The sequence below is a fragment of the Rousettus aegyptiacus genome, unplaced genomic scaffold (assembly GCF_014176215.1).
Source record: "Rousettus aegyptiacus isolate mRouAeg1 unplaced genomic scaffold, mRouAeg1.p scaffold_m13_p_12, whole genome shotgun sequence".
NCBI classification, from domain to species: Eukaryota; Metazoa; Chordata; class Mammalia; order Chiroptera; family Pteropodidae; genus Rousettus; species Rousettus aegyptiacus.
In genome coordinates, this window is record NW_023416287.1 from 63,729,161 (window position 1) to 63,801,249 (window position 72,089).

The 72,089-nt window shown below is 36.4% G+C and overlaps 1 protein-coding gene across 1 annotated transcript; it reads right to left on the reverse strand.

Annotated features, from left to right (window-relative positions):
* Positions 1-830: 830 nt before the first annotated feature.
* Positions 831-56,132, reverse strand: B4GALT6 (beta-1,4-galactosyltransferase 6). Its single transcript, XM_016166747.2, has 9 exons — positions 55,697-56,132; positions 37,029-37,145; positions 30,793-30,906; positions 19,985-20,109; positions 14,478-14,594; positions 8,327-8,514; positions 4,862-4,984; positions 4,482-4,583; positions 831-3,978 (listed from the first exon to the last, which is right to left on the reverse strand). The coding sequence occupies exons 1-9, from the start codon at positions 55,857-55,859 to the stop codon at positions 3,831-3,833; spliced, it is 1,197 nt and encodes a 398-aa protein (XP_016022233.1). The 5' UTR covers positions 55,860-56,132; the 3' UTR covers positions 831-3,830.
* Positions 56,133-72,089: the final 15,957 nt, after the last annotated feature.

The window sequence follows — 72,089 nt, forward strand, 5'->3', positions numbered from 1 at the left end:
CCAATATAAATCTAGTCCCTAAGTATTTTTGAGATTTGACTGTTTTACATCTTCAATACTACTTGATACCTAAAAAACAAGAAGGGACTTGACCATAACATACCAGTTTAGTTTACTGAAGTTATGCTGGAGAAAAAAAATTATGCCAAAAATGACTTATTAAATATTCATCCTGATATAAGAAATTCCTAACTGTATTAAGGACAAATATTTAAATATTACTGTGTCTCTTTTGAGGAAAAAGGTGATCTTTACATTTATTTACCTAAAACTTGCAAAGGAAGATGCTGTGATAGTCTTGTTTGTGTTACAAACCTAGTGCAACCAAGCTATTCATTAAAAAAAAATTCATTTGAAATTTAGAAAAACACACACAACAATGAAAAACCCAGATAATCCAAAAAAAGTTTCCGAGAGAAAATAACTACGTCATCACACAAAGTCTTTAGAACATTATATTTCATAAAAGACAATGATAAAAAAGTACAAACATTTTCATGAGAAGCAAAAAAAAAAAAAGAAAAGAAAATACAAGTAATTACTAGCATTTATTTCAGTGCATTTATGTAAAAGCCTTTCAGATCTTAATAAACTAATCTTAAGTACACGTCCTCTTTCTTTCTTATAAACAACACTATGGCCATTTGGGTTCCCTCAATTGGCATACTTGCAAATACAAGGCAATAAATCTAGAGTGCTAATATTTGTCTGTAAAATACAAAAAGAAATATAACAGAGATGAGCAAAGGCCAAATAAAATTATGCAAAATCTGTTTTCACTCATAGGGAGCCTCCAAAAGAGGGAGAATATTGTATTGCATATTTTTCCATTTTTTTTTTTTTAAATAGGTATTGACCTCTTGGCTGGGAAAGGAGTATAAGCAAGTTTTTAAGATATAATTTTGTACTTACAGAATATTACAAACAAGTTTTCTTATTGAACACCTTTTCACAAAATAGAAACAGAAATTTAAATTTAGATTTTAAAAAATAGTCATTAGTTTTGGCAAAGATTTAAATGACTATCACCACTATGATTTAGACATAATGTTATAGCAAATGTGAACACTTTTCCTTTTTCTACAAACAGGCCCATTAATCACTACTTTCTTAGTTGAAAAGCACTATATATCTTTCCTAGTAGTGCCATAGGGACCTCATATTAACTCTATATCCACATATATCTGTTTCTTGACTTTGAGATTAAAAAATACAATGAATAAATTATCAGAAGATATCTTCATAATTTTAGAACTATTTCAACTTGTTCGACTTGATTTGTTTAGAAATTAAATAATACTTTTTCCATACACATACCTTGGATTGCACCTGATAAAGTAGTCAAGAATACAAGTTCACTAATAAATCCATCAAGCATAACTCTAAAGAAGATAGTTTACATCTGCAATGTATTTGTTAATTTTTATGAAACAGATGTATTTTCATAAAATAAAGATAATAGGGCAAAACTGTTATTTTTATTGAAACATAAGAGTCACTATTTATAGGCAAAAATCAATTTTAGGTCTGCACTTAAAAAGCAGCACAAAAACAAACACAAATCAAAAGACAAAAAGCAAATTAATGAGATGGCTTTCACAGGATGACATATCATATTCAAAACTGAAAAAAGCAAGATTCATGGCCCATTCCTAAAACAAAAATTACTATTAGACTTAATCTGAGAAAGTAAGGCAGATATCAGGAGAACTAAATTTTCTTGAAATTATAAAATGCATATCAAAATGAAAAGACTCTAAACTATGAGCAGCTTCACATTAAAATGTTTCCCTAATAAGACTCAGAAATAGGTTTAATTTTCCCCATAACTAAAATATTTAATTGGTTTATTATTTTGTGAATTATGCTTCTGTGCCTCTACTATCTTGTTAGCGATCAACGAATGTTAACTTTCCCAATTTATTTTCTTTCATTTCATCGAATTAAAAAACTACATTGTTTATGAGAAAGAAAATGAACAGATACACAAATTAAAAACAAACATCTTACTTTTCAGAAATTTTGATTTTTCACTATTTTCAGTACAAGTAAAAAAAAAAATTTGAGACACAAATATTTTGGAATTATTTCTAAGAAATAAATGTGAAAGAATTTTGTTTGGTATCCTAACAGAGAGCTATCAGTTTTCTGAAAGTACAAGAATTTCCATTATTTTGTGATTAGATTTGTGGCCATTTGTGTTATCAAAATTACCATAGAAAATGACACTTCAAAATTAAACTTACAACCTGAGATAAATAGCCATATTTCAGTTTTAGGTGAACAATCTATGAGGCAAATGTTATTCAAACATCTCTCAAAAATAGATCTTTATTGTTCTCCACTGTTGTTGAAGATTCACTTTATACATATATAATTTTTTGTTTTAAATTTGTGAAAATATCTTAAGCTATTTTAAAGAATCTTTGGTTTAAAATAATTAACAATTTTCAAAGTAAAAATAATATTTGGTTTTGCCATGAAAACTTCACCCAAATTTAAGTTAAAGTAATATACTTGATTGCAGGTAGTAAGACCTGTTTTCTGAGAAGTGTCTTATAACATTAATGTATTTAAATAACTGATTATGTATTATAATGTAATATTATTAAATTATGCTTTTAGTGAGAAAATTTTAATAACTAACACTAGAGATGTAATTTCTTTTAGTGAAAAAAGTTTAAATGATATTGGCCAACGTTCACATGAATCCTTCCCAAACTTGAAATTCTATGAGTTTGAGAATTAAACTTAAAAATTTTTATCTACTTAGCTTTTATCTGCATAAAAATAGAACATTTAATTTCTTATCTAATAGTATAATTCATTGGTATAAGTACTACTGGGTTTTCTATAATTTGTTCTTTAAAAAAAAATTTTTTTTTTAATGAAAAAAAATTTTGGCTCTTCTGAACTGGAAATAATAAAACGAACAACAGCAACAACAAAAAAGTGTACAAAAACACACAACCTTGGGAACATTTTTTTGAGGCACAAAATCCCTGACACACCAGAGGTAAATAAAAGACATTTAACATAAAGAAGTCCTTTATATCATGTCACATCACAACTTTTAAGATTTTCTTGGTAATACTCATGCAATATGCATAAACGATATGGTTGTGATCTAGCAAAATCTGATGAGATTGCAAGCAAGGAAAAATACAGGTAATCCTGGTAAGAAGAAAAGCTGTTTAAGCCTTTTCTTCTTACCCTTTAAGATCCTAATAAAGCTGTGACTTCTTCCACATAGAAGGCTGAAGGTCTAAAGCTCAAAACTAGTATAACAGTTAACTATATTAGTTGGCTGTCAATTATTGACAGTTCCTTCATTTCACACAAGGGTTAACCTTTGTTTAGTGACATAAATGTACATTTTTTTTCCATGCAAATAAAAAAAAGTCTATAAAAGTCCAATAAAGGCATAACCAATTACATGCAAAACTGCAACACATCTTATTTTTCAACATTTTGAACACATTAATTTACATCACATATGTACAAAATATGTTTAAACAGAAATAAAGCATTCTCTTGAGTTAAATTATAGATTTCAGTATAAAAATTTTTTCTTTATAGTGAACTCTCTTAACTTCCGATCTTAAGCAATTGCAGCTGGTCTTTGCAGTGCTCGCCATGGGGGTGAGTCTCAAAGCAGAGGAGGGGAGGAAGAAGAGTACCAACCCCTCACTGTAAACACTGAGGACTGCCGGCTCTTCTTCTCACAGAACAGGGCACTGTGACACATCCATTCACTGACCTCCATGAAGAGTGCACTCTAAGTTTATGATCCAGCATTATGGTCTATCTTGCCAGTAGAGTGGCTTGTTTTAATAGTCTTCGATTGGAGCTAACTCTGGCATGAGGTTTACAGATATATTTGTATACAACCTATCAACGAGTATTTTTGGCATATATATTAAATTGTTCAATCCATCGATATACTGACGTTCTTTTGAATACCTTAGCAATTTATACCTATAGTATTGAGAAAAAAAGTATCAGAAAACATGTATGAAAAGAAAATGATGAGGAATATGCTCAAGGTCATTTTTATACATTAAAGCAGTTAAAGTTCTTTATAATTTTTGATTCTCATACATAATTAAAAACCTTTCTAAACTACTGTTGTAAATTAGCATTTTTATGAGTCTTAAAATTCACCTGAAAAAAAGTTATTCTGCACCCTTACAACTTAAACTTCCTTAAGTAATAAAATGTATTATGTTGTATATTAAGAAAATACTTTTCATATAAATAATTAACTGGGCTCTTTAATGTAACATAAATGTATGTGTGTATGTAGATATATATATATAGCTCTTCAACACAAGCACAAAAATACTTTACTTCTATAAAAAATGATATTGACAGAAAATTCCCTTCAGAAAAATTTTTTGAGGGTGTAATGCATTTTTTAATATTTTTCACACATTAAATAATTTTGAAACCCTGGTCTCTGAAGATGGTATGAAACTTACCGTCCTAAAAACTGGACTTCACCTCGATGATGATGAGGAATAGATTTGTATTTTCCTAAATCTCCCTCTGGTCTTGTTACATTATATCCAGCATAGTGAACTCTGAAATACAACATGTGGAAATGAAAATATAAAGAAATAAAATCTGACATAAACATTGATTACATGTGTTCAATTTAAAATAAAAAAGAATGCTCTAATGTATATGTTGTCAGTAATTTCAGAAGGCACTCAAAAAAAGGAGAAACACAAAATAAGATTTAGGAGCCTCAAAAATTTTCCAGCCCAAAGAATCTTTTCTTGAATTAGTAAAGTACAATTTACCTAGTAGAAAGAAATTCACAGAAATTCTGTTATTAAGCAACTTGACCTCAACATACCTATTCCAAAGGTCATCATCTTCTCCTCCCCATCCCCAGAAGGCATTAGGAAAACCATTGATCTTTCTAAATTGTTCCACTGTCAGTCCACTTACACCACCAAAAAACTCTTTATATGGAAGACTAAAAAGAAAGCAGAATATAGCATCCTAAAAATAAAATCAAAACAGTTTTCCATATGAAATCGAGTTTTTAATCTTTTATGTGCTTTGCAAAATACACTTCTTTTTTCCAAATAAACAATTACGTTGATTAAATCATACTCTGGGAAATGTAAAGTACACCAAGAAACACAGCATTTTTATATTCTAGAGAAACAAATACATCTAAATGTGTCATGTAAACTGCAAAATAAAACACCTGTGGCAATTACAATTTAATATTTCGTACTGGAACTAAATAGTGTTCCAAATTTTATAATATTTTCACACCAAAGTAAACTTGACTAAGTACATCAATACTGTCAATGTAATGTTAGATGTTGCTTAGTTACTAAAATTTTCTAAATTAACTGAACTTAATTATAAATGCATTACTTAATATATATAGACCAGAATAAATATAAATTATAAAAACAAGTCTAGCATTTAATTTTGAAATGATAAGTGCCTATTCCTATAATGATCATATCTGTTTGGATTATACTCCCAAAATTCTCAATAGATATTTGCAAGTATATTTATTTTTAATATATTTAGAAAAATGATTACTTTTTAAATTGAGATATAATTGACATAACATTATATTAGTTTAGATGTACATATGATATATGTAAACACTGTGAAATGATTATCAAAATAAGTCTAGTTAATATTCATCATCATACACAGTTACAAATTCTTTTTCTTGTGATGAGAGCTTTTAAGATCTATTCTCTTAACAACTTTCAAATATGCAATACAGTATTGTTAACGACAGTCTATATATTACAACTTACATTATATCTAGCATGTAATGTACACGCATGCTGTACATTACATCTCTAGGACTTATTCACTTTATCACTGGAAGATTATATCTTTGACCACTTTTACCCACTTCTCACCTTCCTGACACACCACCTCTGGCAATCACTAACCTGTTCTCTGTATCTATGGGTTCAGTTTTTTTTTTTTTTTAAGGTTCCACATATAAGTGAGATCATATAGTATTTGTCTTTCTCAGAGAAATGACTATATTTTTTAGTTTGGATTTTATTTTCCTTACGTTTCTTAAACTCATCTTCCAAGGAATTTGTCAAACTAAGTTATTCATTTAGATATAGATTGATTTTCTGAGCTTGCAGACCTGAATAAATTCCTGTGGTCCCAAATGTGCTACCAAGGAGTAGTGTGCCAGAATCCCTAAAGGGGTCAGGCCAATGAGGAAGGCAGCAGAGAAAACATGACCATGCACAGCATCTGAAAATTGAGCTGAAGGAACTCGGCGTAGGCCATACAGCTCAACTTCCTCAGAGAGAGAGAGAGAAAGAAAAATGTTACCTTTTTGTTAAAGGGACTCTCATCTTGTTCTTTGAGGAAGAAGTGCTGTTTGTCAGCTGTGACATTGTGTGGCCACAGATGGGAGAGGGAGCTCCTACATGAAACTCTCGGCTTGCAGGAGAAAGCAATCTTGGCCTCACCCGGTACAGAAGGCACCCCAACACAGTATCAGCAACATGGACCCCACAGATAGCCAGGGTGTCCCAAGAGACCTCACAAGGCCAACACTTGGGAAGTTAGGATTCTAGTAATAACACGGGCTGGGGTTCACTACGGCTAATAAGCATTCACGACACTGTTGTTTCCCACACCATTTGGATTTTTCTCACCCAGGCTAGTGGTTTTGGAGAAACCTGAGATCAGTAGATAGGTAGATATGGATGAGAGAGAGAGAGAGAGAGAGAGAGAGAGAGAGAGAGAGAGAGAGAGAGAGAGACAGGGAGAGAGACAGGGAGAGAGGGAGGGAGGGAGGGAGGGAGGAAGGGAGGGAGGAAGGGAGGGAGGGAGCACGTGCGTGCATGCGTTTATTGACATGTATTAATTGGCAAGCACATTAATTCCATTTACTGTTCTGCTTAAATGGAAACAATCGAGTGCATAATACCCGGAATGAAAAAGATTAGATAAAATAAAGGTATGAATAAAGAAAAGAAAATGTAAGCTCGACAAGCAAAAATGTAGCAGTGTTTATCTTACAAAAGGAAGAGAGACACCGATCTGCGGACCTGAGCTACCTGGTCAGCAGCCATCAGAATGTGGGCATCACTGTGGGGCAGAAATTCTCCATCAGGCTCCCTCCCTCCCAGGGCTGAAGTCTGCACGCGGCGGCCCAGTCACTCCCTGACCTGCTGTCATTCCTCCTAAGCTAACATTTGCATTTCTATTCAAATCCAAGATACCCTCCTAACCTTAGGGTTCACCTACTTAGATAAGAATAGTTCATTCTCTACAAGTGAATATTTCCAAATAAAACAATTAATTCAGAATTCTTTGTTTATATAACCTTTATGATATTTTTTAGTGAAAATCAATTATCCTGAATCTAATTTGACCAAAATTGAGTTTCCAGAAGTGCTAAGAACCAGACCCTCAATCTAGATGACCTTCCCAAGGTAATGGCAGACTTGGAGTTCAGATACTGCGGTATTAAGGGAAAAGTTTTCTATTAACAACAATGACCAGCAAAAAATAAAAATAAAAAAGCCATTCTTTTCCTGTTTTAGTGCTGATTCGCCTAGTCAAGTCACTGTCCTCCCCTGCTCGTGGAGGTAGGAGAGCAGGTACCATCTCCTCTGCGCCAGGCTATTTTCTCTTCTGTCCACTTCCGTTAGCCAATGAAAACTATGATCTCTTTCCCAGATTAGACTTACATGCTTTAATGCCAATTTAAGTTATTGTCACAGATCCAATGACTGTTTACATTTCAAAGTATCTCTAATCAGAGAATGGGGAAAAAAAATTGTTTCTTATTATTAAAGGCAAGTCAAGAATTCATAGCTTAGAAAGAAGGTAGGTAGCACTGCAGAAGAGAGACCCTTTACCACACTGAGACGTCATTGGGGCAGGGGGAGCAGAAGGGAGACAACAGGTGCTATGTACCTACCTGGGGCAGGCCCAGCATAGCCGCCCTGTGGATGGGCTCTGTTACTCCAATGAACAAGGAAACCGATGTTCAGAGGTACATTAACTAATCAAATCTTATAACTGTTAAGTATGAAAACGAAAAGTTAAATTCACATGTGCTTGATGGCAGAAACTAGTCTCTGTTTTCCACCATCCCACACTCATACCTCAGTGTGAGGAAGCATCCAGATGGACGACAAGCAACTCTACATCCTGGCTCCCTATGAGGACGGGCAGGAGGTAAGGGTGCTCCTTAGGCTCTTGGACATTCTCAGACCCAGGCATATAATGCTGCCACTGTTTCAGTGACACAATTTTGTAAGTACTTTGTACACTATCTGGAAGATTGCAATTTACTTACATATACATGTATTTATCCAGCTTTGCTGCAAAATGACGTGGCATTTCTCCACATCCGTAATAGTTTCGATCATTTTCGGGTAGATGATCCACATCATGGAAGATAACACAGTCCCAGACGCTGTCTTTCATGGCCTCTTTGAAGCCCACATTGAAGAGCATTGCACGGTTAAAAGGTTGTGTGCCAGTCTCCACAGGGAGAAAAAACAAAATGTGCTCAGGCTTTGTCATCTGATTTTTTTCTATACTTCTTTAACTTGTTGAATCATGGTCAGATAACAAACGCATTTGAATCAAATAGATAAAAGAATACACCTCAGGATTTTCAAACATACTGTTTAAATTTACTTGCATTATTTTATACTTTGGTAACATACGAGAAAAAAATATTATTGTCTAGTCCATTGGTCAATTATCACATTTACATAATGACATCATTCATGTTTCTCTTTTATTTCGAATACATCAGGATATAGATTATTTATGACAAGAAAAAAATAAAGCCATTAAAAATAATACCTTGTATTTTTTTTAGTGAAGCTTCCCATATGCTGTCAAGACTAAGAAAAGTAGGAAACTGAAAGTGACTCAACAAACAGTGACCCTTTTCTTACACAACAAGGCCAAGGAGGGCTACTCTATATTATAATGCTTATAATAAAGACAAAGGCAATTTTAGAGAAAAAAACAATTGGAACTTATAAAAACCCAACTTCCTTTATTATAGTCATTTTCCTTTATTACTAGTAAAAATGTATTAAAATGCCTAGGCAACAAACAATTCCTATTTTATTATTCTTGCTTATGATACACACCAAGAGTATTTTAAGGAACAAAAAAAAAAAAAAAAAGGGAACTTATTACACAGAACCCAACCTCCTGTATTAACCACTTACCTTTCTTTATGCAGGAAATTATATTAAGGTACATTAGCAATAAAAAGTTTTATTCTGTATCTAAAGAATATTAAACAGCAATTACCTATGCCTTAGCAATATTTCTCAAAATCATTTCCAAAATATAAACGAAAAAGGATTAGGACAGGAGCAAATGAGATACACAAAGCAGTCATTAGCAGAGTACTACCTCAAGAGCGAAAAACTGCTAATTTTCACTCCTGGGTCCTGCACTAACTTGAGGGAACAGAAATCACTTTATTTTTTATAGCTTCTCTCTTGACCAGTGAAATGGATGGAAGAAAATGGAAAGAGAGTTAAGTTATAATGTTATTACTGGTTTATCAACATCAGCTTGAATGACTTTCCTTCAAGGTTTTAACAATTGTTCTTATTAAATGTGGACATAATACTTAATGACTTATAATATAAATAAGATTCTATGTCTAACCCATTTTCATCCTCTGAAAGCAATACATTTCGATTCCTCTAGCAGTGTATTCTGGCGCTTATCTCCATGTTTCAGGATAATAAGAGTTCTGATTTTTCCTTGCTTTATTAACTTCAGACATTGTCTGTTGACTTCTTACCATGCTTGTTGAGGGTTTACAGCACCACGCTCACTGTCCCTCCGTGCGCTCTCCCAATATCATAATTTTTGGTTAAATCGATAGTGCTTACATTATTAGGACTGTGGAAATATTTCCTGAGTGCTGAGTGAATTAGGATTAGCATTTTGTTTTCTTTCTCAAACTGGGAATAATAACTATCTTCTGCGTTCTTAGTTTCCCTTATTATTACTTCATACAAAAGTCCCCATAAATATGCCCTGTATCTATTAATAATTGATGTAATCATTCAAACACATCAGATCGTCTATCAGTTCTTTCTCCACCTCCCACTGCCCTCAGTTCTTGCTCCAGTCTGGACCAGTCTGACCATGCACAACTATCATGCTGGGATGTCTCTTTCATTCTCTAGATCCTCTGTATTTTTTATTTGGCTTTCTCAATTTGCTGAGGCACACCCCTCATCAATTTCCTAAACAAGGGTCCATGAGAAAAAAAAAAACATATTTTTTTTTAGTCAATGAATAATTGAAAATACCATCAGTCTATCCTCACATTTGATAGACATTTTGGCTGGGTAAGAGTTCTAGGTTGAAAATCAGTTTCCCCTAGAATTTTAAAGGCATGGTTCTACAATCTTCTAGCTATCAGAATTGCTGAGAAGGCTCATATGATTATGATACATAATCAATGGTAATTTGTCCTGCAGAACCTTTTTGATATCTTTCCTTTTTAATTTGTATTCTAAAATTTCAAAAATAACATGCTGAATAAGGGACCCATGTTTTATTCATGTGTACATCTGGGCCCCTTTAATCTGAAGACTCATGTTTTTGCTTCTGGGAAATTTTCTTATATTAGTTCTTGGGTCATTTTCCCCCATTCCACCCTAATTTGTTCTGCTGCATTTTTCCAGAACCTTTATTAGTGAATGAATTAGTTATCTATTGATGTGTAAAAAATCGCAGCAAAAATTAGTGGCTAAAAACATAATAGTGATTTCTTATGCTCACAGCATCTGTGGATAGAGGATCCACTTCCAAGCTGGCTCACTACATGGCTGGCAAGATGAAGCTTGCAAACTGATTCCTCTCCACAGGGCTGCCTGAGTGTACCCATGACATAGCTTCCCTGAGAGCGAGTGATCCAAGAGACCACGACAGAAGCAGCACTGTCTTTTACAATCTAACCTCCAAAGTCACGTGCTGTCGCTCTGAAGTTTAGTTGCCCACGCAAGTCAGCCCTTACTCACTGAGGGAGGAGACGACGCAGGGCCCGGTTACGTGGAGGAGAGGTTCACTGGGGCCACCTCAGAAGCTGGTCACCCTGTGATATATTAGTACTTTTGTTTTGTTTCTGTTTTAGGGGTTATTTTCTTAAGTTTATCTTCCAGCCATTCTGTTGAGAGTTTTCTTTTAGTTATCACATTTTCATTTTCGATAACTTGCTTGTCCTGTTTTTGTTTACATGGATTTGTTATCTTTCCTTCATTCTCTGTGAATACTGACTATGACTTTGTCATTCTTTTTTTTTTTAAGATTTCATCTATTCTCTCCAATGTCTCTTATTTTCTACACACTCTTTTGTTTGATTGATTTTGTCTCCTCTTGTGGAGGCTTTCTTCAAAATCTGAGAACCCTTGGCTGCCCAATCATATTTGAGAGTAAGGCACTTAGAGAGCTAAGAGAAATCGCCATGTATGTATGGATTGAGGCATACTGCTCCTGACTCAAACACCTACACCACACACATACACACCTGAGTGTGCGTAAGCAAATCCCCAAACCAAACTAAAATCACAAAGCCCCATTCTTCTTCCGCAGTGTTCTACATGTCCATAGCTCCGAAAATGGCAACGGTCTTGTGCAAGACAAAAACCCTGACATTACTGTTAACTGTTCTCCATCACTCACACAGTACATCTAACTCCTCAGTAAATATCGTTTCTAAATCCAACATAGCCCAGACCCAACCATTGCTCACCTCTTCCCACAGCAGCCCAAGTCCACCTCTCCTCTTACCTGGACAACTGCAAAAGCTTCCTATCTGCTCTTGTTTCAGCCCTTGTACCCCTCGGTCTATTCTCTGAATAGTCATCTTTTTAAAACAATACTTAGACCGTCATTCGTCTACTCACAACCCTCCAGAGTCTTCCAACTTCACATGGAATAATAGTCCAAGTCCTCACCCTGGCCTGTTAGATCCTTCATTATCTGCTTCTCACCCCCTCTCTGATGTCCTCCACTCATCACTCTAGTGACACTGACCACACAGCTCTTGCCTGGCCTGAAATGCACATTCCCCTGACATCAGCATGGATCATGGCTTTATATCATTCAGGGCTGCTCCAATCTCACCTCCTCCAAGAGGCCTTCCCTGAACACTCTGCATAAAAGAGTACCTCTCCTTGTCCTTACTACTCTCTTTGCCTTCACTCAGCTCTGAGCACCACCTGATATATCACACAATTATTTATTGCCCACCTCTCCTCATGAGAACAGGAGAGGCCTTACCTGGTTTGTTCACTTCCGTATCCTCTTTGTTGAATTAATGAAAGTGGGCGTCATGGAGGTGATAAAATGATAAGCTGGCCTTCCCCTACACAGACTTCCAAATATTAGATTGGGCATCTTTTTCCTGGGGATAATCTATTTCTCTACTGAAGACAGCACTCGTGCCCTCCCTCAGCTGAAGGAGCTGGGGAGATTCATACCTAACTGCAGACTTCGAAAAGCCAGTGAAATGGGCTGAGGGCCCCTAGGGTCAGGCAGCATGCACACTTACTTAACCCCTCTGTTTTGAGGCCCCACAGGAGAGCTTTGTCAGCACAGTCAGGACCTTCTCTAGTGTGGTTTCTCCAGAAGATAAACTTTACATTTTTCTATAAGATATAACAGAGTAATCACCTGCAACACAAGCAAAGATGAGGAACTGGGGATATGATTGTTTTGTAATCAAACTCTCAAACACTTCCCTTAATTTTAGCCAGTGTTTCAGTCTGCCTTCCGTAACACCTTCCAAGTGTTGAGATTTGCAAGGGTCTGGCCAGCAGATTAATTTGATCTTGTCACAATCACCCTCATCAAGCGCATGGGTTTCAACATCCTCTGCTCTGCTAAGGGACTTGCCAGTGATCCACCTGTTCCTTGGCTTCCAGAAACGGGTTTAAATCTCTCGACTACTCCCATCTCTTTGTCCTTGTGTTTTAATAACCTTTTAAAAGTTTTTTCTTTCATTCCCATTTTAAGAGTTTAGAAAGGAGAACAGGTAAACGTGTGTACAATCGTTCATATTTAACTAGGAGTTATGAGCTGCTCTTCAATTGCTTAGCACTTCTGGGCACCAGTCCAACAGAAAAATTACTCTGCTATTTCATATGTGGTAAAGATGTTACTGTTCAAAACCACACACTATCAAATGTACTGGCCTGAATTAATATTGATCCAGGTTGAGTTCTGACTTAAGAAGTGTATAAAATATGGATTTCAGTTGCTTTGCAAAGATTACTTCATCACATACACAAAATAATTCACTGATGCAAAACTCTCAAGAGAATACACTTTTAAAAACACTGCAGCAGATAGCTCATCTCCTGACACATTTGGAGACTGAAGTTTTGAAAAAGGAAACCAGCAGTTGGTAAGACTAACCTAGAAGATTGCAGCTATGATTCATGACAGTATCTAAAACTTTTTATTTTTTATCAAGTAAAAAAAAGTCAAATTTTCATGGTACAGGTTGTTACCCTAAAAGTACATATGCAATATGTACTATCTACATCAATATATGCATGGGAAACAAATCTTAAAAGGGATTTACATACAAAAAGTGTAAATTATATTAAAAACTAAATATTTCTGGAGAATAGAGGCAAGAAGCAAAGAATAAGAAATTAAAAAAAAAAAAGAAATAAAGGAGTTCCTAGAATAAAATACAAAGGAGCTGGCAAAACACACTAGATATTACAATCTTAGGAATAAAATTAAAATATTTTTGACCAAAAAAAAAAAAAGAAGAAGAAGGATCTAATAATATAAACTGGGTCACTCTCTGTCTACTGATAAATAAGGAAATATATTTTCAGTCAGCTTTAGTGTGGGTAAAAGAAGGAAAGATCAGGATAAAATGAGTTCATCAATATCAAAATCAGAAGTATCCAAATTATATTGTATTTGAAACACAAACAAAATGTATCATTTTAGAAATGCTACATGGAAATCAGTGATAAAATTCACCAAGTGCCCTAATGTTTGGGAGGTGGAGTGGGGAAGAAAGAAATCAAAGATGACATTTTAAGTGTAAAACTAACGACAAAAGTGGGAAAAAATAGAAGTATGGCAAGTATCTCTAAAAGGTTCAAAAAGATGGAAAGTAATTGTATATATGATATGTTGAGACAAGAAAAATATTTAGAGAAAAAATCAGCTGAAAATGTGAAGGATAGAGAAAAAATTCATTTTAATAGGTAAGATATGGGATGATTAACAATGACAGGAGCACGTCAACTGACAAATAGAGTAATGTGGTATATACCACTAATGGCCCAATCCAAAATTCAATTTTATCCAAATGAAAACCAAAGATTTGCATTATCTGGTTAACCTTAAGCTAAATTTTTTTGATCAAACCGTATCTGAGTTTATTACATTCTACCAGACTTAGTTACCACTTTGAAAAATATTCTTACCTGTTCAATGACATAAAAGGCAAATTCCAGCCGCTGTTTCTGGAGCATTGGAATCAGATGCAAGAAAAAAATTGGAAGATGTTCATGGCGATTACGGAAAGGAATGAGAACTGCCACCTTTGAAACAAAATAGTCACCTGTAAATAATATTGCATCAAATCCTACAGGTAAAGATGAAAACTAACCCTTAAAATTTTGATGGTTTCACAGTCACACCCTTATGAATCTTCTCATCAGAGACCTAACAATGAGCAAAAATAGACATGGCCCTTGCCTTCGTGCCATTTACAGTCTTGGGAACCTGGGGAGGTAGAAATGGGCTCTGCGGGCCAGTCTAAGAACTGTGGTCTTTATCCTTTGAACACTATGAAAAGTTGTGGAAAAAATTAAAACCAGTGATAAAATCAGATTTGGTGACAGCAGAAGAAACTACTATGGAGAACAGACTAGAGAAAGCCAAAAATGAACTCAGAGAACTGGTTAGGAAATTAACGCAATAAACAGTTGAGACAAAAGGTAATGGAAGCTTGACCTGAGGTGAGGGTGGAGGAAAAGAGAGGTGCGTGGAGTTTTGAAACATTTGAGAGGTAAACAGACACGATTTGTTTATGGACGTGATATCAGGAGTGAGGGAGAGGGATGTCTCAAGATAATGTCTAGGTTTTAAAGTAGATCATAAATAATAACAATGGTATTTAAATTGAATTTAAGAGAGATTCCACTTGATTATCTATTACCCTACACATGGCTTATCTGGTCTAGGGATATTTTTAAGAAATATAACAGATATGTTATGGAATATACATGAATTTTTATAATCATGTTAATATACTTCTCACTTAATCAAAATGCACAATTAAATTTTTGCTACATTTTATGTTTATTTTGGTGGTAGAATAATATTCAATTTAAAATAAAACTAATGATAAAATTGTGTTAACATGTTAAGTTTAACAAAAAAAGATCATGTAAGCAGCACAGAAAACAGAAATTTGTCCTTTATAAATCAAAGAAACTTGTTCTTATGTAATCCAAAAATATAAAAGAAAAACCATGTATATGGAAATTAGAATGGTTCCTCAGTAAATTAATCTTTCCTCTAATAGGAAAAAAAACATTTATTGGAACTATCAAAATCAAGACAAAAAATACCATCTATACAAGATGTGTTATATAATATGTGAATAAATGAATAATTATCAATCATCGTTTACTCAAATTCTTTATTTTCTGCATCCAAACTTTGTCATATAAACCAAGTCATCCTACAGTTCATTTTGCCTTTGAAAATACTAAAATCTTTTCCAGACATTACTTTTCTTAGCAATTTCTGAACTAAACTGGCTTTATTATAATTGTGAATTTTCTAATAAAAATTGAAATTAAAATAAGTTTTCTACAGATTATAAATTCTAAAATCATTCGATTTTTGAAAAATGTAACAGTCAGAATATATTTAATCAAAATTTCTGTGTCACTCTAGATTCTGGATTTTTAAGTACAATCTAAATTGGTTATAACTGAAAATTATATAAGAACATTAAATCTGCAATTTCTTAAAATGTCACATATACCAAATACATTTTACTAATAATGTATAAATATAAATAATTAGGAATGCATAGGCTTAGAACCTAATCATACTTGTAAAATCAGGACATGACATTAGATATAGTCAAGAGAAAATAGTAAGATTTACTTGGGTATTCTAAATTACTAGGATCATAAATGAGATAAATTTTTAAATTCTTAAAATAGATTAATTTAAAAAGTGAACAAAAAATTGAAGATGTGTAAACAAGAAACTCCACCACTAACTTTGCCCTTAATGCTGATGGGAAAGAAAAAAAAAGAGACAATGTCTGCCATGAGGCTGATATTTTCCTGTTCACATTGTTTTATACCTGGTAAGTGGGAGGGCATAAGAGGTTCTGGTACCTCTGCCAGTCCCACTTTGGATCCCACTGACTTTTGTTTTGCCCCATAACGTAGCTCTTGGGTTATGAATCTGAGGCCACAGAGCTGCCAGAGCAACCCACATCTAAGAGTCCCTTCCAGACTCCCACGGGATGGCGACTGTTGTTGCTGGCACTCCCTACTGAATGGGAACTTGCTGATAGACTTTGGGATCAATTACTGGTGTATTCAAGGAAGTCTCAGATCAATACAACTCCAAAAGCAGTTCAGGACCCCTGGGTTCACTCTTAGGATGGGAAACTGTTATGAAAAGTAAAAAGAGAGACAGGAACTAGATGGTGAGGACAGATCCCACAACTTTGTCTGAAGTATATCAGTGTGATGACTTCTATTGAAATGAGGGTCAAGCTTGCCCTTCCTGGTTTTGAACTGGCCACAAGTTGGCTGCCACAGACCTAATGTAAATGGCCTATAAAAGCAATTAAAGTGAATTATAGATACTTAAGGGAAGAAGCATTTAAAAGCTGCAGAGTTCATTTTAAAAAGTCCATATTATTTATATACCATTAGGTTGAGTGATGAGTTAAATATATAAGAATAAACAAAGGCAAAGTCATGGCCCCTAATTTCTTCAATGAAGTATTTAAGATAACAAGAATTGCATGTTTTTTAAATCTCATAAGAAAACTGAGAATGTCATAAGAGAAAAAAAAAAACATTACCAGTGTCTTGGAAAATTTAAATAAGCAAAACTGTTATTTTAATAGCAAATAAATATCCACATTTAATGAGATAGTTATCGAAGATTCTGAATGATATGACTAAAGCAAAGTTTATTAAAATAAAGCTAAACAGTATCTTAAAACTTCATTTGGTATGTCCCTTGTCATGGCTGTGAAACTGTCCTTTCACAGACACAACAAGGGACATGCCAAATGAAGTTTACAATTTATTGTCTTAGCAAAAGAAGATCTCAGTGTTCTGTGATAATTTATTTTGAGGTTTAATAGCCTTTGTTCCAGGACATTCTTTCTTGCATGCGCCCTAATTTTCTGTTTGAGCCTCACTCTCCTGCTGATGCAAGAACATCTGGACATTACCTTCTGAAAAACAACACTTCACCTTCATAAATCTCTCCTCACCACCTCTTGTTCAAGCAAAATTATCCCATGCAATCTATTCTCACTTTAAAATCACTAACGTTACCAAATTTATGCACCTATTTTTCTATCCTGCTTATTTTCTCCTGTACTCACCATGAGGAGATAAGCAAGAAAAATGTTTACTACATAAATTCCCCCACCAAGCTTCTGTCCTACTTTCAAACTTCAAACACACCACCAGCTACAGTGTCCCTAAATGACATGGCTTCAGATCTGCCTACTTTAAGGGTGCACTAGTTATCTGCCACTAAGGCAAAACAAAGTAGAATCTACCACGCTCTAATTCTCCTGCGATGTTTTCAGGTCCATCTTTCTCTTCCTCCTCATTTCAAGTGCCTACAGGAGCTCCTCAAACAGGAGGCAATTGATTTAAAAAAAAAGAAGAAGAAGCAAGTTTTTTAAAAGATCTCAGTTCTAGTCAATTGGCCATCAATTAACTTGATTTTTTTTTTTTTTTTAGTAAAAGAACTTCAAATATTAACAACCTAGTTGCTAGCAGATGTTTAACATAAATCTAGCTATTTCTTCTTTCCCCCTCTCTTAACTCTGTCCCAAGATTAGAATGGACATTATTAGAATGGAAACAGGCAGAGGAGGAGTACTAATACAGCAAGTACAGGTCACCTCTGATCTCTAAATTTCCTCTCATGCCTTTAGCTGTGCAGCTCAGAACTGTATTCTGAGAAAAGTTTGCATAAATCTGAAATAAGAGCAGCATTACCATATAGTTGCTAAATGAAATAAGCTAATTTTTAGATCCTTGAATTAACTTGCTCCACTTTCAACACCATTACTGACTGATTCACATGAAGTTTACACTCTACTAAAAAAATCTCTAAATAGAAACTACTACGTGTGATATACCTCTCTCCCAGTAAATAACAACAAACCAACAAACCATAAAATTTCAAATCCAATGTCTGATATAGACCACTGGGGAAAGGACAAGAATATTTATTTTCTTTCAATCCCAAATTACTCTACTACTATGCCACGCAGTGCACGCCTGAGAGGCACATTGTACTACTCCACATGAACAGGTGTCTGAGGACCAATCTCCATGCTACCCAACGGCCTATATGACTGAGTATGCTTTTTCTTTCATTAGTATCCACCATACATATTCACCACCTGAATAAGAAAAACAATACATACAAATGTGAGAAAAATCAATCATCAAATATGAAAAAATTCCTCTATTAACTGAGTCTGATCTGGGAAAGAGCATAAGACAATTTAAAATAGAATGTTTTGCCAAAATTTGTACTTGAATTCGTTTAAGCAGCTTTACAACTTGTATGGGGGGGGGCGGAAACCAAACATTTATTAAATAATTTGTACAGGGCATTTATTTGTCTCATAAATTCAATTCAACAAAACCAGGTTTAGTGCTTACTTTATACAAGACAATATGCTCTGTGTTGAGGGTGCAGATATAAATAACACACCCCTAATTAAGTCAGATGGTTTTTATCCTAAGCTTAACAGCATACAATTCTCCCCAGCAGTGTTTTTTTTTTTTTTTGGTACCAAAAGACAAATATTTTAGCAATATACTGAGATTTTAAAAGAGAAATTGAAAACCAGTCCCAAATTAAGGCTATGTCACAATCTTTTAGGACATAACATTTGATTTAATCATATGTAGTTTTCACTTGAATTATGTCAATGCTATTTCCTACTCAACCATAGAAACATTACATGAATACGCACTTATTGACCAATTTTATAGTATTGAGAGCAAATCTAGTTTACACCATAGTTTTCGATTTTTTTAAAGCAGCTCAAACAGACTATTTTTCTTAGTTTTTCAAACAAAACATTAAGTAGAATTCTGACATATCAAAAAAATAGAAAGTTTGTGCTCTGCCTTCTGAAACAGAGGTGAAGAGCCCACAGTTCCCCTTTTTGTCTCAGAGTCACCTCTGAGTGGTCACTTTAGAATTCTGAGACTCTGAAGAACAGAGCTGGAAAACCCCAATGCTAGACTCAACTGGACATCAGGATATTAACGCTCTCACCGTTCCCAGGAAGGACTTGGTGAGGCTGAGTCTGCAGGTGTCAGTAATCTTCAGGGACAGCTGCAGGAGGCAGAGAAACCATAGCCTCTCTTCCAAACAGATCACAACTGAAAAAAAATCTGTTTTCTAGGCCAATCTCAAGTGAAGTATTTCTTACCAGGCTCTCCAAGAGACTAGTAATAACACATGACTGTATTTTGTATATGCATTGGTGTAGTCAGTCTTCACAAGTAATAACACCTTTAAATCACATCTGAATTGTGAATATACATATATTAAATATAAAAATTTTGATGTCTTAAATTTATCAAGACAGTAAGATAATTCACTACACATTCTGAATCAAGCACACTTTTCCTCAAATGCACAGTAACAGTCACATTACTTATGAAAAAATTTACCTCACCTTCCACCTGGGTTTACAGTCTTTAGGTCTCCAGTGACCTCCTGGCTCAATATCTAAATCCTTGGAGAAGAGCTGATGAATTTCATCAAAACTGACTTCACTTACATTAACATTGAGGAATCCCCCTAGAAGATTAAAGATATGAAAAATCGTTTTAATGTTTTTTGCCACAGAGATGAAGTAAGACAAGCAACAATCACTAGGGTAATGGTATAACTCAGTTTCCAGAATAGTATGGTTTATTCCTGTTATCACCACACAATTGTTAATATCACTTCCTTTTGATTTTAGTTTGGATGGAAAATTATATGGTCACACTACTACCTTTGGTAAATCAGCCATGGAAAATTAAATCACTTCAACATTTTGGAGTGATATAATGAATGTTTGGTAAATGTGTGCATGCATTACAACTTAGCACATCATGCAATTTAACTACTGAAGTATTTAAAAACTATTCTTAATTTCAACATAGTCAACATAGAGGAAATGATAGCACAATACAAAAGAGTTAATTAAGCAGTTAGATTGACCGGAAGCTGAATCCTAGCTTTCTGTGCCTTAGTTTCCCCATCTGTACAAAGAGATGGTAATGCCTGCATCCCAATTTGGTGTATCCATTAGATGAAATAGTTCACGTGAAGGATCAAGTACAGTGCCGGCACAAAGGTACACAATAAACATCAGCTACTATTACCATCATCTACTTTACTGACATTTCTTATAAAAGAACATGTGCACACACAATTCTGCAAATCTATTTTGAGCACTTACCATCAATCCCCTTGATATGCAAAACTGAAAAACCATGGACTTCTAAGCTATTCCTGGCTTACTGTGGTTCACCCTCCACAGTAACAAGTATATGGTATTACTAGAGGTGATTTTACTAATAGGTTTCTAATGTATACCATTGAGACAGGAGTGAATCTTGGATAGAAAATTATTTCCATTAACTCAAAAAGAGAACTGAGAACTAACAGGGCTCAGTTCTTCTTTCTAACCTCCTCATCTCATAAAATAGAAACCAACAACCATCTGCTGAGCTCAGGAGCCAGAATTTCCCAATACAATAAATTTGCTTCCTCTCGAGGGAGCCCCTTTTCTCGTTCCCGCTACTCTGCATTCTCTAAGGCTTCTGCAGCTTCCTCTCTTTCCATCCTTCTTTTCATCCTAACTAGGCAGGAACATCAGTAGCTTCCACTAAGCACTGAAGCATGCTAGAAAAAAGTATTTTAAAATGCAAATGCCTGTTTCACAGAGAAAGCCAGGAAAAACTTTACAATCTTCTGTCTGCCTGTTCTATGGACAACGTTTGCAGTATTTAATAACCAAATATACACCCTTTACTGTGGCAAGTATGCAAAATCGCTAATCTTAGAAAGATCAGATTTACCTAAAGAAAAGAGTAACCTATGAACTTGCAGAGAAAAGGTAGATAGGTGAAATGTAAGAGTGATCAGTCAGTGTAAACACAGACTCCCATGACAGCTGACAAAAGCGAAATCTAGCACTGTCATCAAATAAAATTCACGCAAATGAATCTGATGCATTTAATGGTATGCATAATTGCTAAAATGATAGCAATTAGGCTAAATAATAAGTAGTTCATATAAATAAATGTTGGTATTCTTTATGCACTGTTAAACCTATTTTTTTTTTTTGCCTTTTTTCTGGCTTTATTGCTTCAACAGCTGTAATCATCATCATTGTCAGCACTTTTCTCCAGTATCATTTGCAGTTTAATTTTCATTATGAACACACATGTGCTGACAAATTCAGATGAAGTTCTTATAACTTTCTCCTCAATGGTCAGGGCCTCCCATGTCTGTCACCTATTCACATTTTTGATGCCCCAGGTACCCAAAGTTCACTTCCCTCCTGATGGGACCCCCATCCACAGTCCTCAGAGTCTCTGAGCAGCTTTCCTATGTACTCATCACTCCTTGATCCAGAATCCTAATAACTCGCTGGCTGAAAGCCAAAGATGACCCAGTGCCAGGGATAACAGCAATGTTCCTTTTTTTCTGGAGTGAGGGACAGGCCTTCCAGACAGGCACTGCCACCACTGGGAACAGCAAAAGTACAATCAGAAAGAGAGAGCGAAGGAAGAACAGACACTAATTGGTGGGTCAGGGGGTATTAGGGTGAAGACCCTGCACACAGGAATGGAAGGGGAAAGGGCCTGTTACAGAATGTGGCCAGAAAGAGGCACTGAACAGATGAGCCAGTGGTGACATGGTTTCCAAACTGTCCCCAGGAGACTCTCTCAAGGTGAGGACTTGGGGTCCCCCCACTGCACGAAGGCTACTTTCACCTCCTTTGTATACAGGATGTTTCCTTCAGGTTTCACTCCAGAAAGCATTCCAGTGCTTTAAAGCCAAGAAAGGTCACAGCCTTCATTACCGTAAAGAAGTAAGCATCACCCTTTACTGCACTTGCTGAGATTTAAAGGCAACTATAGAGCAAGAATCCAGAGCTCCACAGAGAGCTCCCCATTGTCACTCTGCGCCTCTGTTAAATCTGAGATTTTTCAAGGAGACCACGTGCACTTCTTCTGCAATTAGAGATTGAAAGGTTGAAAAACAAATGTATTGACTGAAATCCATTTACCCAGCAGTATAATCAATCAGGACATAAATGTAAAAATATTTACATATCAAATCTTGACTTGCATAATTTGGAAGGTGGGACTGGGGTTAGAAAGGAAAGAGCTGGAGAACTGGGGGCCCGAAGAGGGGCTGCCAGCTAACTAGAGGATAAAGCAGAAGAATGAAGGTCCACGCTAAGCCACCCAGGAGTCTTGAAAATGAAGCCTGGGTCCCAAACTACTTCTGTTCTATATGGGAACAACTCAGTTGCACCACCGGCGACATAAGACATTTGCAATAATCTCTTAATGCTGAATTTGTAAGACATGCAACAAAATGCCTCCCTAAATGGGCTTGCGGTCTGTTAGGTACACATGGGCCCAAACCATAGGCTCCTGGTAGTGTGGATTCTAATGTATCACATGACATGATTTAGGATGTTGTATTTTCTATTAAAATATAACTTTTAAATAAATATCTAATACATATGAATTGCCTATATTTATATATTTCTTGCATTTCAAGTAAAATTTAAGGCATATATTCTCTAGGCATAGAGTTGTTTTCTCTATGAATTAAAAGTTTTAAATGACTATTTCACTCATTTGAGGGCTTATATCTAAAGCCTAATTCTGTATTCTTGGGCTCTCGTCACTGTTTTACCCTCAAGGTTTCAAATGTGAGACAATATCAGAGAAAGACCTAACTTTCCTCTAGGCATATCCCTTCAAGTGGATTCCTCTCCAAAGTCAGAAAACCATTTTTACAATAAGATGGCACCTTCCCTCTCTTTTCTCTGAACTACCTCCAGAGTACAGCTCTGAGGCTGACCAGTTACATGAGTCATCTCGCCCACAGTCCCTCACTGTCCCCTTTGAAGTCAAGGCTAGAAAATGCCCATTTCCAATGCTTAGGCGTCTCACCTTGTGGAATTTTACAACCTCTGCTTATATAAATGATTTCCTACTCAACTATTCTTAAAGGAACCAAATCTAAGTATTCTAAACATAGATAGGGTAGCTTTCAGTCATACATCCCTAATACCAAGTGTAATGAATGCATAGATATAGGATGAATGAATGAATGAATGAGTGAATGAATGAATTAGTAGGAATGGCAAAGCTAGCCATGTTCAATTCTGTCTCACCTCTCTCTCTACTTCTTTCCTACCTGCATTTCCACTCCTTGGCTCCATCAGGTACTAAACTATGCTTTAAAGACATTTGTGCAAAAGGGGTCCACAGCCCTCTGTTCAACTCAAAGTTTTGTCTCCTGATCTCAGCAACAATACACAGTTCTTAACATCTATTTTCCTCCTGCTTATGGCTCTCTTTGGCTGTACTCTCAATGACTAACTGTAACCTCTATTTAACAGTCTTTGCTTTCTGTTTCCAGTTTTCCCTCATAATCCACCTAGTGAACCCCTGGAGGCCTCATAACCTCCATCACATGCTTTCAAAATGTCTTTCCAGTACCTGATTATTGACAAGCTGAAAACTTCCTTTAAAGCCAGAATCCACAACCACTATTACTATACTTCCTCAATTCTGAGACACATTCAAGTCTCCAGATATATGGTTAAATTGAACAGCACTCAGTTAATTTGTTTATTACACTAATATGTTTGCATGAGTCTTCAGGTACCCTTATGACATGGATGTTGTTACCCTTAATTTTGTCCCATAAGCTCCCTAAATTATTATATTCTTGGTTATTTTTCTCTTGCCATTCTGGCTGAGTGTCCTTGGCTTCCCCATCTTCTACATCAGTGTTTCCATCCTCTTCTTTCTCCACTCTGTTGATTCCCTCTAATATACTCTTCATCTCTGATGATATAGTCTTCATTCCCGACTGGTTCCCTTTTATAATTTCCATTTCCATTTTAATGGTTTTTTTCTTCCTTTGTTAAAGTTCTCACTGAGTTCATCTTTATAACCAGTGTTTTGAACTCTGCATCTGTGAGATGGCTTGACTCCATTATTCCTGGATCTCTGTTCTGTTCTCTGCTTCTTTGTCTTACCATTTTGGCTGCCTTTCTGTGTCTATTTCTATGTACTAATTAAAGCTACTAAGTCTTTGGGTCCTATTAGCATGGCTTTGTGTAGTAGGAGTCTGGCAGCACAGTCCTGAGAAGGGTTTAGCTGCAGGCTAAGTTTATCCCCAGCCTATACCCCTCCAGAACCACCTGCTAAGATTCGGCAAGCAATTCACAGGTGCTGTGCTTATAGTTGCCTCAAGAAGCCACACCAGAAACCAAGATCAGCTGCCACCAGTGTAAATCTTAGTTCTGCTCAGCAAGTGGCACAGGACTCACCGAGGACACAATTGAATGTGGCTTGGGTGGGGCCATGAGTTGGGGGAGGTAGACTTTCAGGGAACCCTCTGGGCAGAGCAACCTCTGTTATCCAGTTTGATGATGTCTCAGGTATGGCGGCACTGCATCTGCCCAATAGAAAGCCTGGCCTCTGGCCCTCACTCTGACAATTCAGTGTCCCCCTTTAAGTCCCTGGTGATCCCTGAGCAGCCAACCCAGCGCTGGTGCTCAGAGCGAGCAGGTCCGTCACCGCAAAAGTCCGGCTGCAGACACAGCCCCTTTAAGAGGCAGCTGCCGTAGCCTCTGTCCCACTCAGCTTCTAAGGACCGGGCAGCCTCTCATCTTCATCCTGTCCTACCTCCAACTGTTGCAGGGCGATTTCTTATTTCTCTCCCTAGTTGTAGGGCTTCTAGACTCCAGGCAACTCTGCTTGCTGTTGTTTGCTCTGTGTTTCCATCTCCACTTTGATGTAGTCACAAGAGGGGATGAGCTAAGCTTCTATCATCTACACCATTTTGCCCGGTTCTCCCAAACATTTTTTTAAAAACCAACTAGTTCTTATGACTCACATCTCAGGACAGTCTGTTTTGTTCTTACCCCACTACTCTACTAAAATTGAGTTTGCTATGGTTCCCATACTCTATGTGCCAAATCCAATGTCCTTTCATGGTCCCTCATTCTATCTGCTTTCTTAGACAAGACAGAAAACTCTCTCCTTGGAACTCTCTCCTTGTTGGTGTCTGGGACACCATTTTTTGACTCTTCTATGTCCCTGACTGTTTTCCCTTCTTCTACTGACTGTCCCTTATACCCATAAGTGCTAAAGTTGACCAGAAACTCCTTCAAGTCTTACTTCCTCTTACTTCTAGCCTAGATCTATCTGATAAAACCCAGACCTCCAAATTAACTCTCTTGAGCCTTAAACAAAACGGATCCAACAATGAACTCGTTAACTTCTCCACTGTCCAAATGTGATATTTATCCTGCATTACTTGTTTCAGTTAACAATCACCAAGCCAGAAACCTGGAAATTAACCCTGATCACCACATCTGGCCAATAATATCCCTAGAGCTCTTCTCTGGTGCCTCCCCATCTCTCCAGTGCCACAGCCTTGTCACATGCCCTCGTCATTCCTCTGGGCCTCCTGTAGTAAGCTCCTTATTGGTCTTCCATTCTCCAGTATTTCCCCATTCTCACCCATTTTTCAACTTCTCCTTAGAATAGTCTTTCTGAAGGACCATTCCAGTCACATTATTCATCTGCCTAAAGCATATGAATGTTAAATTCCCTAAAGCACTGTTGTTTGTTTGTATCTGTTTTGTCTCTGGAAATTTGAAAACTTTACACCCTCATCTTAGAGCAGTGGTTCTCCAACCTTTTAGGAACCAGGGACCAGTGTTCCTATGAGAATCTAATGCCTGATGATCTGGGGTGGAGCTGAGGTGGTGATGCTAGCGGTGGGGAGCAGCTGCAAATACAGATGAAGCTTCGCTGCCATGCCTGCCATTCACCTCCTGCTATGCAGCTCGAGTTCCTAACAGGCCACAGAGTGGTACTGGTCCACAGCCTGCGGATTAGGGGGTCCTTGCCTTAGAGAGATGAACGAACGTCATAAATCAATCTGTTGCATACATAGTCAGGGGCTCGGCTCCCTCTGAAGCCCATCTCATGGATGCCTAAGGATTCATAGAACCCATGAAGCCCTTAAACTGGTTAGTCCTTCACACAAGGCCCTTCGCCTGCCCTATTTCTCACACATCTCACTATAAAGCCCCACCTCAGTCAAGTGCACCAGTCTCTATTCCTGACATACAGGCCCTCTTGTGTTCTGACACTGTTCCCCTCACTTACCTATTGAACTATCTTCCAAGAACCACTTCCAATGTCCCCTCTCTCAAAAGTCTCCCTTTCCTTCCAGAATGAACTGCTGTCTTCCTTTCATTCCATAATAACCCTTGTGTAACAATTAGCACACTGCCTTTCTCTGAGTGCATTACCTCCTCTAGCTGGTAGACACGAGATCATCTGCAGCTTTGTTTCTTCTCGTTCTGCCCCTATGAACAAGACAGAGCTCGCTGTGTATGCAACTGCGGTTCAGAAATTGCTTGTTTACTCTAAAATGGCTTCTATCTCTCTTTTCTACAATAAATATATGCAGAGTGGTTTGTTACATTAAATATTATTTGAGCTTTCCTGAAGTTGATTCGCTTATCTTTTCCCTCATTGTCAATTTTCATTTGAATTATTTAAACATCTCAAAAATTCCTTGTAGCTTTTGTTATGTTTAAAAAGCTAGCAACTATAGAAACTATCAGGGTTAATCCATAAAGGGAACTATTCCACAAACAGTAAGAATAGAATATATAAAAGCTACCTCAAATGTATTCTATTTGAATAAGAATTAAAAAGTAGGAAAACCACAGGTAAGTCTATCTTCATTTTAATGCAAACTGCACAACTGACATTTTGGTCTATACTTCACCCAGAAACACCAACACATCTATGCTAAGCATTTACTGCTTTTTAGCTCTAAATAAAGTAAAATGTCTATTTTACTTTGTTAGCACAGAGAATCTCACCGTCCTCTGAAAAATCTCTAAATACTAACAGTAACGAAGAAGTATTCATTCACTCATGTTGTATAAATAATCACATTAAAAGTAGTTGTATGGTTTAACTAACTGAATATAAAATATAAGCCCCTGAAATCAATTTTATCTGAATTCCAATTGGAAAGTTCAAATTTTATCTTTATAGTAATTTAGTGCTAGTAGTCTCATTGCTACACTAGAGAAAAATCAAAAACAAGTTATAACTAGATAATCAAACACACTGATTTTAAGCCTTAACTTCAGTTTTGGTGTTTATAGGAAAATTAAGTATCATTCATACTTGAATGGTTTTATCTAAGTAGCTTTTTCTTACACAGACTTCCTTTAACTATTATTTGGGGAGGTATCATTATTTTGTGTGATGTTATCATAAGATTTTATACATAGGAATTTTATTATGCTATTATCTTTGATGGGAAATAATCCTGTTAATTAAAAAAAATTAAGAATGCATAGCTGCCTATAAAACTCCTAACTCTATACATTTCTCCTAGGTTTCTCATTCCCTCGATCATTATAAAGACTAGCTATATCATTTAAAGAACTGAAGGAGAGGAAAGGGAAAGTCATATTAACTTCTGTTAAGCTTCAAGCACAGCAATTCTATTTATCCTTGCAACACGCTGAGTTGATATTATAATCCCAGATTTTACACGTGGGTAAACTGAGGCTCCACTTTGCATAGGTCAAACTAGTAAATGGGCTCTCCTGGATGGCTCATGCAAGGCCCACTTGGAGGAAGCCTCGGTATGTTGGCTAAGCCCATGGCCCCTTTCTAAGGAGTTATCTATATATGGCCATGTTGCCTACCAAATAACCCTGTCACTCTGGCCACAGCTACCTGGACAAGGGATCGATGATGGACCCAGAGCTGGGAGCCCCCGAGGAGGCCTTTTGTGAAAACGTGACTGGCCAAACAAATGTGACCCTCTCTTGTAGAAGAATGCAAGACTCTGAGAGAAACAGAGAAAAGGAGCAGTAAGACCAACACACTTAGTGAAAAGGCAGCGAGTTGCAGCCATGACACCATCTCTCAAGCACTGTGACAGAAGTATTTATGAGTTATAGGACTGGAGAGGAGTACTAATAGGAAGTCCTGGCAGGCAGATGCTCCTAAACAGTTTAATTAGTACTCATAAAGCACTAATTTAGAAAATGGCAACTAAATCAAGAACAGAAATATTTCCTCAAATTAAAACCTCTGAATATGCAAATTATGAAAATAAAATTATTGTAATCAATATTTCAATAGAACATTACTCAGCAATTTCAGTTCTGTACAGACAAAAAAAAATCATTCTTAGAGAATCAAGGCTGCAATAACAAAATAATAACAAATATACAGTCACAAAAATCATAGTTTCATTCTCTATTATGGGACACAACAAGGAGAGAGCAAGATTAGAATCAACTGGGAAGTTTTTTGTTTTAAATAGCAATACCCAGGCCCTATGTCAGATCAATAAAATCAGAAATTTAGGGGTTGGGCCCAAGAATTATAAAAGTCCCCCAGGCTATTGTGTAGCCAGAAATGAGTTCTACTGCTCTAGATCAAAGCATGACTCAAGGGTCACTAATATCAATGTCATGAGGGAACCTGTTAGAAGTGAAAATTCTTAGACCCCACTCCAGATGGATCTGAAACTCTGAGGGTGAGGCTCAACAATCTGTGTTTTATATGACCATCCAGGTGACTCTGATGCACCCTAAAGTTTGAGAACCACAGTCTAAGATGGTATTAAAAGGTGAATCTTTCTTTTTATTATAGATACATAATACCTACCAATGATAAACTGAAAAAAATCTAACAAATATAGAAGGCAAAGGCTAATTTCCTCAATAAAGAAAACTCAGGTAAAAACATTCAAAATATCCTTAGATACAGAAGACATTAGAACACAGAATAAACAAGTATTTGGAAAGGTGTTTACTAGATTTTTAATTACATAAAAGTCAAGATACAAACGTATATGTATAAAGTAAACTTAAAATGGGGGGAGGGACATACGAAGAAAAAGCCAAAATAGCCACGTGGCTTCTGAGTTATAATTTTTTTAAGTGATAATGTATTACCTTCATACTTTTGAAAAATATATATTTAAAGTCCAATATCTTGATCTCTACCTCATACTATACACGAAAGTTAAAAACAAAATTGTAAAATAATAAAATAAATAAAATAAAATAAAATAAAATAAAATAAAGAAGAGTATTTATATGATGTTGAGTAAGGAAAACTTCCTTAAGACAAAAAAAAACCTTAAATAAAGTGATTGATACACGTAAAAACATCGTAATTTTGAACTGCTGTAAAATAAAAGATTCCTTAAACAAAATAAAAGGACAAGCCAGGGACTGTAAAAAGCTATTATAACACATAAAGCAGACAACAGGTCACTGCCAGGACATATATAAAGAACTCCTACTGGTCAATACAAAAATCTAATTAACCAATAAGGAACTTATAAAGCACATTCCTGAGCAAGTCACAAGAGAGAAAATTCAAAACCATTCAAAAAGACCTGAAGTTACTTAAACCCACTAGCGATGAGCAAAGTAGAAGTTGAAACAATGAGATACCATTTTTTTTTTTCCGAGTGGTCCTTTCATGCTTTGGTGTTGGAGATATAAATTGGTACAGCTGTTCTGGCATGCAACCAAGCCAGCCTGCCCAGCAATTCCACTTGTGGCTATGAACGTTCAGTAACGTGCACACACGTGCACAGAAAAATATGCACTACGTTGTTCTTCACAGCATTGTTTTGTGATAGCAAAAAAGTGGAAATAACCTAAATTTTCATCAGCAATGTAAAAGGTAAATGATATGTGGTACATTTATTCAAAGATGTACTATGCAATAGTTAAGGGAAATAAACAGATCTATATCCAGATTGTATCGACTTTGATAGTTCACAAAAAAGTGTTAAGAAAAAAAAACAATTTACAAAATTAAATGTAATTAAAATCATTTATATTAAGTTCTTAAAACTGAAACATTTTAATTTTTGATCTATCCAGCCATCTCTGTAGAAAATAATTTTAAAATAATCTGTAAGAATACACATCAAATTCACAACAGAGGTTACTTCTAGTAAGGGTAAGTTTTCTCTTCAGCTTTTCAGTCCCCCTCCCTCTCCAAAAAAGTCCTTTGCCAAAAAAAAAAAAACGAATAACATCCTGCATAATACAAACATTAGCACTCACAGTAATAAACTGAGCCTAGTGCTCTGATTTTTATTATTTTATTATAATTTAAGCAAACAGTTAAGTTCAAATTAGATGACACTTACGCATGTAAGGTAGTTTTTCTGGGCAGGGGAGGTATGGCGAATATGTGAAGTTTTCTGGAAGATACGTTGTTGTTTGAACAAGATAATCACTTGAATTACTGCCTTCAGGATAATCTTGGAAAGAGAGAAAAAAGTTACAACTAGAAAATTGCCCTTTGCTTTGCTGCTAGTATGAAATATGTCACCATCACTGTGAGAAGGTCTGCAATATGCAATCTACAGATGTACTTAAAAGCAATGACCTCTAAAGAACTATCGAAATGCAAAATGCAGCTGCCATGGCTACTCTCCCATTTATCATTCACTGCTTCCAGAATGGACCTCTCAGCAAGACTTCCCAGGGGAACCCTGGGACAAGTCTAGAGAGCAGTCTGTCCCGCTCTGTGCAGACATACATAGCTGGCCCATTTGTGACCATATGAGAGCACCTGCTCCTATCCCTCCCCTGGTTGGGCCAGACTGAAAGGGAGTGTGACAGTACCCCAGGGGGTCCAGGAATCCTCTCCACTACCAAACGGCGAAGGGTATTCAGGACCACCACACAGACACAGTGCTGCTTCTAGCATCCACAGAGCACAGAGGTGGGAGTAATGTTTTCTCACCACCCCACATTCAGGAAACTGAGATTTACCCACTCTACTTACTTCTGTAACATAGCCCATTTAAAATCTTTAAATTAGTCATTTCCAACCCGTGCGCTGCAGTCCCTAAGAAGCCCTGAAGCTATTATTACATTATCTTTAGAATCAGCCAGTTATAAAGCATAGAAGGTGTTGGTTCAGAGGTCCAAAGTCAAATGCTGAGTTCAAATCCTTGCTCCAGCACACACAAGCTTTGTGATCCAGAGCAAGACAACACGGCTTCTCATCTGTGCCCACCTCATATTATCAATTTCAGATTTCAAAAAGATAAATGTATAAAGTACTCAGAATAATCCCTGGCCCACACACATATTCAATATTCAATAACTGTAGATATGAGCAATTGGTTTAGAAATGAACACTTGACCCAACCTAGGACAGTTGGAGCCTTAAGAGTCTTGAACATGGAGCCAAAGAGATCACATTTCAGTCCCTTTCTGGAACAAAGTTCTGAGATGCAAATCTGGGAACCATGACCTGCCAGTTTCCTGCTATGTAAGAGGAAGCTGATCTAAGAGAATGAAACCAACATGCAGTAAGAAACGAGAGATAGAAACAGCCGATTAAACTACTGTCTGTCTCCTGGATCACATACTATGTACACACAGAAAATGAAGCTCTAACAGACACTTCAGGAAAACAGGAAGATAGTCCTTCAATCTTCAGTAATCTGCTCTGATGAGAAATATTTCTATCTGAACTAGCCTGCATGAAAAGAGACAGGAGAGAGAAGAACAGGCCTGTCTGCCAGTAACCAGCAAGCAAAAAAGGCTGAAAGTCAAAATCATATACTTTCTTGAACTGTAAAAGCGAAACCCTCTCACTGTGAAAGAATGGTAGAATCCTGGAAATTCAATATGAAGTATATGAGAAGAGTCAAAAAAACTAAACATCTCCTTTGCACACCTTTGCTTACCATAAATATTCATTCGTTCATCAACGCAAAGTTGATGGGGATGGGATGCAGCCTGGGAGCCAGAACAGTACTTCAGAGCGAAGAAGTACTGTTCCCCACCTCCAGCCCTACCGGCTGTAAGGGGCCCTGCAGAGGCTGTAAGGGGCCCTAAGCAGAGGTTTCTGGGGATCTGGTACCAAGGAAGAGACAGAAGCTAGAGAAGAAGGTCCAATTCCAAAGACCTGCACAGAAATCCATTTAGGAATCTGGCAGGGCATCAGCAGGGTTTTAAGGTAACTGTACTATCAAAACCCAAACATGACAAATAGGGACCAATGCTGGTACAATCACTAAGGTCTATTTCACCAGGAAGTAGGAAAGCCCCAGTAAGAGAATCTCCTAACACTTTTCTCTGGAGGAGCCCTGGAAAGCATTTGACAAGGAAAATCCTCCAACCCAAAGGGGATGGGGACTCAGCAGATATTGTTTTGTATGTCCAGAGACAGACTAAAACCACAGAAATCCCCCCAGTAGCCATAATCTCAATCTAACCCATAAATATCTAGAAGATTTAAAGACACTAAACAAAATAAATGTAAGTAAGTCTAAGAAAGTTCTGATTCTTTCTTTAAGGTGCTCTATAAAAATATATCTAGATATGTACAAATTTAAAGTTCGATTCCAAAAAAATTTCTCCTTTTCTAGGGACTCTTGCTATGTTAGCTAAGCATCTATTGCACACTGTGTATTTGCAGGAGCTGAAAACAATATAAACAAGGCTGTCCCTTAGCGCCACTGCCTTTATGTGTTCCGAAGACTCATTTTCTTATCATCCTGAAGAAGATAAATATTAACATTTTCATGCAATCCTTAATGTCATGTTGTTAACTTCAGAGTATTTTCTTAATCTGCATAATTTATTAATTTTTGTCATTAATGCTGAAGCCCCTTCTCTTAGCCACACACTGTGGGTCTATAAATCCACATCCAACTCAGAGAAATTCTGAGCTCTCTCGACATTTCTGCCAAACAAAATGTTAGCTCCCCTGGGAGTTGGTGGCGACAGGAGGGCCAGAGGACTGTTTCTCTTTTTATTTTAGTGTGAGGAGGACTGAATCTTTCACAAAAGAACCAATGCATTACTTTTATCAGTTTTTAAAACATAACATTTTTTAAAAAATCTTTAAGACATGCAATATCAGTATACATAAACAATGTTTTGGAGTTAAATGTGTTATTCTTAGCCACGTCATTATAAATAATCATAAGGATCTCAACTCATGGCCAGACTTGCATTCCATGAATACTGTGTCCAGGGGCATTTACATTATCCCAATGTATTCTGTATACAAGTCTATCCACCCTGGCCCCCTGCCACTAGTCCAAATACCTCTTTTCTGAAATCAAATTGCCTCTTATTTCTAGTACCTGATAAAGTACCTACAACAGAGTAGAAACTTACAGCAAATGAACACTTCACAACCGATAGTACAGCTAACAATGATTTAAGGTTCTGGGGACTATATTGTAATAAACCCACAAAATCATATTCCTACAAAGTGGTTAGGTCCATTGAGTATAACCACTGTTTTCAAAATTGGGAGTAGTTTTACCATGTGTAATAGATGCATTTGAGACTGACCCACCACAATTGTCCTAAAAGGTAGACATTATTTCATCTAATGAATGGTTGAAACATATGTTCTGGGCCCCCTGCCTTCTTTTGCCCTTCCAGAGCCACAGCTGAAGGAAAGAAGCACAGAATGAAAACTGCCAGACAGGTCCCCTCCCCAGCTCTCACTAGACCTTATCACCTAAGGTAAAAGGAGAACAGGACGAAGGAGACCTCTTGAGGGCTTTGTTTTTCCTGCAAAAGGACAGTTTAAATTGGTAATAGAAACTCAGTGAGAGTTCTAGTCTGTTTACCACTAGCTTGTCATGTCAGTCTGGCAGTGTCTGAGGGCATTGGAGCATGCATCCCATTAAATAAGTGTGCTGGGTTACTTCTAACAAACCTACCAGCATGACCCTTATTATCTGCTTTGGTAATTATTTACTGAATACATCTTGTTTTCTTGAGTCCATAGCTACAAGACAAAACACCATTTGATTATGAGAGTATGTGATTTCTTTATGTGTGTGTGTGTGTGTGTGTGTGTGTGTGTGTGTACTTACACTTAATGCTTCAGAAAGTCAGATACAGGGTTATAAACTCCTTTTTGAAATCAATGTACTCATAATATCACAACCTATTTCCCATTAGGTGTTCAATTTTATCTTTTGTAAGCTACTTTTATTGACATATAACATTGTATTTGTGTAAATTGTACAACATATGATTTGATATATGTATATGTTGCAAAATAATTACCACAAAAAGTGAATATTCATCACCTCACATAGTTACAAATTTATTTTCTTGTACTAATAACTGAAGACCTAATCTAAGTATTAAATTTTAAATGATCCAGTACATGTTAACCAATTCTCCCCTAGAATTCAGTTAGCACTTTGTATATCTTCTTGGCCATTATCTCCTTTTTCACAGATTATACTTGTGTAAGTCTGTACAGAAATAAACAATTGCCTTATAAATAATTATTTATGTATCCATCTCTTCCAGAAGCCTAGAAATCCTCATTTAAAGGGAGCATGTTTTTCTTAATGTTGTATCCTCAGTATCTAGTTAAGTATATTAACTAATTGTTCAATATAGGTGAAATGGCAGAGCCTCATAACTGTCCCTAGGTAACAGAACCCAATTTCATTCAAAGCACCAGTGAGCTAACTCAAAGATTATGATTCCCAGTAATACTGTGTAGGGCTTTCAGTAAACCTCCCTAAAAGGGGCACTCTTTTGTTCTTCTTTGTTCTTCTTCTTTCTTCCTTCCTTCCTTACTGACTGGAGCCGTGGCAGCCACTTTAGACTGTGAAGCCACATGACAGAGCAGATGGTGGAAAGCGTGTGAAGACTTTCTCCACAAAAGCCACAGACATTCAATTTCCAAACTTCTCTTGCAGAAGAACATAACCCTTATATTTAAAGCATCACAGGTGGGTCTCTCTTACGACCTAACCCAGTCTCCTGAGAACAGTTTAAGAGATATTTTAGGAGCAAATTTTAAGTATGTATTGGCTAGTCGGTCTTTACTGAAACTATGACACTATGACTTGGTGAAGGGAGAAGAGGATTTCCTCTTTTTTTTTTTCCTTTTCAGTCACAGGAGGCTGAGGGGAAAGTTCATCTTGTCCAAACAATCATTTCTCCTAACTATGCCTAACATTCGCACATATAAGTTGTTCAAACTCCAGGAAAAGAACTTGATTACGCACAGACTTTTAGTACTTACTTACACGGAGAAATCTAAAGATGCTTAATATCTCTGTTCGGCCGAATGAACTTTTAATTAACACTTTCGCAGTCAACATATTCAACCCGGACAAGTCCTAAAGCAGCTTGTAAAATGTTTAAATTTCTCCTAAAATTGACCTACTATTCAGAAGACCAATTAATGCAGAAGACCAGTTAATGAGACTGACTGTACTATTAAAATATCACTACAATGAGACAGTTTTCCTAAAAGAAATTTCTTTAAAATTAAAAGGGAGAAAACAAAACTGTCTTGATTTGTGGCACTGTAATACAATTTAGGCAAATGACTATAAAGGATTTTGTAGAAGTATGTATGAATTCAAATAAAAAATCAATATGTTACAGTCTTAAATTTTTAGAAGAGTCTAAAACTATTACCCACCTTAAAATGCATTTTAAGAAAAAATATCTATAGTTGGGAGATAAGAACTTTCTATTAGTGGGGTATGTTTGTGGTATGTGTGTGTGTAGTTTACAGTGGCACAATGAAGAACTGTTGACACAATATAATTATTTAATTTTAAGTTTTTAAAATGAGAATACAGAGGATGCAAAAACTGACAATCAGCTGTTGAACGCTTTGAAGTAACACCTCAAGAGACAATGTGGAAACACTGCCATAGAGGACCATAATCATTCTCCCACAACAGTTAAACCTATTCACATCAATTCCACCATCATTAAATCAGCAGTTTGGCCTATAACTTAAATATCAACCTTATGTGGTTCAAATGAACCATCACCTTTTAGACAATATTTTAAAAAGACAGAGCAGCTATTGATTTCTAAGTTTATAAAATCTCTCCTGTAGCCCCTAAAAAGTCTACTAAATTAGTAAGAACCTTCTATAATTACAAACGGTAAGTATTTTCTAGACATAGTCAGAAAAACATTTTAAGAATTAAAATGAACATAAAGAAGGGGGGCAGAATGGCTAAAATGAACAAATTATTCATTTTGTAGTAATTTTCTATTAAATATAATAGATATAGTCAAAAAGTACGAGCTGCTTTTCTATTGTGTTTAACCTATGTTTCTAAGAAACTTAAATATTTTTTAATAAAATCCTCATTACATTTCTGCCCCTACCTTCATATGTCCTAGAATAGACAGAATACCTAACAGTCCTGGCTCAAGCAGTAGAAGAACTTCCCAGTACACTTGGCAGAAGATACCCTCACCTTTAACAGGAAGTTAGCTGGAGGCAACACCAGAGCTTGAAAGATTCGGTTTCTTGCTTTATGACTACAGGGATAAGCAGCAGCAAAGTGAAATTAAGCAGGAAGTAATCTTACCTGTACTAAGATTAAGGAGGAAGCAATCTTACCTGTACCATTGAGTGTAGTATTTTTATTCGTGTAAAGCCTGATCATGTGTCCTATTGTTTTCACATTTTCTCGCAACATTATTCCTCGAGCTTGTACCATAAAGAGATATGTGTTGGCTATTAAAAAAAGAGAGACAGAGAATCTCATGATTTAGTTAAGCTTTTTTTTTAATTTAATAAAATATTTAGATTTGAGACATTGCATAATAAACCCAAACTGACTCAATTAGGATGTCCAAAGGGAATACATAAATATAAAATCACTATTTCTCATTATCAAAAATTTACAAAAATGGTTTTTTTAAATAGTAAAGATTAAAAAAATAGTAATATCAAATAGAATGAGACTAAACGAACAAACTGAAATATAATGAACTTCTTTATTGATAAATGATTTTCCACTATACATAAACTTAGAAACTTTAAAGAGGAATTTTATTACAAGCATGTAATCGTATAGTTATAAAATTCACTTCTTCTAATTCTATATTAATTCCCTCAAACCAAAACCTCCACCAAGGTGAGGATTCCTTATGTACTTATAAATACATCACAAATTACAATAAACCACCATAATATCTAATATGGATATTCCTGCAAATTGTCAATGTGTTAGGTTGGTGTGGGGTAGGACTATCTAGAATCCATATCTATTTTGATAATTTCTAAGCGTTTATTACTTGAACGTTTACACTCCCTTTATATCACAATTCTACTCCCTTTATATCGCAATTCTACCTATCAAGATTATAAAACCAGATGAAATCGAATGGGCATTTTCCAAGTTGGTCAGTTTCATTCTTCATGGTAAGTGCTTCAAAAACAGGCCCTTAATTTCTTTCTTCCTTTAGGAGAAATTGGTATATTGACAAAGATTACAAAAATCTCCGCCTTTTGAGATGCCACACCTCCTCAGGGAGTCACAGAACTAAAGTCAAAAGATCCTTTCTTTCTTGGTCCTGATTCTGCTAGAGCAGTGCATAACTTTGAACAACTCACTGGATCTCAGTGTCCTCATCTAAAAAAAGCAACATTACACTAGATGTTCTCTAAAGCCCCTTTTACTCTAAATTTTCCAAGCATAAAACCCGAAAATAATAAACTCCATTCAGACAAGAGAAGGAGGCTCATCATCATGAAAAAACCAAGAAAGTGCAAGCCTCAGTTAATGACTTAATTTTAAGATAAGCTGTCTCTGAACAGTCATGATATTCTTGAAAAATGAATGCCAAATGAAAAACTGAAAATGACAACTAATTTTCTGGGCCCTGTTCTACTTCCTCAAGATAGTACAAAATGATGAGCAAAATGTATTGCTTACTACCTCTTTTCCTATTTTTTATGTAAATTAGAACTTACTCAAATTACAAATGAGCACAAAGTAAATAAAACTAGTAGAGAAGCAAAGTAAAATAACATTTTTCCTTTCACCTTCAATTCATAATGGAGAAACAGAAATCCAGGTTTCATATAAGCATTACTTTAATAATTTTTAAGGGCATGTCTACACTCTCTCTAGAAAGCAGTCCTATAATTAGATTTAACTTGTTTAGGCTTGAATTTATGATACTGGGTCACAAACACTACACATTTTTATTACGTTTTTACTCAAGCAGGCTTTAAAAAAAGAAAAGAGACAAAGTGAAAAACAGAAATAGCCAACCAAAACTATGGGAAAATGTTTAATAAAAGCTAAACTAACATTAGCAATTCTACCTAAACCAAGATCTCAATTCAACTGAAATTATGCAGGGGGGGGGAAACCATCAAGTAGATTACTAATGCCAATTTGTTTACAACACCTTGTATCACTTAACCCTAAAGGTATACAAGAAACTTCTTATCAGAATATCTTTATATTTGTTCTACATTGAAATGTAAAAAGAAGACATCTTGAAGTAGCAGAACTGAGCCAAGGGTTAAACCAAGGCCAATATTGTTTCTCAGACTTCAGAAAACAGTACTGACCTAAACAAGAATATGCTTGGTAAAAATGTATGTGCATTACTGTGTGTCCTGGAACCAGAATTTTTTTAACAAAATAGTTTTTGATTTTAATGAATGTACCTACTCATAATAAAGAAAATTGTTTGACATCTTGAAACCAAGTCAAATTTAAGCAACAAGAAAGAGGTCTGAATAGAAAAGATTAATCAAAGTCAAATTTTCCTTAAACTTTCAAATTATCAGGTTACAACACTATTAAGAAAATAAAATGATTCCTGATGGCACCTGTGACAAAGGTCAACCATTTGCCTAAAGAATGTATCTTCGTTAGCTGTGGGAAGGTGTTATTTATGACTAATACCTGCCAATAATGCTCTCTCTCTTAATTTGAAAGCCAGTGGGGAAAAGAATCCTTGAAAATGAAAAGGACAACTAAAATAGATGATTTTGTTCTTCGTCTCCTTGCACATCTCCTGAGACCTCTACTCAATGAAACTGGGGTAAATGTGGCTATGTGGCTGTCAAAAGCTGCTGAGTATCTACCGTGTGTAACATGTCCCACTTGGAAAACTAGAGCTTCAAATGGGTGCCAAAAGTCAAATGTAATGAGATAACAATTATCCCTGTTTGTGTCAGTGTCAGACTTTGGGCTGATCCTGAATAATAAAGCCATTTACCTTAAAAGAAAAGAAAAGAAAAGAAAAGAAAAAGAAAGAAAGAAAGAAAAAGAAAAAAAGAATGCATTCACTAGATCAATGAAGAAAACTATAGGAAAGTGAGACACCAATCTCTCCAAATGGGAAATCTATTAGTTTATTTTAAATCATGTACAGCTAATTGAGTTACATTCCTTAGGTTAATGGTCCTCATGGGTTTAATCCCTAAAGATCAAAATCCATTAGGGCATGAAGCTGTGTTTAAATGCTAACAGGAAGAACGTGATGTGTCAAAGTGCTGCTAAGCACACTAAACCAGGAGAATGGTCTGATCATCTGATTTCCAAATATCATAAAACTTAACCCATAAGTTAACCCACACTCAAGTAACTATGTGCCTAATATCATTAATGTAAAATGTGATGTCTTATTAGCAAGCTAACAAATTAGAGGAAACCCTTGTCTCAAACTTCTATTTCAACTTACAAGAAACTACATCTCAGGAAACAAATAGAGAAATCTTTCCCAGCTTTGCCCTCTGGTCCAACACAACTCAGAAATACACTAAAAACTAACGTTGCTTAATTAAAATCATGCCATGTGTTCTCTAATTTAATCTGCTATTTGCTTCTGCATTGTGAGACATAAATTTAACTTATTTACCCAGTTCTACTTTTCAGGGGAAGAAAAACCACAACTTAAAAAAAAAAAATTTAGAAATCGACAGTTTGCAACAGCTTCTGGGCATCCTATCCTGGGTTCCTGGGTTTATGAAGAAAGAAATTTATGAACTTGCCTCATTCTCAACTTAAGAAAACTAAGGAACGCATTTGCTATTATTTGGTCTCCCCACCCCTTTCCGCATCCAGCTTTGTTCAGTGAAAGCACGGTAAGTATCCAAGACAAAGATTATGTGCCAGAATACCGTCATTTGGAAAGTTTTCCTGAGCTGTGAAAGACTCAAACACAACATCCCTTCGATCCTGTGATCACATTCCTAACCATTACGACACACTTCCACATTTCCCTTAATAAAAGGTAAGTCAAGTGAAGAGCCAATACTGAGGGAGATCATGTTGGCTAGGCATTCTGGCACACAGTTATAAATATAAGACTGGAGCTAAGAAAGAGGGGCTAGAAATACAATTTGGGGAGAGATTTATATCAAAGTAAAAGTGAGAACTATGGTGATAAATTACCACAGGAAAAATTATCTAGAAAGGAGATAAAGTGAAGTTCAGATACGGATATGGAGACAGACCACAAATAGGAGAAACACAGATAAAAGACCACAAGATAAATTAGTCTGAGCTGGAACACATTGAAGGAGGAAGGGGAAACCGTCAACCATGTCAAATGCTACAGAAGCTAAATTTAAAAACTAAGAAACAATAGCTTAAAAAAAAAACAAAAAACGGGTATTCAGTGAATACTCTGCCAGACATCCCCAGAAGAGCTTTACATACACTAACCTATTTAATCCTTATAAGTAACACTATAAGGTAGGTACTAATATTATTCCCATTTCACGGATAAAGAAATTGAAGCATGGAGTTAAGTAACTTGCTCAAGATCACATAGTTACTAACAAGTGGTAGAGCCACAAACCCGCAGTTTGTCTCTGGCATTTAGCTCTTTACCACCATACAATTACACCTCTTAAAAATGCTACTAGGAGGTGGTCATGGCCCATCTTTAAAAGAGCAGTTTGGCGAAAGTAATGGAAACAAAAGGAAAATAGTCGAGTTAACTAGATAGTGACAAAGTGAAAGCAGTTAAATTTCAGAAAAACTAAGTGAGAATAAGGTCAAGGGAATTTTTTTTTGGAACAAGATGGACGTGAGCATGACCATGGCCTGAGTAAGGGAGGAAAGGGTAAACTTAAATTTAAGGCACCAATGAAGTAAAAGGAAGGAGGGGAAAAAAACATTTTCATTGATAGGACAGTATAAGCAGAGGCTCTGAGGTGCACGGGTACAGCGTATATCTGGGCCTAACAATCCAATAGAGTAGAATTGGGTAGCAATGGAAAATAAGTTGTTAAGGTCCAAGCAGATGGGTGGATGGTTTGAAAAAAAACAAAAAAACAAAAAAACAAAAAAACAAAAAACCCAGAGGAGGAGGAGAGTACTAGAGGGCACTGTGAAGATTAGAAAATGTTTACAAGGTGAGAAAGTGCCAGAAGTGAAGGCTGGGAGGACTGTGGCCTGGAAAGGTGCAAGGGAGAACAGGCCACAGCTATGAGGGCACCCAGGGCATGTACACGCCGGTGAAGATGGAAGACAAGGACCTGACTTCCCAACGATCGCCACAGGGACATGAGTGGGGGACAGTAGAGTGGGAACATCCTGAACTGAGTACTAACTGCTAAAATCATCCTGGGGTGCAGAATGCTGGGGGCCATAGGTTTCTAAAGAGAAGTGAAATGAATTAATATTTACTCAGTACCTAATTGGTCAAGTACGGAGTTAAATGCCATATATAAATATGTGCAAATATATACATATAAAATTATATTTGATTTATAACCACCTAGATGCAGCAGTTTGAATGCGAGCCCCAAAAACGATATGTGCACATCCTAATTCCTAGAACCCGTGAATGTTATCTCATTTGGAAAAGAAGTCTTTGCAGATAGAATTAAGGATCTTGAGATGAGAAGATCATCCTGGATTATCTGGGTGGGCCCTAAATCCAATGACAAGTGCTCAGAAAAGAGAAAGGCAGAGGGAGATTTTACACACACATACACACACATACGCGCGCGCGCACACGCACACACACGCACACACACACACACACACAGCAATGCGAAAATGGAGGCAGAAATTGGAGTGATGTGGCCAGCGGCCTAGGAAGCCAAAGAATGCCCAAAGGCACCTAAACCTGGAGGCAAGGAAGGATTCTTTTCTAGAGCCTCTAGAAGCAGCATGGCCCTACCAACACCTTGATTTCAGACTTCTGGGCTCTAGAACTGTGAGATGATAAATTTTTGAGCCATTCAGTATGTGGTAATATGTATGGCAGCCCTAGTAAACTAATACAGCACCCCAGGATATAGCTACTACTTTCCCCATTATAAGATCAAAAATCAAACTCAGAATTAAGTGACATAGGTAGAATTAAAAAATCGGGATTCAAGCACAGGTCTGAATGACTCTGATGGGCAGCAAGTTAGAAAAGGCAATTGTTGAAAGTCATAGAGAAGAGGGAAGGACAAAGAAAAAGAAAAAAAAAACTTCAATGTAAAAAGTTATGAGGGAAGTGACAATAGGCAGGATAAGCCAGTTTTCAACTAATGCAAGGGACAGGAGGAAGTCAGACGGGCACTTAAAAGTTACAGGAGAGAAAATGGTTTCTCATATTATCTACACATTATATAAGGAAATAAACAATATGAAAAAGGCAAATAATGCTTATACATACCATTTAACTTATAGATATCTGAACCAGTATCTCTGAATTTCTAAGAACTAGCAATAATTTTTTAAATATTTATTTCAGATGCTTAAAGGTTTTCTTCTTTCCACATCTAGGCCCTTGTTCCAGAAATTCCCAGAAATTTCTCATGATCTTTACCAAATTGGTAAAGCTAAATATATTATCTCCAATAATAATGTTATAAATCCCAGGATTAGGCCAAGATCACACTAGATATGAAATACAGTTCATACTTTGCCTAGGACCAAAGTATTGTTTAGGTTAAAAACAAAAAACGACAAACTTCTAGGCTGTGCCAGGCCATAATACAAATGATTCACTTTATGTCCAAGTACTATTGAAATGTATCTTACCATGATGATAACTATTCAAAGCCAGGTATGAGTTCAAAGTAACCTGTACTACAAATAATTACCAACCTATAATATCCTCCATCCCATCTTTCAAGTAAGTCATAGGCTGACTAATGAATAAAGAGAATGAAAGAATTGTGTGTTCAGAATCCCATTCTATCAAGCAATCATATATAGCGATCATATATGGTACAGATTTAGTTGAGATCTCAGCCAACAGCTCAAGCTTTGCTGATAGACACTAAAAGTAAGAAATTCTTTACATCAGGTGCTTTACCGCTTCCACTCTGCAATTTAACAGTTTTAAATTATTTTTGAAGATTATTTGTGTTTGAATACTGAACAAAGTTAAATATTTTTAAATAAAATGCAACTTTCCAATGATCTTATTAAAGATGATCAGGGTGGAGATGTGAGTTTAACGTTTATTGAATACCTACCATTTGCCAAGCTATACCAGAAACTAAGGGGCTATGGGGGTTCCTCTGTAAAAATCAAAACTCTGAAGAAGCAAAAACTGCCTAAAACATCAGAATTACTTTTGCAACAACAGATCATCAGTTCAAGGTAGTTTGAACTTAGCTGATAATTCAAAAAAATAGACCCTGAACCTAGGAATATGAAAACTATGTAACACAGGATAGCTATCAGCACTGCCATTTCTTCATTTACTATTATTCACTTAAAATAAGTGCATAGCTTCTTTAAAGCATGACAGGAGCCCCAAAAGTTAAGAGTTACAAATCACACTGGAGAAAAGTAAAATTGGAAGGAAATGAGGGAATCAGGAACGGAAGAATGCAGGCAATAACATAGAAGTTTAAAATCAAATCAGTAGGGAAATTTACTTGATGAAATTACAGACAAAAAGATCAAACCATAAACAAACACCCCCAGGAAACATTATATAATTATGAAAAAATAATGATTTCAGAGTGCATAAGGTGAATGTGAAATGAATCTTGATCCACTTAAGAATTATCTCATGAGAAAAAATAAAAGTGAGACCAATCTGAACTATATGTTTTACAATCATCACCAATTTCCATGTGTTTCCACAACTAAAATATCTTTCAAAATTTCAATTTACTTATTCATGAAAGGGAAATAACTATACAACAAGCAGGAGAGAAAGGACACTGAGTGGGAAATGAATTTCAAAAATTTCCAAAGCTAAAAAATATTTTCAAATCAAAAAACAAGGCACCTTATAATTCTGTATCATAGGTCTCCTGATTCAAATGAAAATAAGGTCCAATTTTTCCTTCTCTGAGTCAAACTGGAAATAGCACTATAATTAGAAATGGTAATTTCTGAGCAATTAACTTAATTAACAGGAAGGCAATCTATATAACATGGTTTTAGTAAAGTTATATTAAGACTAGCAAGCCTCGACTATTTAAAACATGAGATATTTCAATCAAGATATGTACATTAACAAACCTCATATAGCCACTCCACTATAAAGATATTACAAAATGACTTTTCTAACCAAATGCTATATGAAATGTTTTGGGGTTTTTTCTTTGTTTTTAATTGAAGTATAATTGACAGACATTATATTAGTTTCAGGTGTACAACATGATTCGACATTGTATATATTACAAAATGATTGCCATACTAAGTCTATGTACCACCTATTATCATACAGTTAGAAATTTTTCTTGTAATAAAAACTTTTAAGGTTTACTTTCTTGGCAAACTTCAATTTTGCAACACAGCATTACTGACTACAGTCACCATGCTGTACTTTGTATCCCCATGACTCATTTTATAAATGGAAATTTGTACCTCTTGACTCCATTCACTCATTTCACTCACCCTTTACCCCACTCCTCCCTCTGGCAACCACCAATCTGTTCTGAGATTGGTTTTCTTTTGTTTGTTTTTAGATTCCACGTATAAGTCAAGTCATATGGTATTTGTCTTTCTCTGACTTATTTCACTTAGCATAATACCCTCAAGTCCATCCATGTCTCAAATGGTAAAGATTTCATTCTTTTTTCATTTAGTATTTCATTGTGTGTGTATATGTGTATATGTGTGTGTGTGTGTGTGTGTGTGTGTGAGACACACATCTTTATCCATTCATCTATTGATTGACACTTAGGCTGTTTCCATATCCTGGCTATTGTAATAATGCTGTAATGAACATGGGGGGCCTGTACCTTTTCAAGGAGGTCTTTCACCTCCTTGGTTAAATTCCTAGGTATTTTATTCTTTTTGATACAATTGTGAAATTTTCTTAATTTCTCTTTCTGATGGTTCAGTTTTAATGTATAAAAACACAACAGATTTTTGCACATTGATTTTGTGCCCTGCAACTTTACTGAATTCATTTATTAGTTTTAACAGTTTTTTGGTAGAATCTTTAATTTTCTGCATATAAAATTATGTCATCCACAAATGGTGATAGTTTTACATCTTCCTTTCCAATTTGGATGCTTTTCTTTCTCCTGCCTAACCGCTCTAAGACTTCCAATACTATGTTTAACAAAAATAGAAAGAGTGTTCCTGATTTTAAAGGAAAAGCTTTCAGTTTTTTCAGTGTTGAGTATGTTAGCTGGCAGTATGTCATATATGGCCTTTATTATGTTCAGGTATGTTCAGTTTACACCCACTTGGTCAAGAGGTTTATCATGAAAGGATGTAGATTTTATCAAATGCTTTTTCTGTATTGATTCGAATGATTTTTATGTAATTTTGTAATGTGGTACTTCACACTGATTGATCTGCGGATGTTGAACCATCCCTAGAATCAATCCCCCTTGATCATGGTGTATGATCCTGTATTGTTAAATTTGGTTTGCAATATTTTAAGGATTTTTGTATGTATGTTATTCAGAGATATTGACCTGTAATTTTCTCTTTTTTGTGGTGTCCTTCTTTGGTTTTGGCATCAGAATAATACATGAGTTTGGAAGTGCTCCCTCTTCTTCAATGTTTTGGGAGAATTTGTGAAGGCTAGGTATCAAATCTTCTTTGAATATTTGGTAAAATTCACCAGTGAAGTCATCTTGTCCTGGACTTCTGTTTTTTGAATATTGATTCAATCTCCTTACTAGTAATCAGTCTATTTAGATTTTCTATTTCTTCATGATTCTATTTTGGAAGATTCCATAACTGTTCATAGTGGTCTTATGATCTTTTGTATTTCTTTGGTATCAGTTGTAATTTCTCCTTTCGTGTCTGCTCTTGTTTACTTGAGCCCTCTCTCTTTTATTCTTGGTGAGTCTGGCTAAAGGTTTGTCAATTTTGTTTATCTTCTCAAAGAACATTCTTTAAGCTATCTTTCCTGTTTTAACTGAGGGGAGTTTTGCTATAGCTTAACCTAAACTCTACCAAGTTCTGCTATGACCAAAAGCAAGTATGCCCATGAAACATAACAAATCAAGTTAGTCCAACATAGGATTTACATGATAAAAATAAAATAGGGTGCTAAAATTCTCCTGTGGTCCCAAGAAATGAGGTAAAAATACCTAGTAATCACTAGAATAAACTCAATTTTCCAATGGCATGTTAATGGCATTGTGGGTAATTTCAATAAAAACCTACTTCCAACCTTCAATTGACCTCATCTTCAACTCAAATCACAATATTACTCATATATTATTCACTTTATTACCCCGACAAAAGACATAAAATGGAAAGAAAAGGTCTTTTAAATATTAAATCACTGTGTCCTCTAAAAATTAAAGAAAAAAAAAACAGATTCAAAGGGAAAATAGAAAAAAAAGAGAGAAAAAAGAGAGATGAAAGAAATAACAAGGACGGCTGTTCTGATTAAACTGATAAACTGCAGTCTGAGGCAGTGGTGACAACAGTCGGCTTGGGAGAAGGCCAGGAAAACTGACCAGAAGGAAAACACTGTAAAAACACAAAGCCTGAGGGGCTCTTGACTTTCTAAGAACTCTGAAACATGACCGAGGAAATCCAAGCTCTAGAAAAATCACTCTGCAATGCACCTCCTTCCACTTGTCTCACCTCAGCTCCCCACCCACCTCCATGTTTTTATCTAGGTTAAAACGAACATGAAAGGCAGGCTTGAAAGGGAAAGCAAGTCACAAAACGAAGTGTGGGTGGAAAAAGAGACAGGTGGAGGCACCTTCTCCAGATAGCAGGCTTGAAACCCTCGGCTTGAAAACATGTAATGAAAGCAGTAATTATAAGGCCACGTATTTCATTCTTTGCAGCTCAGTTAGAATGGTTCGGTTTCTTGGACAATGTGCAGAAAATCTGCCTTCTTGAAATTACTCTCATTGTATCTGAAGCTATGCAAAAAAAGTTTCATCTCTCCTATATATGGCATCCTTTTAAGCTGAAGAAGAGAGAGCTCATATTTCCCCCCAAATATTCAATTTTCCAGGGCAACGATAATTAGTTCCTTCAACTCAAGCACAATGTAGTAAGATATCCCAAGGTGTACATTTCAGTTATTCTGAAAAGTGTCCCTTTTAGCTCCTCCAACAGTAATGTGTGACTTCGGGCAAGTGACTATATTTGGGAGCCTGTCTTTCCTTCTCCTTCTTTACAAGGTTATCCTGCTAGCATGGGGTTGGAGGAATGGTGGGGACACCTGCATGGAGCTCCAACAGAGGACAGAACGGTGGGCTTTCTTCAGCATTTTGCTCCTAGGGTTTCTCTGCACACAGCTTTGGCTCCAGAGACACAGGCCTGTGTCCAAGGTTCCCATGGCTCTGGACCCTTAGCCAGAGGAGCACATACAGGGGCTGTGGTGGGGAGAGGAGCAGCTACAGGTGAGACCACCAGAGACCAAGTCCTACAGCACAAATACCTTGATAAACCTTGTAGTACCTCCTGTGATAAACAGGCTGATCCCAGGGTGGATGAGAAAATTACCCACCCTTTATAACCCTGGCTCAAGAGGAAAATGCATTCTGTTAGCAAATTCTACACAGTATTTGGAATACCTATCATATATGAAGACTACAAGCCTAGATTAGGAGTTTTTCTTTTAAAAGTATCCACAGACATGGCTATTTTACCTTTAATAAACATTAAAAAGTAGTAATGATAAACACAGCTGCAGAATAAATACATCAATATTTCATTCAACAGTATTTCATTGTTCAACACACCTTAAATTTATTCAAAAAAGAATAACATGGAGAATGGTATTTAGCATTGTCAGATTTTAATGAAGCAACCTTCCCTTAAAAGATACCTCATTTCACACAAGGCCAGAGGATTTAGATTCACCTGTGCTGAAACAACATATCTGAGTTACATATGCTGCTCAAGAATGGCAATCTGAATGTTGTAGGCAGTTTCTAAGAAGGACTCCCCATCCCTTTGTGTGTAGATTGAACCTAGTGACTCTTTTCTGATAAAGAAAATATGGCAAAGAAAACATGGAGCAGCCATGTGTCAAGGAACTGAGTGAAGCCTCCAGCCAACAACCTTGAAGAATTGAGGTCCTCAGTCCGACAACCCTCAAAATCACGTGGGTCAACTTGGAAGCAGATCCTCCTCCAATGGAGCCTTCAACCAAAGCCCTGACCAATACTTTGTAGTCTAGTAAGAGACATTGAACCAGGGGCACCCAGACAAACCATGTCCAGATTCCTGGCCCACAGAAACTGTGAGATAATACATATTTATTGTTTTAAGTCCTTAAATTTGGGGGTATTTCGTTACAGAGTTTTAATAGATAACTACTACCCTAACCAATCCTGGCATTTTCTCCATTGCTCCTAATCTCTTCCATATTCTCCCAAGCCATCCAACATCTAACATCAGAATAGCATTGATGAGTCAACTGGTGAGAGAACAAACTGGAGCTGCCATATCAAATTTAATCAGGAACATTCAGTCAGTCAACAATTCTCTCCTAAGCCTTCTGAATGTGTTAAGGGAGAAACCAAATCTCTTAACCCAGTCTAGGAAACGGTTCACTCTATACTAAGATGAGTTCACATAAACAGAGCCTCTTACTTTAACAGATAACTCAGTTACCCACTAAATCAGATATGAACTCCCTCGACTTCTCTCTCCATATACATCTATCTAATTTTTGCTATCATAAATATCTTTATCTCCTCCTCTCCCATCTCAAAATTAATTTATCTAAACACTTGATCCCACTCCCTCTACCCGGTCTCCCTGATTGCAATCTTGCTCCCTTCAATGCAGTCATACTTGTATACCCTAAATATTTCTAAGATACAAATCTGATCATGTCACTCTTCTACTTAAAATTTAAGCTCATTGGTTTGACACTGTCTTTAAGTTAAAAAACAAGTTCTCAAAACCAGCTTACAAGGATGTGTATAACTAGAGTAATATTTATCTCCTGGGTTCAGCCCCCACCCCCTTTTTTAACTTTCCACTTCTCTCTCACCCCTTAGCCTTCAAATACTCATTCCTGCCTGAAGCACTTTTGCCCAAGCCAACTCTTTCATTACCTAACTTAAGCTTCTGACCTCTGCTTCATCTTCCACTTCTCTCTAATGTATAAACTATTTTCGTGCCCCCACACCCATCCCAAATTGGTGTCTCCATAGCAAACTGTATTTCACATTCTATTCTTCAACTGTGCAAATTTCCCACTCATCATGTGCTCTATGAAGAAAGGGACTATGTGGATCCTGTTCAATGCTGAACCACAGTGCCTTGTACAGATAATCATCTGCTATACAAATAAGTAAATGAATGAAATCTTCCTAGATCACATCATAATTTGTTCCCTTTCTTCAATCTTCAAATCTTTACTCCCTAAGCCTCCACATAAACTCACATCTCCGAATCGTGTAAGGTTCCTTTGATTCTATTTCCCCCTTTCACTTCACCTCCTACCGTCCACTAAACAAGCCACTTTCATTTGCCCTCTGATTTACTAGCCAACTCAAAGCCATCTGGTTGGTGCCCCATAACACCACAAAAACAGCTCTTGAAGTGGCTATCATAGACCTATTTATCAAATCAACAATTCTCCTTCTAGACTTTACTCCATTGAACTTCATCCTAGTGTAATACCGGTCTTGCTGATCATCATTTTTATTTATTTATCTATTTTTGCAAAGGCCTCTCTTCACTTTGAAGCTCTCTTTCTCCTTTTATCTTCCTATTTCTATTTCTCCACCTGTTCTAAGATGTTGGATTTTATCTGTGGCTACCTTCTCTTCAGCCTCCACAAGCTCTCCTTGGGCAGCCATCTAAACTTTCCATGTTGTCAACCAACCACAATGACTCCCACTTGGGGCTCGGAAATGAAGAGAGTAGGAGTCTCATGAGAAACTTTTCAAACTACACCTGGTTCTCCTTCATATTCTAATTTAACCCCTATCATTCCACATTTAAGAGAAACTGAGTGAGTCACTTCTGTCTGCAGGAGTTAGTTTTATTACTCATATGTGTCAGGGGGAGAAATAGATATATATGTATCACTCACTTATATGCTGAAGACAACCAAATCTCTCTCCTGTTAGACATTTTTCCTGGGCTCTACACCCTTATTTCCATCTGCCTCTCTACTGACACGTTCTTCCTGGATATTTTACAGGCAATCCAATTCAATTTCTCTAAAACCAAAATAGCCCCTTAAGGCATATGCCATTCTATATTCCCTATTAGCAGTAGCCTGCTCCTATAAGCTAGAATATGAGCATTGTCTTAAAGCATCTCCCTTTCCTTCAATGTCCCACTCACATTCTCTCAACTCTGCCCTGATCCAACTATCACCTTGATTGGGTTCTAATCTTCTATTGCCTGAGCTACTAAAATAACTTCTTACTTGGTCTCCCTGCCACTGGTTTTGCCCTTCATAACCCGTACTCCATGCTAGAACAATTGCTCTAAAATAGAGATTTTCATTATCTCCCTTTTCAAAAGTTCGGATGGTTCCTGCTACTCAAAAGACAAAAATTTTAACATGGGATGCATGACTAGGAAGAAAGGCCCAAAGGAAGGAAATGCCCAAATCCATGGCCCAAATCCCCCCCCACCCCCACCCCCCAAAAAAACCTGAAAGAAGTGGTGTAGATCAGAGTGCTTCCTGATGAAAAAAACAAAAGGACCTTTGAAATACAAAGCAGACTGTAACAGATCAAAAAGAACACAACCAGGCTTACCCAACCAGGGCCAGGAGACTAAAAAGCTTCAATAAGAAAGCTACAGGGCAGCTAGCTACCTTGTGAGCTAGCCAAGAGAACCCCATCCAAAGGTCAGGGGCCTTTGAACGAGGCCCTAAGGCACCCTCTCTCACAACACCTATGCTTGCACATATAACCCCACCCTGACCACCCATCACCAACACCACCAGTTCCAGCAGGGCACAAACCCCCTGGAGGCCTGAATAACAAAGCACTTAGCCAGGTAATTCCTTCAAAGGGTCCACAGGAATTCAGACCAAAGTGGCCCAACCGGATTCCACCTCAACTCAAAGAATAAAACAGCCTGTTCAGCTGTTTAGGAAAAGACAGGGCCTCCTGTGAGTCAAATGGACAGTGACATCCCCACTCCCAGGGGAGTTACGCAGTTGTCCCCACAATATCACCCCACTGATTACAGGCACATAAACTGCTTTCTTACCCATAGACAGCTTCAAGAAAGCTGTATGAGCCAAGATCGGTTTCTCCCTGCCAGAAATTTTAGAGACCTCAAGCACCAGAACACTACTAGGGTGGTGGGGGACCCAGAGGCTTTTCCCAATCTGCCCCCACCTACCACCCCACACCATAACTGGCAGCCAGATGGAAATAATCCTATTTTCTGGAACTAACCTTTGGTTATGCTGTTCCTTCTCACTAGAATCCCTTTGCTCAGTCCAGATAAATCCTATCCATCCTCAATGGCCCACTCCAGCCACTACCACCTTCTCTGGAAACTTTACCCAGTCCTCACTGCAAGGACTTGCTGCAGCTCTTTCATGATGCTCATCCCATTGTAGACTGAGGAAAGGAACTGCATTTTAGTCATCTCTCCATCTTCCGTGCCTCGGACAATGTCCAGCCTATCTGAGGTGCTCTATTCACGCTTGCTGAATCAATCTCTTTTGATACTATCACAGGAAAATGACTATGTTGTGTTGGAAATTATACTAGGAACTGTTTCATACTAAATGGAATTCCAATCTCAATCCAGCCAGGTCAAGACCTTGGAAACTTTATATATCTGTTTGCAATCAAGCACAAAGGTGGAAATAGAATGAGAAATGATTCATGGCTCCTGCCTTTACTGGGTGGACTAGGGCAATCTGTATGGACTTTGGGGGAAAAGAGGAGAAGGGATGTCTACTGACCAATTTCCCTTTACAGTACTAAAGTGCATAATATAAAGACTATCCCTGTGTTTCCTGAATGAATTAGAATTTCAAGGGAAATGTTTCAAATTATTCTTAAAATAATTAGCTTTGAGTCTGATGGACCTCCTTGCAAATTAAGCCAAAATAGCCAAAAAATTGTTGAACAATGTGAGAAAACATTAGAAACTAAACAGATTACACTATCTGCAACTATGTGGTACCACCTGCTCAGAAGGAAGAGCTGGAGAGAAGGAAGAACACAGGTAAAGGAGACTAAGGAAAAGTAAAATATTAGAAAGACTGCCTGGGAAAAGCACATGACAAAAATACGTCTCTGGATAGAAAAGATGGGAAAAAATAATTGATGTCTACTAACAGGTTGATGTGGATAGGAGTAATAGAATCACTTTAACAGAAGAGATTCAAAATATTTAAATTAATAAAGTGATCTCTTATATAACATTTATTTTAATCATAAGAAAACTTTGCCCCAAAGTGTAAAATATGAATTATTTCAATAAGATTCTATGTACCTATAATGTAAACTAGTTATAAGAACCTAATTAGTTTTGGGTATATCTCATTATAAGAAATCTATGATGAATTAGAAAGTATGCATAAAGCATTTCTGCAGCATACCAAAAGTACCATGGTTGTTTTAAAAATCAAACTGTGCAACTGACTGTTGCATTGTGAGCGGAACATCATTTTCACTTAAAAGAAATGACAAAAGATGGTTATTTAGATTTCTGTATTTGACCTGCATTTTCCCAAAAATGAACAGTGAGCCTGACACTTCAAGGAAAATCGACGGTGATTTGTAACCAATGATAAAATTCAAGCTTGAGCAAAAATGTGAATTTTGGAAAACTGCTTCCTGAATCTTAAATAAGGAGGCTTTTTATTTTCTGCTTACTCACATTGGGTTTGGAAAATTAATTTTGTTTAATAAACTAATAGCACTTTGTAAGTTTTAGTTTTCATTCTTACTGGCTTTAATAATCTTCTAAAGTTATAAATTGTAAGACCCATCAAAACAATAGTTTAAACTGTCGACCTAAGAAAATTGCCAAATTTTTTATGACATGTCAGTAATTGTTCTGTGGCAAACATTAACACACAAAGAAAAATATATTAGTATTTCACATCGATTCAATTTTAAGAATCTATAGATAATATATTAATGCACTAAAAGAAATGACTATCAAGTAATGGCTGGAATTCTGATGTCTTTTTGTTAGCTTTTTGAGTAACATAATTTTAACCAAAATACCAAAAATATTTTTTTAAATGTTAGATCTAACTGTAAAAAAAAATTTCTCCAAAATCTGTTAAATACCTAATAAAATAACACCCCCCAAAGATATCCAATCTTTAAAGAGCTACATGAGAAAATAAAAATTATTACAAAATGAGGAGTTAATTTCCAAAATGGCAGAGGATTTTAAGAAAAGCCTGCTGAATATTTTGGTTAACTACTTTCAAATCCACTGAGCTGTCACTGTCATTCTACTACAGATTTCAAGGTCTGTCTTATTTAGCCCAATAAAAAAAGGTGCATTACAGGAAAATAATATGTTAAAATATTCATACTTCATACTTTAACCTCAAACTTCTATTTTGGGATACATCAGTGTTCCAACAATTTGTCTTCTCAAGCATTATCTGAACTCATGTATCTTACTTGAATCCAAAAATTTAGTCAAGAAAACGACAGGTCATACACCTAAAACTAATATATCATGTTAACTATTTTAATAAAAATTAATAAAAATAAGATATAAAAATTAATTCAGTGCATGTTTTTCTATTTTGAGAAGTACTGAAATAAATTAAAATGTTCAAGAGCCAATAAAGTATTTCATTTTTAAAAAGTCAGTTATTTTAGGAAATTAAATGGTCTCAATGAGGTTTACTTCTTCCTCCTCCAACACCACCCTCCCCCCGCAATTTATTACAATACTCTATTACCACACAAGACAATGTCCTGATAATAATTCCATCTCAAAAGTCTGCAGGTGTTTTCACACTGTACCCATTCCCTTTGCAGCTAACTCAAGGGAAGAAATGACACTAGCTTAAAAGACTACTAGTGTCTAAAAAGAAACGATAGAAGATGCACACTGTTACTAAGTAATTAAATACATTAAATACATAATAACCAGGAAAAACTCGGAAAAGTTTTGGAAATAAAATGTTTTAATATCCATAAGAAATGCCTATCTTTCATTCATTTGAATGCTACATTGGCACCTTTTCAACCAAGGGGGGGCTGAGAAATTGGGATATTTAATAAAGAAGCCAATTCAAGCAGATTATATAAATCTAATTTGGACCAAAGGCCAAATAATAGGTTAAAATTTTAAACTACAAACTATCTTTCATAATTGTTATTTTAATCATTATTTTATCTCAGAAGTCATCTTAACAGGTAGCAGAAGCTAATTACCCTTTAAAAGCAGACCTAAGCAGATTAAATAATGGAGCATTGTTTTTACAAGACAACTCATCGCCTGAAAATTCCTGAAGTATAGCAAAAATGTTCACTGACCCCATTCTAAAAAAGTGACCTAGAACACTAGAATACGGACATTCTTGAACTCAATCACACTTCCTGCTCTTGTTCTCTCCATCATATTTTTACAACCAGTTATTATATCTGAGCGTGTTTGAATAAAGTACGATCAAGCACTGAGTTTAAGCTTAAAACTTGACATTAGATGGATAAAGCTGTCATGAATACTCATGAAAGCCAATAGGGCATCCGAGGCCACCGTCCGTAATTTTGCTATGTCCATTTAATGCAGTCGTTAAGTTACTTAAACGTGCATTAACAAAACTCACATACAAAGGCCATGCCGGGAAGCAGTTCATTTGACACATCTGAAATAACATTTCACATAAAATGCTTTCTAAGGGGCCTGTTTACACAGCTTCCAAATCTCTAAGTAACATCCTGCGTTTCTTCCAGTGTGACCATGGGAAGTGAGGGTGTGTCTCTGTGCTTACCGATGCCCGGAGCCACATAGATGAAGTATAGACAAGATGAGGAGAGGGAGAAGAAGAAGATGAAGGCGAGCAGGGAGCGATTGGAGACCCGCATCATCCGCCTGAGCACAGACATCTTCCTCTTCCCGGCCGGCAGCTCGGGCTGCGCTCTCCGGCCGGACATGCGGGCAACGTCCAGGCCCTAAACTTCCATGAATGTGTTAAGAACCCCGAGACTGCAACGGGGTCCACGCGGGGAGCCTCTGGGGAGAGGGCTCGAGCAGGAAGAAAGAAAGTAGAGGGAGCGGACAAAATGAATGGGAAGCTGGGGAGGGGAGGAGCGAGGGGACCAGAGCGACCGGGTGGAAGCGGAGAGGAGACGCGGGGCGGGGGCCCGGGGACGCAAGGACCTGCGGAGGCCGGGGACGCACGTTTTATCTGCCCGGCAGCGGCGGGAGGAGGGACTGCAGGTGGGGAGAGGCGCAGGCTGCGCTTCGCGACGCCCCTGCGGAGAAGGCAGCAAACTGCAGCACGCCCGCTGTCTCCCGCGGCTCTGGCTGCCGCGTCCGCCGGGGTCCAGGACGCGAAGCCCCCGCGATCAGGGTCTGGCCGCCCGCGCTCCGCAGGCCGGGACCACCTCCTCCTCCTCCTCCTCCGGGCCGCGGCGTCTGGTGCCTGCGCGGGGCTAGCGTGGGCGCCCGGGCCGCGACCGGCGCGCGCGGCACGCGGGGGCCTGCGGGGGCCCTGGGGGCCGCGGAGCTGGGCGCTCGCCGGCGTGCAGCCTCCTCCTCATGCCGCACCGGGCACCGGCGCCCCGCGGCGGCCGCGGAAACCGAGCGCAGGCGAAGGTGGCGTCCCGAACGGCGATGAGCGCGCTCCGGCTCCTGCCACCGCCAGCTGCCCGCCCGGCCGCAAGGGCGGCAACCGCAGCAGCATTACCGCCGCCCCCGCACGGCCCGCGGACACCAGGCGAGAAGCGGCCCGGCGTCTCGCGCTGCGGGCACAGCCCAGGAGCCCGAAGAGGAGGAGGCCGGGCGCCGTCGGAGCCGCGTCTGGGTCGTGGCGGGGGCGGGCCTGAAGGGGCGGGGGAGCTGCGGAGGAAAAGCGGGACAAGCAGGCGCTCCCGGAGACCCCCGGGCGCTCCGCGCGGTCCCTGGAAACTGCAGGCGGCGCTGCGCCGGCACCCGAGGAAACCTGGGAGCCCCGGCCCTCCTCTACCCTCCCTGCGCCCTAAACACCGCGCAAGCTGATTGGCCTGCACCGCGCGGAGAACCTGCCCCTACCCCTCGCGCCTGGACCTGGGCCGCGGCCACCTCCTGCGTCACCGCCGCCCCCGCCCGCCTGGGGACCCTAGCGTTTGCCGCGCACACTAGGATCGAGGGACGGATTTTGAGCCTCATAGTTGCACCCTAGGGATCGATAATGAAGGATGATGTACCTGGAGGGAAAAAGAGTATCTCGGAGACGTGACTTCAATGGTGTAATTTCCTCGCAAAATGCACGCCAGGGGAACAAGTTTTTCCGTCTTAAATTAATGAAACCTCTCATCCTGCACTTCCTGTGGAAACGTGCTGTTAGGATGTGGTGTGGATCTATGTATATCTCTTATAATAGGACTTGCCTTCCCATCTGAAGGTGAGCAGTGGATAGTTCTGCTGTAGCTGTTGTATATCCATTTAGGCGAGTGGAAAGACTTCTGTGCAGCCTATAGGCCCTTGATCTCTGCAGCACCAACCAGCTTCCATAGACAAATTGTTTTAGTTCACCTCCGAGGCCATAGGCAACCCTTTGTTCAAAAACCGCTTCTTTCTGCTGCCTAAATTAGACCAGATCCTTAGATATATCACATCGTGTGAAACATTGTGTGCAGGTGTTTCTTCTTCAGCTAATCATGTAGGAAGTGACTAGATGCCTGCCTCCTACTGCCATTATTTGTTCCTTATTTCCAGATGCAGTGGTATCAAAGCATCACTTGATTGCCAGCAAATTTGGAACCTTCTTAGCAAGATGCTCATGCCTTAGATTGTACTGAGATAGTACTATGCTATGTGTAGCCTGAAACACGAGTTTATCATTCCACTAAGACCGTGATTAACTGTGAAACCCATAGCAAGCTACTATCCCTCTGCAAGCCTCTTTTCTCAGCCCTCAAATGGTGGGTGTGATAACACTTTGCAAGGCTGTGGAATTAAACAGGATAACCGAAAAATGCTAAGCACGATGTTTGGCACATAAGAGGTTCCCTTACACCCCATTAGACAGTTGACTGGATGGAATCACCAAATTCAAATTCACTTTCTATATTTTGCTTGTTGTAATTACAAGTTACTCAACTTCCCTAGCTAATTTGATATCTAATGTGAAAGGATATGACGCTATTTTGTAACATTTTTAGATCTGTAAGTAGAATCTGAAATACAAAATGGAGCAACATATTAAATAAAAGGTAAAACTCTCTTGTAAAAACAAACAAACAAATGAACAAACAACAAAAACAACAACAAAAACCTATGCAAGTGAAAGCTTTCCATGAATGTCAGGAAGCAAAATTTTAGTATTTCCATCTCTGACACTGCTGACTTTTCATCACTTTATTTGCACCCATTCAACTGGTTGTTTACAAAGATGATACCATGGTGCTGGCCAACTGACGGATAATTCTCAGGCGAGGTTGGCTTTTTAAAAGGAAAGTTTACAATAAAACCAAGAGAGATGTATTAACATATTAGAAATTGATGATTAATCTTATTTTTTAAAATATGAAGTCTATGTATAAAAGTAACTGGCCAGCATAGGTGACTGCCCTTGGTATCGCTCCAAAGTTCACCACAGTAGTTGTTGAGAGTCATTGATTCTATCCCGGTGTAAAGCCTGTAACAAAAACCAGCTCATTCGGTGGACAGGTTAGCATTGTTTATGTTCAGCCGCATAGTGTGGAGTCAGGCAGCCTGGGATTGAATCTCAATCACTCTCTGGCAAGTGACCTCAAAGTTTACTTAAGCTCCCTTACCTCCATTTCCTTATCAGTTAAAGAAGGTAATCATTGTACCTATTACAGTTGTTGTGGGGATTAAATTAAATGAGTTAATGCCTCTAAAGAACTTAGAAGAGCCTGGTACCTAATAAGCAGTATTTGAATACTTGTTAAAAAATTTTTTTTAAATCTTTCCTTTAGATCACTCTTTGCAAACAGCGAGAGGTGATGCGGGTCTCTTCCTGTTTAAAAAACAAATTTCCTAACCAATGTTGCCCCAATACATTTAATTTTTAAAAAAATTTTCCTACTGAGTCACCCATGAAGTCTCTGTCTCTAATAGTCTGAGAGATGTCTGAGTCCTTTATTTGTAAGACAAAGAAAGATAGAAGTACTCAGAGCCTGAGAAATGCTAACCGAATCTTTTCGAGCCCAGATTATCAACTGAATATTTTCTCAGGAACCAGGTAAGGCTCACAACAGTGACCGTGCAGAAATTACTGTTTATTTTTATGACATCGAAAATACCTTAAACTTATAATAGTAAGACATAGCTTGTCTTACTTAATAGTATAACATAACATAACAGTAAGCCACAAGTAAATTTTACTCAACTGCTTTGTTCTACATTTATTACCACCAAGTATTTCTTTTATTCCTTTCTTTCTGCTGAAGACACCATGTTCTTAAATATTTAAGGATCGATAAGTTAAGTTATAACTAATGGTTTTCTATTTATATTAACCGGAAATATATCACTGAGCCTGCAATAACAACAAAAAAGAAAAATGTACCGTTTTAATGTTTAGAGATGGACAACATTTTACTGGGTCTGTGCTGAGTGACAAAAAACAATATCCTTTAAGTATTTCTGATTTGCTCACAACCTTGGTAAAATAAAAATCAATGTTTTTTTTCCTATGAATTTTTAAAAATAGGAATGAAAGAAAATAGCACATAGAATCTTATTTTTAAGGTGGCTGGGGGTTCTTACCTCCGTAATACAATAGCTGATTAAATATAGTAATTTTATATATTTAAATGCATGGTCTCAGCATCTGAGATTCAGTTAAAGAAAATTGTTAGGTTGATTAATTGTGCTTAGACAGTTAAATTTTTAATTTATGTAATTGGAATGTGGATTGTATAAAAGTTAGATATCTTACATGAGTAATAAAATGGAATATGTATTCCAAAAGATTGTTGTAGTACAGAATTTTCTCTTAAATAAAGCCAGTTTTCCCACTGATTTCCATTATAAATATGATGAGTTCTCCTGAGGAAAAAATATTAGTCCCTATATCTTATTTAGGTTCTATTAAAGAAATTTAAAAATAAATAAGTCTTATATTAGAGAGCAAACATAATCAGCTTAAAGCCAGACTTTAATAACCTTATATATATGAAATAATACTGAACTTCACCATAATACTGCATTGTAGTTAAAATTTTTTTTAAAAAAACTCTATTGTAGTAATAACAATCCCTACTTCAACAGTTGATTCAAATTTCATACTCATCTCAAAGTGCCTGAAACCTTTCATTCTAAATCCAAGATCATTTTTTCATGTCATAAGAACACGCTGTAGCATTCGTTAGTATTCAGATCACTTTTCTATCATTTTTACATCTCGTTGGGGTAAGTATAGCAAATATTGTGTCGTTTTGGGATGTGGAAACTAAAGTGTAGTGAGGTACAATATCTGGACTGAGGTCACATGGTAAGGTGGCAGAGCTGGGAGGAGAGTCAAGATGTTACCAGCCTAGGTCAGCGCCCTTTCCACAAACCACACCAGCTCCTGTTTCTACACTGTTATCTCTGCCTATCAGGGAAAACGTTTTATTTAGTGTATTTTAAAATTTCTCTAGAAATAAATATATAATTCATCTTTCAAACTTTCTTTACTGATTTTTGTTTCAGACAATCTGCGTCGGTACCTTTATAAATTGTACTATGTGGTACATAAAGTTAAAGCCCAACTTCCTAGTCTTTTCTTGTAATCAGTTGATAAGTCAAAATGAGAAAATTAATAGATTGCATTTGCTTTATCTATTCTTTTTCTCAGCTTAATACTAGGCTTATACAACAGATTGCTAGTTTTGCCTTAATAAGAATCTGAGGTGCCAGGCCACAGCCCCTGACTGGCCCCTGGACTACCTGGAGAAAGAAGCCAGCCCAGTGACAGATAACATGAGAATCCGTTCAGAAAACTGTGAGGCTGAAGGATGAGGAAACAGACAATGGAAAACAAATATAGAAGATTAAAAGGGTGGTCTGAGTCACTTGCAAAGTCGTGCCTTGGAAAGGATGAGGTAGAAGTGCCCGCAGGGTAAATGGAGGAGGCCGCCTCTCTGCCAGTTTGAGGCTTTCGTAGCCCAGGCCCCATGCAACCGGCCTGAAGTCTCTGCACACGTGTAAACCAGATGCACAGGGAACCTCGGGTGTTCTGCACAACAGCTGGACAACACAACCCTGAACGACACAACATAAACCTGGCAACTGAACAGACAAAACAATGTCCACATTCCTAGAGCTGCCTGGAATTCTAAACCGGAGTTAGTCTTGGGTAACTCTGAGAGATACCTTTCTTCCTGATACACATAACTAAGTTAAAAAAAGAAGGAAAAAAAACCTCCTGTTGCTTGACACGGTTCAAAAGAATCCTGTAGAGTTTTTGTTCACGTGGATATTTGCAGCAACTGGCAATTATTACTGAGTTATAGTTGATTTAGATCTGGTGGTCCTTATGTTAAGTTTTCCTAGAATAACTTGTTTAAATAATTTTTTTTTCTGTTTTTGCTATATGATAAAAACTGCTTAACTTAAAATCTCACTTTACCAAAATAATATGTGTAACTGTGTAACTGACAGTATGAAATAGCTGAAATAAGTTTTACCTCTCCATATTTTACAAATCAGTCATCCCCAAACCCTGTATATCTTTAAAATGTTAATAGTAGAGTAACGTTACCAGTAATGAATTGCATAGTGACTAATAAATAGACATTTCATTCTAAATATTCTTGATTACATTCCCGACCCCTGCTTATAAAATAACATTAAAATCCCCTAGGAGACTTTATCATGTGAGGTAATTCTTCACCATGCTATACAGTAGAGAGGGAATATTAGTACTCCGAAATATAAGTCTCATTAAGATAAGATGGGGGTGGGGGATGACTTTTTGCCAATCTTTAAGAAAAAACTTTCTGGTAACCTTTTTCCACTGCCAAAGAAAAAAAATGGGCTAAAACAATAAAAGTATTATACCTGTAGCAGGAGAAAAACTTATTAAAATCTAGGTTAGCAAAAGGTGATTTCCAGCTTAAATCGATGAAATAAAAACAGCTCTACCACCTCTCTTCCCTAAATCAATGGCAAATCACAAGGAACCCAAGAAAAATCTTTAATGATGTCAGAAAACACCTAAAACTCTGAAAACCGTATATGAACAAAATCTGGGACTATTGTCCTCCAGTCAGGGAGAGTGCTGGAAGAACGTTCCTGTTCAGCGCATTTGAACAGAGGTGTCAGAGCATGGGGTTCTCCAAGGCGCTGGAACCCCTGCGAGACAGAACAGCCACCACCTCCTTTGGAAGGAGAGGCGCTATTACCTCTTTTGGCAATGTGGCCAAGGAACTGTTCAACTAGTAAAGTCCAGACAGACCATTTCTACAAGAAGCAGCTATCAACGCTATCATGTGAAGGCAAAACGTTGGATGACATTTAGCCTAGAGAAGCCAACGTTTTATGAGTTGAAGACTTGTGAAACTATGCCAAAGATAAACATGCTAGATACCATGTCATGTGGAGATTCCTGAAAAACCAGTGCAATTTATCCTAATCTGGGTTAGAATTATGCCACAGAGCAAAGTGCTAAAAAAGCATTCATAGGCATTATCTCGTAATGCAGCTGCTCCTTGGGTGAATTCCCTGGCCCTATCCCCTAGTAGACTGGGAATAACTCCATTCAAAACAGAAACAACCAAGAAGAAGCCAGTATAAAACACAAGAAAAACAGGAAGAAAAAGAACATGATATAAGAAAGGTAAATAATAAACGCATACCAGAAAGATTATACCATAAATGAGGTCAATATAGATTTTTTTTTCATTTAAAAGAGTTTTTATACACACACACACCTATCTGAGGTATCTCTAGAGAGAGAGGCCAGGGCTTAAGGAATCAGTTGCAAAATAAACTGGCAGAGCTCAGGAGACAAATGAAAGAATAAAATACCATCGCAAAAATCATGTCTGTATAGAGAGCAGAAATAAGAGTATAACAGATACTACCAAAACACAATCAAAGATGTGAGATAATCAGCTTGAAAAAACTGAGCAAAATGAAATAATAGAGAAAAATAGATGTGGAAGATAGGACACAAAATTTGTCACATGCCTATTTGGTTTTGCTGAAGAACACAGAATAAGTTCAACAACGACAAAACAAAATCAAAAATATAATTGAACAAACTAAAAAGAGTAAGTACCGCTACCTATTCATTATATATTCTCTTGGCTTCTTTTATTCCTGTCAAGTCTTGCATTTGCTTAATCAAGTTTTATTTCATTACCTTTCCCCCTTGACTGTTTTCTACATTGTATTTCTATTGTTTTATTGATTATCCTCAAATTTTTAATATACACAGTAAAAACTTTTATTATTTTTATAATTCTAAAATTATCCGTTTCTTTCTCAACTAAAGATTCAAAACAATTTAACTTCTCTGTAAACAGCCTCCATTCCATACAACATGCAGTGCCTACTATTTTACTTTAATTGTTTTAAACCCCATCAAATTGCTTTTTATTTTTAAAAAATCATTATTGCTGTGGCTTTTAGTATTAATACTTATATCTATTTTTCTAAGATGTTTCACCCATTTCTCTTCTTACCATGGCTTCTTATATCAGCTGCTTCATCTAGGTTCATTTTCTTTCTTACTCAAGCATATCCTTTATAGTTCTTACAGTAAAGGTCTGTGGACAATAAACTTTCAATTATTGTGTATATAAATATGCCTTTATTTTTCCCTCACTACTAAATGATTGTTAGCTTAGTATAGAATTATAGGTTGACAGTTAGTTTCCCTTCAGCCTTTAAAAGTATTATGTCATTGTCTTGTGGTATACATTTGTTATTTGTATGGTTAGACTTTTTAAGTAATTTTCTTTCCATCACTATTACAGTTGTCTCTTTTTTTTTTTTTCTTTTTGCTGTTTTATGCTTTCACTATTATGTGTCTGAAATGTGTTTTTTAAGGATTTTATTTTATTTTATTATTAGTTTTGAGTATACAGTACATTAGTTAGACATTTATATAGTATATGAAACAATCCCCCTGATTATTCTATCACAAAAAGAACAGACTAATTGAAAACAGACTCACAAATGTAGTGGACAATCTGGTGACGGCCAGAGGGGAGGAGGGTTGGGAGGCTGGGAGAAAGGGGTGAAGGGTTAAAGAAGTACAAATTAGTAGTTGATAGATGGTCACAGGGATGGGGAGCACAGCATAGGGAATGCAGACAGCAGTAGGGTAATGGCTATGTGTAGAGCCAGAGGGGTGAAATAAATGTGTTTTTATTCATACTACCAGGACTCAGTGTGTAAGGTCTTTCTTAAATTTTGGAAAGTTCGCCGCTATTAGTTCTCTGAATATTTGCTTCTTCAACATTCTTTCTAGATTATCTTTCAGAAATTCTCTTTGGTATATGTTGGATCTTCCCATTCTCCTTATCCGACTCTCAATTTGCTTTTAGTGTTTTATCTCTTCATCTCTGTATGTGTCATTCTGGGCTAGATCCTCAGCTGAGTATTCAATTCAGCTGTTGCCTTGCTTTTCTATTCTTATGTTTATGTTTTCAATGTGTTTATAATGGAAGGGATGCCTCTGTCTTGTAAACTTTGTCTATCATCTTACAGGAAGTTAAAGATTTATATCGACAGATTCAAATGACATGCCATGATCCAAAAAAAAAAAAATAATGCAGACTAATGAACACTGATCAATATACTCAGTAAACAACAAAAAAGAAATATTCGTGGACATCCAAGCAAAAAGTTTCAATTATTATAACCAGGAAAAAATTAACTGGCTCCAGACTTCTCCACAAGGGCAGTGAGTTTTATAATAATTTTCAGAAGTCACCAGGGAAAGAAAATGTCATGCGATAAATTTATGCCCATACAAACTATTGTTTAGCATAAAGGCAACAGATTTTCAAACCTAGAAGATAGAAGACTTTCTTTCAAACATGGAAGAAGTAAAGAAATATATTTCCCATGATCCCCTTGTTGATAAATCTGCTATACATGGAACTACAGCTATGAAAGATCTAAATGAAGAAATGATAGTGGAGGAATAATGTGACCATTGAATCAACAGAAATACAGAGCAAAGGCTAAACAATTGTTGGCAATTATGCCTATGCCTAATGGATGTGAACTTGACAACAACTAAAATTGGTGGGAAGAAACAAATAGTAGGTGGGAAGTAATTATGTGAGTATATTCATTTTTCCATCTTTCATAGTGGGGGGAAAATCGAATGTGTTTAAAGCTGATTAATTAACTAATAGAGGACCATCGTGTTTGAGAATAAAGAGATAATCACTAAAATCATTAATAATTTAACAAAGCAAAATCAGTTGGTAGAGGGGAAAGAAAAAAGATATAATCTTATTTATATAAAGACTTAAAAAATAAGCAAAATTAATCTGTGATGAAAAAAACTACTGGGATTACTTTTGGCAGAGTACTAACCGGGAGAGGGCCAGAGAATGACTTCCGGGATCCTGGTGCTCACATATAAAGAAACATCAACCATTACATATAATATGTGTGTGTTTAATCATATGAATGTTGTAACTCAATAATTTTTTTATTAACTTATGTTTAAAAGAATTATTCAGGCAAAACTAAGCTTAAGAAAGTTATGTAGACATGAATAAAGATATAAAGAAACAAAATGAAAAAGTTAATAATGTAGGTTTAACTAAAATATATATGAAACTCTATACTCTGTAAAAAAAAGGATGTGCTTTTGCTTCAAGTACTTATGGGACATTTCTAAAGCTGATTAGATTTTAGGCTACTAAGATTATCTTTGGTGTTGTAAGACAGTGGCATCTCCATCAGCTTTATCTTTGAATGATCATATGGAGCAAAGACCTCATGCCAGAGTCATCTGAACCCACAGCAACATGGAGTCTGAGCAAGAAATAAACGTTTCTTTTATTAAGCAACTCATATTTCAGGAATAATTTACATTACAGCATAACATAGACTATGACAACTAATAAAGCAGATTAACAGAATAAAATTTCAGAATTAGACTCAAGTGAATATAAAAATTCAGCATATATGAAAGCATCATTTTCAGGTCATGAGAAATGGACATGATTAATCATTAAACGCAGAAGGAATAATGCTAACATCTAGAAGAAATTCTTACTGAAATTTTACACTAAGAATTTCCAGAGTTCAAAGTTTTAAACATAAAAATATAAAAAGTAAAACTATAAAAATACTAGAAGAACACAAATTGAATCATTTGATTGTCTTAGAATGGGAAAAGTCTTTCTAATGAAGACATTAAACGATATAATTGAGAAATGTTACTAAACAAAATTTAATCTTTCTTCATTGGAAATGCTCTATTAAAAAGTTAAAAATCAATGACAATCTGAAAACATTAAAAATGCATAAAAGAGACAAAGAATTAATGTTCTCGATATATTTTTTAAAGCACTTATCAATAAAAGGTATAGGGAAATAGAATTCTCAGGGGAAAAATTATTCTAAATAAATAAAAATTTCTTAAGTTTTAACTTGCAATTTTTAAAATGCAAATTGCAATGACAATGAGATATCATCTTCCATTTATTGGTTTGGCAAAGAATAAACTGTATCGGTAAGATACTGTCAGTGGTAATAAAAACTAACAAAAACCTTTAAGGGGGCATTTGTCAGCATTTATTAATAATTTAAATACATGTGGTCTTCAGCACAGCCATTACTATTTTTCGAAATTATTCTACAGTTCTACTTATACATGTGTACAGAGATGTTAACACGGAGATACATGTTTGGAGCAATGATATAAACATAGGAAAACTGGAAACAACCTGTCAACATTAAGGGACTGGATAAATAAATTACAACAATGCAATTGAAAATTACGTTTGCAAAGGCCTAAGGTAGATATCATGTGATACAGACTGACATCTAAGGTCCAGAAAATGGTGTATATGGTGTTCACGTTTATAACTTTAGGATTCCAGCAGGGAACACTCAAACTGGATATCTGAGGAATTTTCAAAGGAGACTGCTTTTGTTTATTTATTTATTTATTTATTTATTTATTTATTTATTTATTTACTTACTTACTTATATTAAAAAAAACTAGTTGGCAGAATTTAGGAAGAAAACTCTTGTTTAGTGAAACATCTTGGAAGGTTATCCTGGTTGAAGAAAAGGAGGGCCGAGAAGCAAAGGAGCAAAGAAAAAAAAAGAAAAAAAAATTGAAACTCTGTTAAGAATAATTTAGAGAGAATGGGGGAACTCAGGAAGAGCTACAAAGTGAGGAGAAGTGAAGAATTTGAGGAGAGATACAATAAGCACAGAAAATGATGGGTAGCTGAGACCTGAGGAGAAAAAAAGACAAGGATGACACAGAATTCTAAGAATAGCCTCTCTACTAATATTCAGTTTTGTACTGCCCTAATCCTCCAGAAAAACTAGCTACATTCTCTGCCTTATGTTCATGGTATGTGGTTAGGGCAGGTGAGAGAAATTAAAAGAATAGGGACTCTGTTTCCTATTTGAGCTGTTTTAGGACTGAGAATAAGGAAGAATTCCAGTTGCCCAGACACAAAAAACACATTTCTTTCTAAGTCAGAAATTAGGACAGAATCTGACTTAGGAAAATATAAGCACCTAGAAAGTCTTCAGCAATGTAAGAGAAATGCTGATTTTCGCCATATTTGAGGTCAGAGATCAAGGCAGTATTAAGAAAAGAGTGAGCCTGAATAGCTAGAGCTCTGAAGATGCCTGGGGAGCTGTGATATATATAGAATTAGAAGAAAGCCAGAAAAATGTATTCCAGGCCAGATCTGACTCAGGTATTCTGCAAATGTCTAAGAATTCATAGGAAGAAATATGTAAAGCTCTGAGCTCAGCTACTTTGCATAGGCTCTTTTGTGTATCAGAAGGGTTACAAGGTTTCAAATAATTCTGGGAGTTTATAGCCAGTACTTTAAGATGTAGAAGAGGCTAACAACTTTTTCTTTTTTTTTTTTAATCGCAATAAATCATGTATCCAGGTCCAAGGTTTTAATCCTTCCTTGTTATACTCTGTTTTCAGCAAAAATATCAATGACAGCAAAAACTGAACATAGAACATTGGTCCTACAAGTTTTGCAGTAAATGATGTCAGAATATCAAGTACAAATAATAATAATTTTATAATTAATTACTAACCTGAAGAACCTAGGGGGCTTTAAGATATATGGGAATAATAAATTTAGTTGAACAAAACCAAGATCTTTTATAAGAGCATAAGAGATCTCTTTTGTGTCAAAAAAGGCCTATATCTATCCTCAGCACAGTTTTTGTTATGCCTTATTCCAAATACATAAAACATAAAAAATAGTTATTTGGATTTGTTTTTCCAAGAGCAATGATGGGTTGCATTTTTTGAAGATATAATATGTAGGTTTTTGCTTTCTCTGGAACAATAATGCATACTAGTAAATTAACCAATTGGTTTAGGGCTGCAGGCAATGGCCATCAGTTTTTTTCATATTAAAGTTAAGTAACCTCTAAAAATCTCATTTGTATAATACATGCAATATTCAGCTGGGCTGAGCAACCCAGAGTTTTGGGAAAGTGAAGAGAGTCACATGATTAGGAATTAATTTACAATTTGAGAAAGATACAGAGACATGTACACAGGCATACAAAGTTAAATCTTTATAGCTGTAACTCTATATTAATATTCTATATACCTGCAAAAGAATTTGGCATAGTCTCTAATTTAAAAATCACAGATACAGTACAATGCCAAATCAGTCAAAGATGAATAACGTAAAAGCCAGGTAATAAATATGAAACTATATGAATATAGCTATTCTCAATTTATAGATGGAATTACAGAATGAAGCTAGACTACTCAAACTCAGATCTTTTTACTGCTTTATAAAATATATGTGATTGAGCATATTTAAAACTGATCCATTTTTTTAACTCTACCAAATTAATGAGGATAATAAAAGTACTTACGTAATAAGGTATGTTAAAAGATATTACCTAAAATTGGCCGTAAGGCAAAGAGTGAAGCATGTGTTTTCAGTGTCATACTGAAGCATAGTTTAACCAGCCCACTCATGGATTATTTCATCATCTAGGTAATGTTCTTTGTTTTACTTTTGTACAGACTTTTTTTGTATGATTTGTAAATGAATTGAGATCTTAGGCTCTGTGGAGTTACATGATCACTTCAGGGTAGATACAGTGGAGCTGCAAGTAATTTCTATCAGGTAGAAAAGATAACCTCCAAGAATGTGTTTTTGCTGCCCTGTAGATCTATCTTATTCTAACATTCCTCTTAAATGCCTATAAGTACACAGTTCTTCAAAATACTCTTTGAACAGCTTTACTATCTTACTTATTCACTCATTAAAGAGTTAATAAATCTTTAGTATGTGTTCATTGTATATTAGAATGAGAATCACATTTTTAGTTTCTTGAAAATTATATTTAGATCCATAGTTATGATAGTTAAATGAGACAGCATACCTGGAACATAGTAAATGGTCAATAAACATTAAATTTTATTAATTTTCATGCCCTATAAGAAAAAAAGTAACACATATGTTAGAGACTATGCCAAATTCTTTTGCAGGTATATAGAATATATCTAATATGCATTAGATATATACATATATTATAACAGGTATAATATTGATGTTTATTTATCTTATACATAAAAAATTTACTATCAAGAACCTTATATAACTTCTAAAGAATCTCCATATTTCCATACTCCTATGACTATGATGTTTTCTAGAAAATATTAATATTAATAACCAATAACAATATACACAAGACTGTTTTTGGCTTAGTATGTCTGAGCTGCAGGTGTTCAAACAGACCAAATGAAAAGCAATAGTAGTATCATAACGGTAACTCTTAAACTGTGCTGATTTAGTAGGAGAAGCTTACTGAGTGCTCCATGAGAACTTTAAAACATTAACCATGTTGACATTTCTAAATTACAAGATTTGCTTATTTATAAATATCCACCTTAAAGGAATATTTATTTATGTGTCTCTGATATGTATGAGGAGGTGGATAAAAAGCAGAAGGAAACAGCAAAAAGAACCATAAATAAGTACTACTCGTCTGTACTTTTTCTGTCTTCATAGGTATGGCTGCACAGAAAAGTATCTGGGAAACCACTGACCTTGTAAATAAAAATAAGAAAGTCAACTGTTCCTAAACATTTTATTCAGGGACCCAAAATTATTATCTGTACCCCTATCTGTGAAAAATTATAAATTTATTTGTTAAAAAAGTTGTTTCCATTTAATACTACTTGGGAATACAGGGTCTGTTTATCCCTCCTTGATAAAATATTCATTCATGTTCCAAAAGACTATATTGTTAGTACACAGTGAAATATTTCACTAGTGCCTATGACCCAATGTATCTGGCTTGAAGATGATTATTGTATTTCTTTCTCACTCATAAAAGCTGACCAACTGACCTCATTAAGAGTTTCAGTTTTTACCATGAAAAAGTAGGCAGAGAATTTTGTATTATTCCCTGTACTTGATAGAAGGTTAATTTACAAGATAAGTTAAACATATACTATTTGTAATTTAGCATGTTTGAAAAGAGTAAGCTCAAGAAAGAGATGAATAAACCATTTTCACAATGGTAAATTATTTAAATGGTATTAATTTAATCCTCCTCAGAAGTGTCCCTGATATTGTCACTTAAGGAGAGGAGCTTCTAAGTAGTTTCTTATTTTAATATTTCCCCCCAATTATGCATGGTTCATAATAGACTCATAAAAATTTAAAAACAGAAATATATTGAACTATCACTGTAGAATATTGGTGCTCTACTCTTTCAGATACTAGACTTATAAATATATATACATATTACATAATAAGCCATATAGTACATAAGCTATATATCATATTACATGTTTGATATATAATATAAAATAAGTGAAATCTTAACCCTGATTATTCTTTATTCTGACCTTTTCTCGCAACATAGTATGGACATTAATCCAATATCAATTCATATGAATCTACATTATCCTTTTTGATAGCTGCATAGTATTCCTTTTTGTGAATTTATCATGAAGTAATCTCATATATTAATTAGCAAATTTCAGTTTACCTTGCAATCACCTGCGAAGTTTAATAATTATCCTGCTGTCAATGTCCAGCTTATACATATTTAGATTCAGAAGATCTAATGTAGAGTTCAAACATCTGTATTTTTAAGACTGTTCAGAGAAGATTCTGATACAGACCAAATGTTGAGGACTACTTAGTTAACATATTTCTTGTTGATGGACATTTTACATTTTTTGGTTTTCTATATGCAACATTATAGAATATTGACATATGAAAAGCAGAAGAAATAGGAAGTTACAAAGGATCTTATCTTTATTCTCTCTCTCTCTCCCTTTATTCCCTTCCACCTTTCTTTCTTGTTTCTCCTTGAGACTCCGACTTTCCCACTTATGCCATGGAAGGGAAAATAGTTAAAGATTAGATAGATTTGTGGAGAAGATACAGAGGTGAAGAAAGCTAGGACAAGAAAAGAGTTCAACAGAAGATACTAGGAGATATTGGCAAGAGAAAAGAAAATAATATTGTCAGAAAGCAAAGAATTCATTACTTAATTATAAAGAAGCAAAATGGTGATATTGTAATGTGGGATAGAAGCCATCTTCAGGTTTTGGACTAAGTGACTGAAAAAGAATGAGACCATGTTTCTCATTCTAGATGCATTATTATGAAATGCTTGTTTTAAATTTTAAATGCTTGTTTCATTTCATCAGGGCTTCTACCTATGTATTTAATTTTCACAACTGTTGCAAATGTAAGCAGTGAAAGTAAACGGGATGAGCACTAGATTCTAGTATCTTTTACTCTTTATCTGCTTTATCTTTGACAAGTCAATCTCCCCTACATCAGGTTGTTTGCAAAATGTGTGAGCTTGATTAGATTAACCTATAGCACTTTTCACTTTTAACATTCTTTAGTTCCATGAGAAAGCAATTTATTTCATTTTATAGTTGACTGCATTTCAGAAGAAGAGCTTTTCAGAAAGCTCTTTTCTTTTTTAGTGTATTTAATTTAATTAATTTTTTGTTTTATTTTATATATTATTTTTTCAATTACAGTTGA

Bases quoted from the DNA above. Each gene is read 5' to 3' on its own strand.
- B4GALT6 (XM_016166747.2), bottom strand. From the start codon at position 55,859: ATGTCCGGCCGGAGAGCGCAGCCCGAGCTGCCGGCCGGGAAGAGGAAG. The intron at 30,907-37,028 runs GTAAGATTGCTT...TCTCTTTCCAAG, and splicing joins TACTACACTCAATGGTACAG to ATTATCCTGAAGGCAGTAAT. The intron at 3,979-4,481 runs GTAAGTTTCATA...TCAATACTATAG, and splicing joins GAAGTCCAGTTTTTAGGACG to GTATAAATTGCTAAGGTATT.